This window comes from Rhinoderma darwinii, chromosome 2, assembly GCF_050947455.1.
Source record: "Rhinoderma darwinii isolate aRhiDar2 chromosome 2, aRhiDar2.hap1, whole genome shotgun sequence".
Taxonomy (NCBI): domain Eukaryota; kingdom Metazoa; phylum Chordata; class Amphibia; order Anura; family Rhinodermatidae; genus Rhinoderma; species Rhinoderma darwinii.
Window position 1 is genome coordinate 477,767,207 of NC_134688.1, and position 72,089 is coordinate 477,839,295.

Below are 72,089 nucleotides of genomic sequence, written 5' to 3' on the forward strand. Positions count from 1 at the left end.
ACCAATGCATGTATGAACTTGGACAAATACCTATGAATATATGAACACCTACAAACACCTATAAACGTATGAACACGTACAAACAGCTATGAAAGTGCGAACACCTATGTATGTATGAACTTGGACAAATACCTATGAATGTATAAACACCTACAAACACCTGTGAAAGTGCAAACACGTATGAAAGTATGAACACCTATGAATATATGAACACCTGCAAACACCTATAAATGTATGAACACGTACAAACATCTATGAAAGTATGAACACCAATGCATGTATGAACTTGGACAAATACCTATGAATATATGAACACCTACAAACACCTATAAACGTATGAACACGTACAAACAGCTATGAAAGTGTGAACACCTATGAATGTTTGAACTTGGACAAATACCTATGAATGTATAAACACCTACAAACACCTGTGAAAGTGCAAACACGTATGAAAGTATGAACACCTATGAATATATGAACACCTGCAAACACCTATAAATGTATGAACACGTACAAACATCTATGAAAGTATGAACACCAATGCATGTATGAACTTGGACAAATACCTATGAATATATGAACACCTACAAACACCTATAAACGTATGAACACGTACAAACAGCTATGAAAGTGTGAACACCTATGTATGTATGAACTTGGACAAATACCTATGAATGTATAAACACCTACAAACACCTGTGAAAGTGCAAACACGTATGAAAGTATGAACACCTATGAATATATGAACACCTGCAAACACCTATAAATGTATGAACACGTACAAACATCTATGAAAGTATGAACACCAATGCATGTATGAACTTGGACAAATACCTATGAATATATGAACACCTACAAACACCTATAAACGTATGAACACCTACAAACAGCTATGAAAGTATGAACATCTACAGACACCTATGAATTATTATGAACACGTACAAACACCTATGAAAGTGCGGACACCTATGCATGTATGAACTTGGACAAATGCCTATGAATGTATAAACACCTACAAACAGCTATAAACGTATGAACACCTATAAACGTATGAACACCTACAAACATCTATGAAAGTATGAACACCTATAAATGTGTGAACATATAAACACCTCAATGAGTGTATGAAAATATATATTTGCCTATGAAAACATAATAATGCATGAATGGATATAAATGTACGAACACCTATGAATGTATGAAAACTTATGAACATACTGTATACAAACACCTCTGAATGTATGAACATATGGTGATGTATGAGCACCTGAATGAACCTTTGTACATGTATTAATGTTTGAGCACCTCTGAATATATAGTAATGTATGAACACCTATAAACGTATGAACAAAAACCCACATAACAAACCATTTTAATTAATTTTTCTCATCAATCTCAGCCAATTACCAAGTAAACACATAAAACCCATGATCATGAGCACGTAGCCACACACTGACCCCAGTTCATAAATGACAGCCTGATGGCAGTGAACAGGTTAACCCTGATGTTTTATTCCTTAAAATCCATAAAGTATTTGGCCAAAATGTTTAGTTGAATTGCTAGCTGCTCGGTGCGTACAATCAGCGCCTCTCAGTGATGCATGGGGGTAAGGGCTTTCAACCCAGCAATATTAGGCAGGGGGCTCGCTCCCTCATTGCAAGTCCTAATCTGCCGCCAGCATTTGCCATTATGTCCAAGCATGTTGTAAATCTGCTCCTGCCTGGCCTTGATAACACAAAAAGACACGTTCCACAAAAGCGTTGGGTTGGGGGATTCAGTGGCGGTGACTAATATTGACCCATCAGCCCATATAGAATATAAGGACACTGACGATTATATCTGCCGCCACCTGCAAGGAGCTTCCTCCGGACCGACACAAATGGATTAAATGGTGTTGATCACTGATGAACATCTTCACTCCTATCAGCGGGTGCCATGTCTGTAGGATTTCACTGATGGGAGGGAGGCGAGAAGTGTCCAGTCCATAGTTATATGACTTGTGACTATTATATAGGATGCATTGGGCAGGCACAAGGGGGTACTTACTGCCGTTTTCTATTCAGATACCCCCTATTCTCCTTCCTGGCAAATGTCACCCATTCTTCTACCTGGCAAATGTTTCCCATCAGGGGCACAGCTAGTAGACTAGGTGCTGAATCCTGCGGGCACCAACAAGCCACCCAATGCAATTTAGGGCTAGGGCTGCAAACTGAATTTTTACCCAATATGATAGGAAATCTTATCTACAGCTCTGCCCCCATTCTCCAACGAGGCAAATGTCCTCCGTTATTCTACATGGCAATGTCCCTATTCTTTTATACAGCAAATGTCCCCCGTTATTCTACATGGCAGAGACCCATATTCCTTTATACAGCAAGTGTCCCGTCCCCCCGTTATTCTACATGGCAATATCACTATTCTTTTATAGAGCAACTGTCCCCCTGTTATTCTACATGGCAATGTCTCTATTCTATTATACAGCAAATGTCCCCATTATTCTACATGGCAATGACCCATATTCTTTCATACAGTAAATGTCCCCCCCCCCCTTATACTACATAGCAATATCGCTATTCTTTTATACAGCAAATGTCCCTCCATTATTCTACATGGCAATGTCCCTATTTTAGTATACAGCAAATGTCCCACATTATTCTACATGGCAATGACCCATATTCTTTTATACAGCAAATGTCCCACATTATTCTACATGGCAATGACCCATATTCTTTTATACAGCAAATGTCCCACATTATTCTACATGGCAATGACCCATATTCTTTTATACAGCAAATGTCCCTCCGTTATTCTACATGGCAATGTCCCTATTTTATTATACAGCAAATGTCCCACATTATTCTACATGGCAATGACCCATATTCTTTTATACAGCAAATGTCCCTCCGTTATTCTACATGGCAATGACCCATATTCTTTTATACAGCAAATGTCCCACATTATTCTACATGGCAATGACCCATATTCTTTTATACAGCAAATGTCCCACATTATTCTACATGGCAATGACCCATATTCTTTTATACAGCAAATGTTCCCCCGTTATTCTACATGACAATGTTCCCTAGTCTTCTATACAGCAAATATCCACTATTCTCCATCATGGAAAATGTCCCCCAGTTTCTCTACAGCTGAGGTCTCCCATTCTTCTTTACCTCCAATGCCCACTGTTACCCATTCTTCAACATGGCAAATGCCCCCTATTATTCTACATGGCAATGTCCCATATTTTCCTATTCAGCAAATGTGCCCCATTCGTCCACACCAAAAACGTCCCCCTTCTCCATCATGGCAAATGTCCCCCATTATACTATACAACAAATGTCCCTAAAACTGCAAATTCCCCATCCGCCTTTTTCTATTATGGCATATTTCTCCTAGACGGAAAATGTTTTTTTACCATAATGCTCATAGAGAGATGATTGCCCCAGTGTGAATGACAGCCTATGGGCACCATCAGACAACCCCAGAGCTACTGATCTCGGGGCAGTTGAAGGTTCGGATGTTTTTGGTTTTCACATAGTTTTTGAAGAGCGAGGTCTTACACATCGATGATTGGTCACCGATGACATCATCATTGAGTCGTGTAACGTAGTTCAGCGCGTCCATCAGAATCCGTGTAATGAATCCGATCAGGATTGTGGCAGCTGTGATATATTGTAGCTCTCATATGTATTTTCTTCTTCTTTTTTTTTTTTTGCGCCAAACCCGTTAATACGTCTGATCAGAGTAAAGGCAACACGCGGGCGGCTGATAAATACGACGATCAAACAGCCTCTCCTCAATTACAAGCCTCTCAATTAGATACGTGCTGCAGAGAGCTGCAATATGTGGACCTTTTAATTGTATTGAAAGGTACAAACGATCATCAAAAGCTCATATTAAAAGGAGGAATCATTAGAGCCGCTGTCTCTTTTACACACGAGGAGAAGAAAACGCCAAGGCAGACTCGGTCTAGAGCATCGATCGGCAACCAACAAAGGATTCATCTGCTGATGAGACACTAATCGATGGGAGCAGTCTGAGAGAGCGCACGCTGAGATGTCAGCAAAGAATCAATTGTGGAGCAGTCACTTGGGGAAAACATGGTCTGTCTGGACGGACGAGCCACACAAAGGTCAACGAATGAGAACGGGCTCTGTGCCGACCCGGATTGCCCTGGCCATAGCCCTTCATAAATAGAGCAATATTGTGGCCTCTTCAACTGTGAATACACAACAAAGTCCCATAGTCCTGAGCTCGCTACTGTAGGATTTATCCTATCTGGATGCAAAATGTGTTCTGAAAAGTCGAAAGCGGTTTGTTGACCAAGGCACAAACATTTAAAGGGTTTCTCCACCTTCACCTGCTCCACCCACGTGTCCGACAATCTCCACGAGACCCTAATAAGACAGATCGTTACCCGGCTAATTGGCTGCCGGTCTTCTCTCTCTCTCCTGCTTGTCTTCCACTCTGCATTTGTAAAAAAGAAAAGAAAAAGTAAAAAACAATTCAAATGATCGTGATCGATTGTCCTCTGCTGGAGGGTAGTCCTACTTTCTTGGTGACCAGGATCCAAAATTTCTGTCGCTCTGTCCCTTAATGGTGCTGTTGCCTTATTCAGTGGTAAAGGAGCCCCCTCAGGTCTTACTGCCCAAAAGCAACTTCACCCTCCGCATCCCTTATAGATACACCGAGGGGTTAAACTCTCTTTAATCACATCATACAGTTCACCGAGATGACACACGTGGCGACGACGATTCGTAAGATGTATTTGAGTTTTGCGACCCGTCCTGGAAATATTTAACTTGGCTGCTTTCTGTATTTTTGGAATCAAATTCGGAATTTTTATCCAAAAAGATTGTTTTGTGTGTATTTACGAGAGTAAGAGGGGAGAAGTGTGTGCTCGCCAACCTGGTGCCAGTCTACCATGTCCACCATTGGATCCTAAATACCCCCCCCTCCACCACCACCACGACTGGTAACCCTATGTGTCCCAGCAGCATCTTCTGGAGATCGTCTGTCGGCCGAATACATCGTGTTTCTTGTCCCTTCTGGAAATGCCACATTATATATAGACAAAAGGACGAGGAGCTTCAGGCGTCATGGTCTCTGAAGTGAAGCCACGGGGATCGGAGACCTCTCGGGGCTTCTTAAAACTTTAAATACGCTCCAGTGTCAACATTTGGTTCCCATTAAAGTTTCCTACATAGAATCCAGCATTTTCCCTATTATTATTATTATTATTATTTTCTGGTTCCAGGTTGGGTTTTATGCTTTAATTATACAGCACTTACAAAGTTGTCCAAAGGCCTTGGGCTTCAACGGTTTAGATCTAATGACATTTGGGTATTTCCGCAGCAATGATCTAAGCTTGTCTCGAAAAAATCAAAGTGTCTGCTCTGTGACTGATATATAGTCCCCGTCGTCTGGAGCGCAGCACAGTTTCCATGTCATCAATCGCTTTATTTGATTTTTTCTTTTTTTTTTTTGTTCTTTTTTTTTCAAGTGGCCAAAAAACCCCGGTTTCGGATGATTTTTGTTTTTGTAATTTTTTTTTTTCCTGTTTGCTTTTTCAGGCAGAACATTTTCTTGTCCCCAGATGGTAGAGAACAGTCAATTACGAGTTGTATTTTCCAGCTGCATTGAGGTTTTAAGCCCACTCTTTAAAAAGAAGACTTCGAATCCGAGGAGAAAAAGCCTAACAATAGATTTCTCCTCAAATATTAATATTTCCACCAACATATTGTAAACCAAAAACAGCTGAGATCCTAAAGCTGTGAGGACAGAAAATCCATATTTGTTTCAAATCCAGTTACCGTTTGGAATTGACTATGGATGATAACCATCAACTCAGACAAAAATAAATCTAGAATTTAAAGGGGTTGTCTCATGAAGACCTCTGATTGCCGTGGGAAGCCACCGACAAACCTACATTTCCCTTCCATCAAATGAATGGGCTTTTATGTAATGTATGGACGGGCCAGGCCTGCCAGAGAGTCTCTCCGAGCACATAGAGGAGGGGACCCCCTCTATGACGTCCATATACCATAAAGGAGAGCATTTCCTCCTAAAATTAAAATTTTTGAAAAGAGTCAAACGCTCTAATAGATTTTGTAATCTAACTTTTCTAGAGCCGCGAATAGCAAAACACTGCAACGGCCCATGATATTTATTTTGTGTTCTCTTCCACTTTGCAAATTGTTAGAACATCATTTTAAATCCCAGTCAGGACCTTTATTCACAGTTGCTGGTGTTTTTATTAGAAACAGTCAGTAAGTCAACAGACACACCCTTAGCTGAGCTCTTATAAATCAAGGGACGGTAGTTTGTTTTTACTAAACCAGATGACTGTACAGAGCGTTCAGACTGGTGTAAAAACTACCCTTACCAGAATGCAAATCATCAGAATAAGCCTTGTGCAGACACTGAACAAGCAGGAGATGCTGGGAGATTTCAGCTCTGAAGCCTTCCAAACTATAATTACAGCTCTGGAACATAATGCAAGCTGTAACTCAGAATCAGTACAGGATAAATAATGTATGTACACAGTGACTCCACCAGCAGAATAGTGAGTGCAGCTCTGGAGTATAATACAGGATATAACTCAGGATCAGTACAGGATAAGTAATGTAATGTATGTATACAGTGACTCCACCAGCAGAATAGTGAGTTCAGCTCTGGAGTATAATGCAGGATGTAACTCAGGATCAGTACAGGATAAGTAATGTAATGTATGTACACAGTGAATCCACCAGCAGAATAGGGAGTGCAGCTCTGGACATTAATACAGGATGTAACTCAGGATCAGTACAGGATAAGTAATGTAATGTATGTACACAGTGATTCCACCAGCAGAATAGTGAGTGCAGCTCTGGAGTATAATACAGGATGTAACTCAGGATCAGTACTGGATAAGTAATGTAATGTATGTACACAGTGACTCCACCAGCAGAATAGTGAGTGCAGCTCTGGAGTATAATACAGGATGTAACTCAGGATCAGTACAGAATAAGTAATGTAATGTATGTACACAGTGACTCCACCCGCAGAATAGTGAGTGCAGCTCTGGAGTATAATACAGGATGTAACTCAGGATCAGTACAGGATAAGTAATGTAATATATGTACACAGTGACTCCACCAGCAGAATAGTGAGTGCAGCTCTGGGGTATAATACAGGATGTAACTCAGGATCAGTACAGGATAAGTAATGTAATGTATGTACACAGTGACTCCACCAGCAGAATAGTGAGTACAGCTCTGGAGTATAATACAGGATGTAACTCAGGATCAGTACAGGATAAGTAATGTATGTATATATACACAGTGACTCCACCAGCAGAATAGTGAGTACAGCTCTGGAGTATAATACAGGATGTAACTCAGGATCAGTACAGGATAAGTAATGTCATGTATGTACACAGTGACTCCACCAGCAGAATAGTGAGTGCAGCTCTGGAGTATAATACAGGATGTATCTCAGGATCAGTACAGGATAAGTAATGTAATGTATGTACACAGTGACTCCACCAGCAGAATAGTGAGTGCAGCTCTGGAGTACAATTCAGTATGTAACTCATGATCAGAAGAGGATAAGTAATGTATGTAAACAGTGATTCTGCCAGCAGAATAGTGAGTGCAGCTCTGGAGTATAATACAGGCTGTAACTCAGTAACTCCTATATGAAATCTGCATAATAAATCAGTTCCTTTGAAGAAGCACCATTTTTTGTTGTAATTTTTTTGTATTTTTTACATTTTAAAATGTGTAATTTGTGAATTTTGAATAATTTCAAATAAAAAAAGCCCTCATCTAGTGCTGCTGCTCTCCCACCACACAGCTCCCTCAATGTATATAGTGCCACACTGCCCTCCTCTCTTGTATATTCTGCCACATTGCTCCCCCTCATATACAGTGAAGGAAATAAGTATTTGATCCCCTGCTGGTTTTGTAAGTTTGCCCACTGTCAAAGACATGAACAGTCTAGAATTTTTAGGCTAGGTTAATTTTACCAGTGAGAGATAGATTATATAAAAAAAAAGCAGAAAATCACATAGTCAAAATGATCTATATTTATTTGCATTGTGCACAGAGAAATAAGTATGTGACCCCCTACCAACCATTAAGAGTTCAGCCTCCTGCAGACCAGTTACACGCTCCAAATCAACTTGGTGCCTGCATTATAGACAGCTCTTACATGGTCACCTGTATAACAGACTCCTGTCCACAGACTCAATGAATCAGTCTGACTCTAACCTCTACAACATGGGCAAGACCAAAGAGCTTTCTAAGGATGTCAGGGACAAGATCATAGACCTGCGCAAGGCTGGAATGGGCTACAAAACCATAAGTAAGACGCTGGGTGAGAAGGAGACAACTGTTGGTGCAATAGTAAGAAAATGGAAGACATACAAAATGACTGTCAATCGACATCGATCTGGGGCTCCATGCAAAATCTCACCTCGTGGGGTATCCTTGATCCTGAGGAAGGTGAGAGCTCAGCCGAAAACTACACGGGGGGGAACCTGTTAATGATCTCAAGGCAGCTGGGACCACAGTCACCAAGAAAACCATTTGTAACACATTACGCCGTAATGGATTAAAATCCTGCAGTGCCCGCAAGGTCCCCCTGCTCAAGAAGGCACATGTACAGGCCTGTCTGAAGTTTGCAAATGAACATCTGGATGATTCTGAGAGTGATTGGGAGAAGGTGCTGTGGTCAGATGAGACTAAAATTGAGCTCATTGGCATTAACTCAACTCGCCGTGTTTGGAGGAAGAGAAATGCTGCCTATGACCCAAAGAACACCGTCCCCACTGTCAAGCATGGAGGTGGAAACATTATGTTTTGGGGGTGTTTCTCTGCTAAGGGCACAGGACTACTTCACCGCATCAATGGGAGAATGGATGGAGCCATGTACCATCAAATCCTGAGTAACAACCTCCTTCCCTCCACCAGGACATTAAAAATGGCTCGTGGCTGGGTCTTCCACCACGACAATGACCCGAAACATACAGCCAAGGCAACAAAGGAGTGGCTCAAAAAGACGCACATTAAGGTCATAGAGTGGCCTAGCCAGTCTCCAGACCTTAATCCCATCGAAAACTTATGGAGGCAGCTGAAGATCCGAGTTGCCAAGCGACAGCCTCGAAATCTTAATGATTTACAGATGATCTGCAAAGAGGAGTGGGCCAAAATTCCATCTAACATGTGTGCAAACCTCATCATCAACTACAAAAAACGTCTGACTGCTGTGCTTGCCAACAAGGGTTTTACCACCAAGTATTAAGTCTTGTTTGCCAAAGGGATCAAATACTTATTTCTCTGTGCAAAATGCAAATAAATATATATAATTTTGACAATGTGATTTTCAGTTTTTTTAAATATATAATCTATCTCTCACTGGTAAAATTAAGCTAGCCTAAAAATTCTAAACTGTTCATGTCTTTGACAGTGGGCAAACTTACAAAATCAGCAAGGGATCAAACACTTATTTCCTTCACTGTATATAGTTCTATATAGCAATCCCCCCGTGTATATATTGCCACATAGCCCCCCCCCCCCAAAAAATAATAATAACATTGTACTTCCCTTGCCCCGTTCCTGCGATGGATTGCGGGTGGGATGCATGCGCAGATCGGCGTGATGCAGTGATGTCATCACGCTGGCCTGCGCAGGGAGTTTTCCCAGCGCCTTATAGGCTGCAGGCCTAACATGGCTTGCAGCCTATAGTATTCATTTTTTTGTATCTGCGTCCTGAGGGCGCAAATACAAGTGAATGTGGCTGTCGCTAACACCGGGCCCCCCTACGGTGCTAGTGACGCCACTGCATCCCCCCACCGCCCGTGACAGTGCGCGGGCTTTAAAAATTAGTGAGCGGGGGGGGAACATGGAAGGTGCGTGACCGTGCAGCCGCGCACCTTATAGGAAACAGTTGGCACCCACGATACTTTGCATGTTTCCCTTTTCCTTCCCTGAAAACCAAAAATCACCCTATCCATCCTTAATCAGTCATTGTGCCCGTCGGCCTTGTGCCTCGTCATATCATTGTCTCATCTTCCGGAACATCTAAATAAGTCATTTTTTCCCGAACAAACAACAAGCGCTCCTATGAATTGGGGACAGTTGGTGCTCAGATGTAATTAGAACCAATTATCTACATAGAAATCTGTTCTAATGTTGAAATGATCAAAATTTCCTCTGAGAATCGGCCGGATCGCTGTCGTACTCTTGGCGCTACACCCAACATGAGGTCACATAACAATCTAAGGCAGAAAAATGCCGCCAACCCCTCTACAGCGCCGAAAATGTAATTGCACAATTTTTTTCACACATATATACCAACAGCCTCGTTATTTTTGAAAGGCGCGGCTAGGCGATCGGAAAATTGCAGCAAATGTAACAACTGGTGTTCCAGTTATTTTCGAAAAAGTGCGAAAATTTTTGAAATGACGGATGATTTTAAAAATACATTAAAAATGTCTCCCATCATTACACCCACCGTGGGAACCATTTATGTTTTATTGCTGTGTGCATGAACTCTGTATGGTGGCACAGAGTCCATGTTACCGACCGGTGAGCTTCATGGGTGCTGCCTTATGGTGCCTCTGTGGGCCGCCATATTCTCTCCTAAAAGCAAGTCTCAATCAGAAGTAGAGAATGGGCCAATATCAAGCTATAGATATAAGATAATATAGCCCCGTGCACATGGCGTAATAACCGATGCCCATGGCACTACGTGCGAGTATCCGAGACATGTGACATGATTAGCATTGTGTGTGTATGTGTCTTCACCGGTCTGGGAGCGAGACAGGTTCCCTACCTGAAAATGACTTCCTATTATTAGATGTCCAGTTACCAGGGGTTATGTAAGACAATTGCAGCTTTGTTTGTGAACAGAGACACGATTCATGATACTTGTAGTAACTGTGAGCACCTCCGAATGAGACCAAACTCAGACAAAGGCCGGGGAAATCAATGCTGTCTGCGCTGACGTCCCCTGATACTCACTGGCTTCTGCCTGCTCGCCGCTTGTGAAGATCTGCCGTCTCCACCCAGCCTCTTGGCACTCAGCAGTCATTTATATTGGGGGCATTATTTGCTAGCCAACATATTTAAGGGCAAAATTTGGGCCAATCTGGTCCTTCATTCCATATCTTGGCACCTGCTGATGGAAACTCAAAAAAGTTGATGTTTTTGTCAGTTGCGTAACCTCTAAGGTTATCATTGGACACACCAGTCGTATCATCATCATAGACGTCTCTTTAGATAAGGTTGGTCTTGCCAATTCCAACGTTCGTGGTGCTGCCAGACCATGCCCCGCCATGACCCATCAGGTTGGATAAGCAGCTCCAGAGGTGTTTTGCATCCGCTGATCTCCCTCGCCATCTGGCCATGCTGCATATGTTTACCAGGTGGGTAGGGGCAGATATCTATCAACTATGCAATGCCTATGGTCAGTTTCATTGATGATTTTTTAATTAACCCCCCAAAAAGTGGTGGCTACCAATAGAAATTGATCAACTCCAGTAAGCCTGCTTCAGACGTGGGTGTCTTCTTCTGGACCTCATGGGACCAGTCCTGGCAGGGACCACCAAGTCTCGGACTACCAAATGATCTTTTGATGGGCTAGCCCAACCTTGGATTTATAAGAGATATATTGTGTGAGAGGGGAATGTGGTAAATTAAATAGGCCATTAAAAAATTTTTGGGCCCATGCATAGCACCTGAGCCTGTACGATATGGCGTATCACATGTTTATATTGCATTTTTTTATTAAGACGTTGGAAAATATAACATGAGCCTCATGATGAGTGGAGAAACCAAGAGTAACAAGCTCTTATGAGAAAAAAATGTACAAAAATAATAGGGATTACTCATATTATCTGACTGCCCATCCGGGTCAACGCCCACAAGACTCAGCTCCAATTAGACAAATATTCCACATACACAGACAGATATTTTGACACAATCTGAATGATCATCTGTTAAAGGAGTAAAGAGCGCTAATGGGGGCATTAAAAATGTGGAAACCGTTCTTCATATCCCTTTGTTGAGATCTATGCTTGAAGATACAGGTCCAAAGCCTGAGGCTGCACTACTGAGAGATTCTGATGACAACATGTCCCCTTCTGATTCATGTGGGGTGCAGTGTTATCATCAAAACCTTTTGTAGATCCAAATCACTATCCACATCAATGTCTACATCCTGCCCGGCTTAATTAATGGCCGTTATATGTGTATGTGTGGGGATTTATTTGATGATTTGGATCCACCCAAAGTCTCAATAACAACACTGCATCCGACAGAAACCGGAAGCAGACCTGTTATCACAATGTCTCAGTAGTGCAGCCTCAAGCTTTGGGCCTGTAACTTCAAGCTGTAATATCTCAGCCCAGAAGTGAGATATTGATGAACGGTTTTCACATTTTTTAATAGCCACTAAAGGACTTTTCTTTATGGTTTTTTCCTGATAGATCTTTTTGAGGTGTGATAGTAACGGTTCCAAACATAACGCATATCCGATACATCTTCCGGCTTCCATCTCGTATATGTTTTGTTGTATATGACCTGCTTTACATAGACTAATAATGATAGGAGCTTGTTATAGACTTCACCATAATGTTCTTTTTTCCTTGTTTTTAGCCTCTATGCTGCCTCTCTCCCTTTCATTCCCAAATGATTATCTGCACTAAACCAGAGACGTGGAGTGAGCTACCCGAGGAGTGACTCTCTTCTCTTCCTACTGTAAGTATTTATCTGGTGACCAACTGTATATAAAATCTGCCATGGCCATACCTCCCAACCGTCTCATTTTCCACGGAGTAGTCCCACGAAATGAACCTAAAAGGGGCGTGGCTTGTGCAATTATTCCCTAAAATTGTAGATTTGTCCGTGTCCCTGGTTGGAATGGGGTGGAGATTAATAATGTCACGCATATGTGGAATTAAAATGTTGGGAGGTCTGGCCAAGACCTGTAATAGTTCTGCACCCCACTGGGGTCAGTTTCATAGTCCCAATGTGTGGGACGAAACGTGCCATGTCTGAAAATAGTTTCTTGACTTTTGACCCTGTAGAGCGACACACAGAGTGGTTACCATATATAAAGTGTCATTCACACACGCCTGGATGCACAGGATATTCATATGGATCATAATATTGTAATGTTAAATCCAAATTGTACCTGCACCCCCCCACCCCCTTCATCCTAAGAAAAGTGTCAAGTCCTTGAGAAATGAGGACAGTCTCCGCTGCAGTGCGTCTCTCTGATAAACATCACTTACATTACAGAACAATCAGCAATGTATGGGCTAATTAGATTTTTATTTTAGGACACCCTTATCTGCTCTCAGAATTATATCTAAATGAGCTCCAAGTTTCCTTGTGATTTATCTGTGTCCTGGATACATTACACAGCACCATATTCCTATTGTATTATAGTAAAAGCTCCTGCCATGTTCAGCTGTTAAAGGGGATTCTTGAAATATAACTGGAAAAACATGTATATATAATGTAAGTGTGCCATTCACTAATTTAGCTACCATAATACTGCAAGAATATAACTACTATAATACTGCTCCTATATACAAGAATATAACTACTATAATACTGCTCCTATATACAAGAATATAACTACTATAATACTGCCCCTATATACAAGAATATAACTACTATAATACTGCCCCTATATACAAGAATATAACTACTATAATACTGCTCCTATATACAAGAATAAACTACTATAATACTGTTCCTATATACAAGAATATAACTACTATAATACTGCTCCTATATACAAGAATATAACTACTATAATACTGCTCCTATATACAAGAATATAACTACTATAATACTGCCCCTATATACAAGAATATAACTACTACAATACTGCTCCTATATACAAGAATATAACTACTATAATACTGCCACCATATACAAGAATATAACTACTATAATACTGCCCCCTATATACAAGAATATATCTACTATAATACTGCCCCCTATATACAAGAATATAACTACTATAATACTGCTACTTATATACAAGAATATAACTACTATAATACTGCCCCTATATACAAGAATATAACTACTATAATACTGCCCCTATATACAAGAATATAACTACTATAATACTGCCCCTATATACAAGAATATAACTACTATAATACTGCCCCCTATATACAAGAATATAACTACTATAATACTGCCCCCTATATACAAGAATATAACTACTATAATACTGCTCCCTATATACAGGAATATAACTACTATAATACTGTCTCCTATATACAAGAATATAACTACTATAATACTGCCCCCTATATACAAGAATATAACTACTATAATACTGCTCCTATATACAAGAATATAACTACTATAATACTGATCCTATATACAAGAATATAACTACTATAATACTGCTCCCTATATACAAGAATATAACTACTATATTACTGTCCCTATATACAAGAATATAAATACTATAATACTGCCCCTATATACAAGAATATAAATACTATAATACTGCCCCTATATACAATAATATAACTACTATAATACTGCTCCTATATACAAGAATATAACTACTATAATACTGCTCCTATATACAAGAATAAACGACTATAATACTGCTCCTATATACAAGAATATAAATACTATAATACTGCCTCCTATATACAAGAATATAACTACTATAATACTGCCCTCTATATACAAGAATATAACTACTATAATACTGCCCCTATATACAAGAATGTAACTACTATAATACTGCTCCTATATACAAGAATATAACTACTATAATGCTGCCCCCTATATACAAGAATATAACTACTATAATACTGCTACTATATACAAGAATCTAACTACTATAATACTGCCCCCTATATACAAAAATATAGCTACTCTAATACTGCCCCCTATATACAAGAATATAGCTACTCTAATACTGCCCCTATATACAATAATATAACTACTATATTACTGCTCCTATATACAAGAATATAGCTACTCTAATACTGCCCTCTATATACAAGAATATAACTACTATAATACTGCCCCTATATACAAAAATATGACTACTATATTACTGCTCCTATATACAAGAATATAGCTACTCTAATACTGCCCCCTATATACAAGAATATAACTACTATAATACTGCCCCTATATACAAGAATATAACTACTATAATACTGCCCCTATATACAAGAATATAACTACTATAATACTGCCCCCTATATACAAGAATATAACTACTATAATACTGCTCTTATATACAAGAATATAACTACTATAATACTGCTGCCTATATACAAGAATATAACTAATATAATACTGCCCCTGTGTACAAGAATATAACTACTATATTATTGCCCCTATATACAAGAATATAACTATTATAATAATGCCCCCCTATATACAAGAATATAACTACTATTATACTGCTCCTATATACAAGAATATAACTACTATCATACTGCCCCTATATACAAGAATATAACTATTATCATACTGCCTCCTATATACAAGAATATATCTACTATAATACTGCTCCTATATACAAGAATATAAAAACTATAATATTACCCCTATATACAAGAATATAACTACTATAATACTGCTCCTATATATAAGAATATAACTACTATAATACTGCCCCCTATATACAAGAATATAACTACTTTAATACTGCCCCTATGTACAAGAATATAACTACTATAATACTGCCCCCTATGTACAAGACTATAACTACTATAATACTGCCCCTATATACAAGAATATAACTACTATAATACTGTCCCCTGTGTAAAAGAATATAACTACTATAATACTGCCCCTATATACAAGAATATAACTACTATAATACTGCCCCCGTGTACAAGAATATAACTACTATAATACTGCCCCCTATATACAAGAATATAACTACTATAATACTGCCCCCTATATACAAGAATATAATTACTATAATGCTGCCCCCTATATACAAAAATATAACTACTATAATACTGCCCCTATATACAAGAATATAACTACTATAATACTGCCCCCTATATACAAGAATATAACGACTATAATACTGCCCCCTATATACAAGAATATAACTACTATAATACTGCCCCTATATACAAGAATATAATTACTATAATGCTGCCCCCTATATACAAAAATATAACTACTATAATACTGCCCTATATACAAGAATATAACTATTATATTACTGCTCCCTATATACAAGAATATAACTACTATAATACTGTCCCTATATACAAGAATATAACTACTATAATATTGACCCTATATACAAGAATATAACTACTATAATACTTCTCCTATATACAAGAATATATCTACTATAATACTGCCCCCTATATACAAGAATATAACTACTATAATACTGCTCCTATATACAAGAATATATCTACTATAATACTACCCCCTATATACAAGAATATAACTACTATAATACTGCCCCCTATATACAAGAATATAACTACTATAATACTGCTCCTATATACAAGAATATAACTACTATAATACTGCCCCCTATATACAAGAATATAACTACTATAATACTGCCCCCTATATACAAGAATATAACTACTATAATACTGCTCCTATATACAAGAATATAACTACTATAATACTGCCCCCTATATTCAAGAATATAACTACTATAATACTGCCTCCTATATACAGGAATATAACTACTATAATACTGCCCCCTATATTCAAGAATATAACTACTATAATACTGCTCCCTATATACAAGAATATAACTACTATAAGGGCAAAGCCCCACGTGGCGGAATTGCTCTGGAATTCCGCTGCGGACACTACGCAGCGTTAATCCGCAGCGGACCCGTTTCTCCATTGCCTTCCACTTCTTTTTAGTAGTGTTCGTTTAGACGAGGCGGAAAATTCCGCTGCGGAGCATAGGCTGCGGTGCGGAATTTGGTGTCCGCAGCATACAATGGATGTTGCGGACCAGTGGCGGACTGGTTGCGGACTCATTGCGGAAGTTCTCCATTGACTTCAATGGAGATTCTAAGTTCCGCAATGAAGTCCGCAGCTGTCATGCACATGTTATGTGTGCTGCGGATGCGTCTTGCTTTTTTGACATGACATTTCTTCATTCTGGCTGGACCTATGTATTTCTAGGTCTACAGCCAGACTGAGGAAGTCAATGGGGCTCCCGTAATTACGGGAGCGTTGCTAGGAGACGTCAGTAAATAGTCACTGTCCAGGGTGCTGAAAGAGTTAAGCGATCGGCAGTAACTGTTTCTGCACCCTGGACAGTGACTACCGATCCCAATATACAGCAACCTGTCAAAAAATAGAAGTTCATACTTACCGAGAACTCCCTGCTTCTGTCTCCAGTCCGGCTTCCCAGGATGACGTTTCAGTCTAAGTGACGGCTGCAGCCAATCACAGGCTGCAGCGGTCACATGGACTGCCGCGTCATCCAGGGAGGTCGGGCTGGATGCCGAAAGAGGGACGCGTCACCAAGACAACGGCCGGTAAGTATGAAATTAGTTTACTTTCACTAGGGAAAGTGCTGTCCCTTCTCTCTATCCTGCACCGATAGAGAGAAGGGAAGCACTTTTACCGCAGTCCGCAGCAGCTAGTCCGCATCAATTTACTGCACATTTTGGGCAGATCCGCCGCAGAATCTGCAATGCAGATTCTGTGCGGCATTGATGCGGACAGCTGCGGAGGAAAACCGCCACGTGGGGCCATGCCCTAATACTGCCCCTATATACAAGAATGTAACTACTACAATACTGCTCCTATATACAAGAATATAACTACTATAATACTGCCTCCTATATACAAGAATATAACTACTATAATACTGCCCCTATATACAAGAATATAACTACTATAATACTGCTCCTATATACAAGAATATAACTACTATAATACTGCCCCCTATATACAAGAATATAACTACTATAAGGGCATGGCCACACGTGGCGGATTTCCTCCGCAACTGTCCGCATCAATGCCGCACAGAATCTGCGTTGCAGATTCTGCTGCGGATCTGCACAAAATGTGCAGTAAATTGATGCGGACTAGCTGCTGCGGACTGCGGTAAAAGTACTTCCCTTCTCCCTATCAGTGCAGGATAGAGAGAAGGGACAGCACTTTCCCTTGTGAAAGTCAAAGAAATTCATACTTACCGGCCGTTGTCTTGGTGACGCGTCCCTCCTTCGGCATCCAGCCCGACCTCCCTGGATGACGCGGCAGTCCATGTGACCGCTGCAGCCTGTTATTGGCCTGTGATTGGCTGCAGCCGTCACTTAGACTGAAACGTCATCCTGGGAGGCCGGACTGGAGACAGAAGCAGGGAGTTCTCGGTAAGTATGAACTTCAATTTTTTTTACAGGTTGCTGTATATTGAGATCGTAGTCACTGTCCAGGGTGCAGAAACAGTTACTGCCGATCGTACTTCATTGCGGAATTTAGAATCTCCATTGAAGTCAATGGAGAAATTCCGCCATGAGTCCGCCACTGCTCCGCAACAGACAGAGCATGCTGCGGACACCAAATTCCGCTCCGCAGCCTATGCTCCGCAGCGGAATTTTACGCCTCGTCTAAACGAACACTTCTAAATAGAAGTGGAAGGCAATGGAGAAACGGCTCCGCTGCGGATTAACGCTGCGGAGTGTCCGCAGCGGAATTTAAGTGAAATTCCGCCACGTGTGAACCCAGCCTAATACTGCCTCCTATATACAAGAATATAACTACTATAATACTGCCCCTATATACAAGAATATAACTACTATAATACTGCCCCCTATATACAAGAATATAACTACTATAATACTGCCTCCTATATACAAGAATATAACTACTATAATACTGCCCCTATATACAAGAATATAACTATTATAATACTGCCCCTGTGTACAAGAATATAACTACTATAATACTGCCCATATATACAAGAATATAACTACTATAATACTGCCCCTATATATAAGAATATAACTACTATAATACTGCTCTCTATATACAAGAATATAACTACTATAATACTGCCCTCCTATATACAAGAATATAACTACTATAATACTGCCTCTATATACAGGAATATAACTACTATAATACGGTCCCTATATACAATATAACTACTATAATACTGCCCCCTATATACAAGAATATAACTACTATAATACTGCCCCTATATACAGGAATATAACTACTATAATACGGTCCCTATATACAATATAACTACTATAATACTGCCTCCTATATACAAGAATATAACTACTATAATACTGCCTCTATATACAGGAATATAACTACTATAATACGGTCCCTATATACAATATAACTACTATAATACTGCCCCCTATATACAAGAATATAACTACTATAATACTGCCCCCTATATACAAGAATATAACTACTATAATACTGCCCCCTATATATAAGGATATAACTACTATAATACTGCCCCTATATACAGGAATATAACTACTATAATACTGCCCCCTGTATACAAGAATATAACTACTATATCACTGCTCCCTATACACAATATAACTACTATAATACTGCCCCCAATATACAAGAATATAACTACTATAATACTGCCCCCTATATACAAGAATATAACTACTATAATACTGCCCCTATATACAAGAATATACACTACCGTTCAAAAGTTTGGGGTCACCCAGTGAATTTTGTGCTTTCCATGAAAACTCACACTTATATTTATCAAATGAGTTGCAAAATGACTAGAAAATATAGTCAAGACATTGACAAGGTTAGAAATAATGATTTTTATTTGAAATAATAATTTTCTCCTTCAGACTTTGCTTTGGTCTTGGAATGCTCCATTTGCAGCAATTCCAGCATTGCAGACCTTTGGCATTCTAGCGGTTAATTTGCTGAGGTAATCGGGAGAAATTTCACCCCATGCTTCCAGAAGCCCCTCCCACAAGTTGGATTGGCTTGATGGGCACTTCTTGCGTACCATACGGTCAAGCTGCTCCCACAACAGCTCTATGGGGTTGAGATCTGGTGACTGCGCTGGCCACTCCATTACAGATAGAATACCAGCTGCCGGCTTCTTCCCTAAATAGTTCTTGCATAATTTGGAGGTGTGCTTTGGGTCATTGTCCTGTTGTAGGATGAAATTGGCTCCAATCAAGCGCTGTCCACAGGGTATGGCATGGCGTTGAAAAATGGAGTGATAGCCTTCCTTATTCAAAATCCCTTTTACCTTGTACAAATCTCCCACTTTACCAGCACCAAAGCAACCCCAGACCATCACATGACCTCCACCATGCTTGACAGATGGCGTCAGGCACTCTTCCGGCATCTTTTCAGTTGTTTTGCATCTCACAAATGTTCTTCTGTGTGATCCAAACACCTCAAACTTCGATTCGTCTGTCCATAACACTTTTTTCCAATCTTCCTCTGTCGAATGTCTGTGTGCTTTTGCCCATATTAATATTTTCCTTTTATTAGCCAGTCTCAGATATGGCTTTTTTTTGCCACTCTGCCCTGAAGGCCAGCATCCCGGAGTCGCCTCTTCACTGTAGATGTTGACACTGGCATTTTGCGGGTACTATTTCATGAAGCTGCCAGTTGAGGACCTGTGAGGCGTCTATTTCTCAAACTAGAGACTCTAATGTACTTGTCTTGTTGTTCAGTTGTGCAGCGGGGCCTCCCACTTCTCTTTCTACTCTGGTTAGAGCCTGTGTGTGCTGTCCTTTGAAGGGAGTAGTACACACCGTTGTAGGAAATCTTCAGTTTCTTGTCAATTTCTCGCATGGAATAGCCTTCATTTCTAAGAACAAGAATAGACTGTCGAGTTTCACATGAAAGCTCTTTTTTTCTAGCCATTTTCAGAGTTTAATCGAACCCACAAATGTAATGCGTCAGTTTTATAGCTCCTCTAAACAGCAAAACTGTTTACAGCGGTGCTAACATAATTGCACAAGGGTTTTCAAGAGTTTTCAAATTATCCATTAGCCTTCTAACACAGTTAGCAAACACAATGTAGCATTAGAACACTGGAGTGATGGTTGCTGGAAATGGGCCTCTATACACCTATGTAGATATTGCATTAAAAAACACACATTTGCAACTAGAATAGTCATTTAGCACATTAACAATGTATAGAGTGTGTTTCTGATTAACTTAATGTTATCTTCATTGAAAACAACTGTGCTTTTCTTGCAAAAATAAGGAAATTTCTAAGTGACCCTAAACTTTTGAACGGTAGTGTAACTATTATAATACTGCCCCCTATGTACAGAAATATAACTGCTATAATACTTCCCCCTATATACAAGAATATATCTACTATAATACTGCTCCTATATACAAGAATATAACTACTATAATACTGCCCCTATATACAAGAATATAACTACTATAATACTGCTCCCGTAAACAAGAATATAACTACTATAATACTGCTCCTATATACAAGAATATAACTACTATAATACTGCCCCTATATACAAGAATATAACTACTATAATACTGCTCCTATATACAAGAATATAACTACTATAATACTGCCCCCTATGTACAAGAATATATCTACTATAATACTGCCCCCTATATACCAGAATATAACTACTATAATACTGCTCCCTATATACAAGAATATAACTGCTATAATACTGCCCCTATATACAAGAATATAACTACTATAATACTGCCCCTATATACAAGAATATAACTACTATAATACTGCCCCTATATACAAGAATATAACTACTATAATACTGCCTCCTATATACAAGAATATAACTACTATAATACTGCCTCCTATATACAAGAATATAACTACTATAATACTGCCCCCTATATACAAGAATATAACTACTATAATACTGCCACTATATACAAGAATATAACTACTATAATACTGCCTCCTATATACAAGAATATAACTACTATAATACTGCTCCTATATGCAAGAATATAACTACTATAATACTGCCCCCTATATACAAGAATATAACTACTATAATACTGCTCCCTATATACAAGAATATAACTACTATAATACTGCCCCCTATATACAAGAATATAACTACTATAATACTGCCCCCTATATACAAGAATATAACTGCTATAATACTGCCCCTAATATACAAGAATATAACTACTATAATACCGCTCCTATATACAACAATATAACAACTATAATACTGCTCCTATATACAAGGATATAACTACTATAATACTGCCTCCTATATACAAGAATATAACTACTATAATACTGCTCCTATATACAAGAATATAACTACTATAATACTGCCCCTATATACAAGAATATAACTACTATAATACTGCCCCTATGTACAAGAATATAACTACTATAATACTGCCCCCTATGTACACGAATATAACTACTATAATACTGCTCCTATATACAAGAATATAACTACTATAATACTGCTCCTATATACAAGAATATAACTACTATAATACTGCCCCTATATACAAGAATATAACTACTATAATACTGCCCCTATATGCAAGAATATAACTACTATAATACTGCTCCTATATACAAGAATATAACTACTATAATACTGCTCCCTATATACAAGAATATAACTGCTATAATACTGCCCCCTATATACAAAAATATAACTACTATAATACTGCCTCTATATACAAGAATATAACTACTATAATACTGCTCCTATATACAAGAATATAACTACTATAATACTGCTCCCTATATACAAGAATATAACTGCTATAATACTGCCCCCTATGTACATTGATAACACAGTCAGGGGTGTGGCGTCAGTTTTCGGTGTTCCTGAGTATTAGCTTTTCATTGTATGTTATATATCAGTTTCCAGCTAATGGATAAATGTCATGAAACGGAAAAAGAATCAGTAATCGGACTGATGGGAGCTGTGTGAAAATGATCACTAAGTGGTGACTTCAGTATAAGACATCGCTCTCAGCTCTTCATCAGCTCTAATAGCTGCATGGCTCCGCTGCTTTCGCATTCGTAGTTCTTCAAGTGGAATTACTCCTAAAAATAATGTACGTGTTACATCCGGTCATAGAGGAGAGAATTCATCTGCATGGCCCGTCACCTGTTGAGCGGATGGCTCCATAAGTTATGGGACGTGCATTTTCTCCATGTTATTTCCACTTTTAGGGGATGGAGATGTTTGGTGGAAATGAAGCAAATGACCTTCAGAAATTAGATTCTGCCTGGAACTTTGTTGAAATATTTATCCAATGAACATTATAGGAAAGTAGTTAGTAATCCTATGAAGCAATTACCACCCTGGACAGCAAGAGGTACAGTAGAAGGACTGGAAGGTGCTTGGGACTGTATGTAAGGAACATCTAACACCAATTTGGTGGGCACAGAAGGATTGATAAGAAATTTGACCTTATAATGGGCAAAATATTGGCTTCATGGCCAGTGTGGGTTACTATGTTGGGTGCAGGACTTGGGCAAGTGAAGTCTACTGTGGTGGTTTTGTAAGATGGACCATGAACTGTGTGGCACAGTCAAGGGAATGAGAATCTAGGTCATGAATATGGGTCTGGTTATGTTCACAACTTTTTTGCCATGGAGGAACTGGGGAATCCATATTTTTTGTTCTAAAAAGGTCAATATCGAGGCAGTCAAAACATTTCATAACTCTCGACCAGTTGTTCTAGCCAAGGTTTGTTTACTCCTTTGCATGTCATCCACACGTAGCATCTAGAAGAAGACTAAATGTCATTATAAAACCCCTGATTAGTTCATGAGTACACCAGGGCTGTGAAACATAGCAATAGGTGTGGCTAAAATAGCCAAGCCCACCTATAAGAAGGGCGTCTAGATACTTTTTGTCACGTAGTTTATAACCTTTCCTAAATGATATAACCTTCCTTTAAATGAAGTAGACAGCACATTTTGAAGCCAAAAAGGACCTCCTAGCACTGGCAGTTGAGGACCTTTAAAGGGGAGCATTAATCTGTTATACATTTTTTAATTCTTATATATATAATGTAGAACAGATATCCCTGGCTATTAAAATGAATGTTCTGACTTTCTTGCTGCTATATCCTTCATATTTTTCTACAATTTAAGGAAATCACTTGCAGTACCTCTGTTCACCACTGTATTGGTGGCATATTTATTCCATAGAGAACACTGCAACAGCGCCCCCACCACCACAAATGTTAAAATTCTGAAACTTTAAAACAAAGAATGAATAATAAAGATTATTTACATGATGATCTTTTCCACCACATTGAGATATTAAAATACTTGCAAAACAAAGACAATGAACAAGGCTTCCTGGAGAAGATGAATATATTACTGGGTACAGTTGGCCGGCAGCTTTCAGGATTTCCATCGCTCCGTGAATCTATAGAAAACAATGTTTTGCACCACATATTCAGCACAGTATTAAGTAAATTAATTATTTTCACCGAAAGGTCAGTGAAGATTGTCAGGTCCTCGGAGTGCGAAGCGACTTATCAGCTGTGCGGTCTCATTGATCCAAGAAGATTGAAAAACCTTGACTGCCAAGAGTCAAATCCTCAAGGATAGTGGTCTGCAGAAAGGCTCCGGGACCCTATGGGAGTTGTTGTCCATCCCATGGTAGGGATTCATAACCAAACTCATCTGCTGCCGTCTCATTTTACATACATATAGATTAGGTCGGATTTCTGTGCTACAAACACGATGAGTGTCATAGTGTAAGGATATCCGAAGATAAGTGGACTGAATCTTCAAGGTCTCTCTCGGAATAATTATCTGGTCAAAAATGAGAACTCATCTGTCACATCGCGTTATGTCGCTTTCTTCTCAATGTTTAATCCAGAAATCCATATTAGAGGGATTATAAGGATTTATTTCCATATTCTTTGGACAGTAAGCCTTATTCATCATCATTAAGACGTAATCTAAGGGCCTGTTCACACAAGTGCATTTTCAGTCGTATTCCCTTTCTTATTTTTTGCTGATAAAAAGTTGGATTCCAGCACAGGGAAGAAGAAAAAACATTTATTTGGGAACGTTTTCCATTCCTCCCTCCGTTGGGATCCAAAACAGACCTGAAATGCTCTTATAAAAAAAAAAAGCTCTTAAAGGGATAGTCCCACGATTAAATATTTAATTTCACTGTAAGATCAGGCAAAACATGAAATTTTTTGAATTGGAACCCTTTATAAAAATTGCTCCTGTCTCTAATATCAATATTATTGACATGTTATGGCGCCCCCTGGTGTTTTCTTAATTCCCTCTCTGAACGTCCACCTCATGTGTCCCGTGTGGGTAAAAAGAAGCCGCTTCTAGATTGTAATTGGCTACTTGCACAAGAGCAGGAATCACCCCGATGCCCGTGTACAAGAGGATCCAGGCGGTGGGTCTGAGCTACTGAGCATGTGTGACCCCCAGCACTGGATGCATTAGGTGCACGTTCTGAGAAGGAATCAAAGGAACACCAGGGGGCGCAATAACAAGTGTGTGTCAGTAATATCTACACACAGGAGCAGTTTTTGAATGGTTCCAATTGAAAAATGTTTGATCTCTGTGATCTTACTGAGAGATGTAGTACTTAAACGTGGGACAACCCCTATTCTAACACAAACAATCGAGCGCGTTTCCTGGTGGGATTGTTGCTCTTACTTCGGTGTCGTTTCCTGCTGCCTTCACCTCTGATACTATGATCAACCCTTTCAAACCGTCAAATGTCCTTCCACTTTTGTTTCTCATCCCTTCTCACAGAATTCAGTTTTACTGAAAAACAGAGATAGAAACTGCAGCTGCATTCCCCTCCTCTCCCCTCCTCTCCCTATTAACTAAAAAAATTTGGTGACTGAAGGGGTTTCTAAACATTTACAGAGATCCTGCAGGCGGGAAGAGGGGAACTACAGGCTGCTAGAAACACGAGGAAGATACCACTTTACCCTAATAAAATATATTATAAAGTTTCATATATACTCACCTGAACTACCGATTTAGGCAAATAACGTTAGGTACATTTTAATTTAACACGCAGTGCTCTATAGGAAGGGTTAAACTAAGGTGCTTTGTGCTTTCGGGAAGCTCACACCATCATGGATCTGTGGGGTCGCGGAGCTGCAATAAAATAAAATATAACCAATATAATATAATCCAGTATAATGGACGGCACAGCGGTTAGCGCCGCCCTCCTGGCTCCCCGGAGTCCTGGGTTTAACATTCGCATGGAGTTTGTGTCCTCTCCCCATGTTCACTTACATTTCCGACAGGTTCACCTCATAAACAGGCTGAATTTCGGGTAATTGGCTTCCTATGAAATTACCTTTAGTGTGTTTGTGTCGGCTAGGGATATTAGATTGCGAGCCTTGCTGACGACTTAAACCAGTGCGGGTGCGGAATAGAGTGACCCATTATAAATAATGCACAATAAATAAAAAGTCAGAAATAATTGTATGGGATGATATAAGATAATTACCTATACATCTCCTGCCTCGTACGGCTCCTGTCTCTTGTCAATTAGCTAATTAACAGCATTGTGTGTTACTCTTCCACCCCGTCGACGAATAATTGCACACCTTATCATAAGACTCATTATTAGAACAATGGGCAGTGCTTTTTATAGTAAGCTCCTGGATCGGCGGAGGCTCAGCGTCAGCCGCACTCATGGTTTTCGGGGTGTAAAATTCAGCCTTGGTGAGACCTTTGTCTGCTCCTGGTGCACAATAGATAATTCTCTGTCTAATGGCAGAAGAAGCCGAGGTTATCTGTAACATATTCTAAAAATTCCTTTTCCCAAACATCGAGTCCGTTCCCCTCAAAGGGTCCTTTGTCTCTTCACAGGAAGAAACGCAGGACAGCTGAAAACCAGAAGGCGTCTGTGGAGAATGAGATTACTCAGACGAGGGAAGGCAGCGCCAAGCCGGGCCAGCCCTGCCAGAACTTTGTAGCTGTTCTGTTGCGGTGCCCAGCCATATCCACTCAACACATACAGACATCAAGCAACCAATCAGCACGTGTGCACACACAAACAGAGTCGTCTGATTGTGAGTACTTACAGCGCGCCGCGGCAGCGAGCCAAGACCCCTTATATAATGAGCCATCGTCTTGTGTTGTCGCTAGGTCATTCCGGGCAATGGAGGATGCCACCGGCCATATAGATCTATGCACTCCCATGAAACGACACAATGGTTGAGGTTGGCACAAGCATTACTGGTGCCACTTCCAAGCAGTTGCCAGCCAAGCCTCTTATAAACCCAGTTTATATGTTACAGACGGGTGGGGTATGGGCAATCATCATCTCCACCATCAACGGCTGCTCAATGAATCTAATGAAGTTTTTGGCAATTGGAGACAATTGCGGCCAAAAAAATGTAATAAGCCGTTGGCTCGTCTATTGCTAATTCTCTCTGGCCATTTGTTCATGTTTGTATTGGGGAATGGTGGATGACTACCAATATGGCCGCCCTTAAAGGTCCTACAAAGGTTGGCACCCTAGGCAAATGTGCCATTTAGGAGTCTATCACACCTGGGTGGCAATACAATTGTATTGGCTGACATATTGGCTGCTTTCCCTGAAACAGATAACTTAAGGAACAACTTGACAGAAGACGACCTATTCATTGGGGATTTCTTTATTTTTTTGGGACATAAGGGCTCTTAAAGGGGCAAGAAGCTCACTGACCCTCAATAGATAATGGATAGTGTTAAGATATGTCAGATAAATCATGAGCATAGAGCAGAATGACAAGAAAGTTAGAGCATCTTCTACCAGGCGGACAAGCTACTTCATTTGACTCTTTTTCAGCCCATTTTCATGGTCATTTAATTGTATTGACGGTTGTCCAGTGTTACCCTCATCCTCGTGGCTTGTATCCATTGTCAACCTCTAGTCTAGATTATTGTCTAGACACCAACCAAGAAAGTGAGACTGATGTCATCTTCAGGTTAAGATGCCAGACCCACCCTTATGGCTGGTGTCCTGTGTCAACCTCAAGGTGGAAGTCCAGCCTTATCCTAATTCATGACTAGTGTCCAGTATGGTCCTTTAAGTATATGTCTAGAGACTCCTCTTCATGACTGATGTCCAATGTCAATCTCAAGGCGGATATCCAGCCTTCCCCTTGATGTGCTGAGTTGCCCTTCAGTAGGATAACCAGTATCATCTTCCCAATTCCATTGTCACCCTCAAGATAGGTCTCCATCATCACCATAATTGCTGGTGCTCAAAGACACTTTTAAGTTGGATGTCCAGCCTAATCCTTATCTAGTGTAGCCCTCAAGTTGGATGTCCAGCCTCACCCTCATCTAGTGTAGCCCTCAAGTTTGGATGTCCAGCCTCACCCTCATCTAGTGTAGTCTTAAAGCTGAATGTCCAGCCTCACCCTCATCTAGTGTAGCCCTCAAGCTGAATGTCCAGCCTCACCCTCATCTAGTGTAGCCCTCAAGTTTGGATGTCCAGCCTCAAACTCATCTATTGTAGCCCTCAAGTTGGATGTCCAGCCTCACCCTCATCTAGTGTAGCCCTCAAGTTTGGATGTCCCGCCTCACCCTCAACTAGTGTAGCCCTCAAGTTGAATGTCCAGCTTCACCCTCATCTAGTGTAGCCCTCAAGTTTGGATGTCCAGCCTCACCCTCATCTAGTGTAGCCCTAAAGTTGGATGTCCAGCCTCACCCTCATCTAGTGTAGCCCTCAAGTTTGGATGTCCAGCCTCACCCTCATCTAGTGTAGCCCTCAAGTTTGGATGTCCAGCCTCACCCTCATCTAGTGTAGCCATAAAGCTGAATGTCCAGCCTCACCCTCATCTAGTGTAGCCCTCAAGTTGGATGTCCAGCCTCACCCTCATCTAGTGTAGACCTCAAGTTGGATGTCCAGCCTCACCCTCATCTAGTGCAGCCTTCAAGTTTGGATGTCCAGCCTCACCCTCATCTAGTGTAGCCCTCAAGTTTGGATGTCCAGCCTCACCCTCATCTAGTGTAGCCCTCAAGTTTGGATGTCCTTCCTCAACTCCATGATTATTTTTTTCAAACATTACCTTAATGGTAATTACAATGGCTGGAATCCATAGTCCTATTCAAGTAGATTTTCTCGACTTCATGGCTGCCATTCAGGTTTGCCCTTAGGTTAGACGGCTAACCTCACCTTAATGACTGGTGTCCAGTACGTAACTGTAATGAACGTACAGGCACAGATACAAAATTATTACAAAAAAGAGCGTATATTTTAATCATGTGTGATCACTAGGTGTAGGGTAGAGCGAATGACGCCAAGTGGCAGACGATGAGTTATGTAGACGCTCATGATGTATGTGTCTACAGGGTACCAGTGCTCGTCAATAAGAGGTGGATACAGAGGAGATGCAGCACATAACTATCTGATATGGGGGCTTCATAGGCGGCTTTTATGAGAGGAGGCCAGTGCCAGGTCTGGGTAGATCCCACCATATCTGCACACAGTGTCTTCTCAATGACCGGCTCGTGGGAGCTGAGACTTGAGCTGTACACAGACTTCACACACCTCCTCTGGTGTAGAATGACTGCTAATATGGTGATAATTTAATGCATCATAATTATGCAGATGAGAATGAGTGTGCTGCGAATTTAGCATATTTATTAATTGAACCCTTTTTTAAAATGAGGAACATTGCTCTAGATCTATTCACGTTAATGTGTTTAGGAAGTTATTTGTGTCTTTTTCCATTCACTCCAGGTTATGCATCTTCTGAATTGCAAAAATTCTAAATCTAAATTTTTTAAAACTACTCTACTACCCCCTAGTGGCAAACTGTAGATATGTGTTACTGGTGTAATTTATCATCAAACCCTGAGTTGGGTAATTTTTACAAAGCCCCCACCTCTCCATTTTTCAGCTTTATACTAGAGGATGCCCAGATTATTCCAGCATGGCCCATATCACTATATACAGGAAGATGTATAACTTATACCAGCTGTACATATATAATTATATACAAAAGATACCCAGGTTATACCAGCATGCTCCATATCACTATATACAAGAAGATGTATAACTTATACCAGCTGTACATATATATTATATACAGGAGATACCCAGGTTATACCAGCATGCGCCATATCACTATATACAAGAAGATGTATAACTTATACCAGCTGTACATATATAATTATATACAGAATATACCCAGGTTATACCAGCATGCTCCATATCACTATATACAGGAAGATGTATAACTTATATCAGCTGTACATATATAATTATACACAGAAGATACCCAGGTTATACCAGCATGCTCTATATCACTATATACAAGAAGATGTATAACTTATACCAGCTGTACATATATAATTATATACATAACATACCCAGGTTATACCAGCATGCTCCATATCACTATATACAGGAAGATGTATAACTTATACCAGCTGTACATATATAATTATATACAGGACATACCCAGGTTATACCAGCATGCTCCATATAACTATATACAGGAAGATGTATAACTTATACCAGCTGTACATATATAATTATATACAGAAGATACCCAGGTTATACCAGCATGCTCCATATCACTATATACAGGAAGATGTATAACTTATACCAGCTGTACATATATATTATATACAGGAGATACCCAGGTTATACCAGCATGCGCCATATCACTATATATAAGAAGATGTATAACTTATACCAGCTGTACATATATAATTATATACAGAAGATACCCAGGTTATACCAGCATGCTCCATATCACTATATACAAGAAGGTGTATAACTTATACCAGCTGTACATATATAATTATATACAGGAGATACCCAGGTTATACCAGCATGCTCCATATCACTATATACCAGAAGATGTATAACTTATACCAGCTGTACATATATAATTATATACAGAAGATACCCAGGTTATACCAGCATGCTCCATATCACTATATACAAGAAGATGTATAACTTATACCAGGTGTACATATATAATTATATACAGAAGATGCCCAGGTTATACCAGCATGCTCCATATCACTATATACAAGAAGATGTATAACTTCTACCAGCTGTACATATATAATTATATATAGGAGATACCCAGGTTATACCAGCATGCTCCATATCTCTATATACAAGAAGATATATAACTTATACCAGCTGTACATATATAATTATATACAGAAGATACCCAGGTTATACCAGCATGCTCCATATCACTATATACAAGAAGATGTATAACTTATACCAGCTGTACATATATAATTATATACAGAAGATACCCAGGTTATACCAGCATGCTCCATATCACTATATACAAGATGTATAACTTATACCAGCTGTACATATATAATTATATACAGAGGATACCCAGGTTATACCAGCATGCTCCATATCACTATATACAAGAAGATGTATAACTTATACCAGCTGTACATATATAATTATATACAGAAGATACCCAGGTTATACCAGCATGCTCCATATCACTATATACAAGCAGATGTATAACTTATACCAGCTGTACATATATAATTATATACAGAAGATACCCAGGTTATACCAGCATACTCCATATCACTATATACAAGAAGAGATATAACTTATACCAGCTGTACATATATAATTATATACAGAAGATGCCCAGGTTATACCAGCATGCTCCATATCACTATATACAAGAAGATGTATAACTTATACCAGCTGTACATATATAATTATATACAGAAGATACCCAGGTTATACCAGCATACTCCATATCACTATATACAAGAAGATATATAACTTATACCAGCTGTACATATATAATTATATACAGAAGATGCCCAGGTTATACCAGCATGCTCCATATCACTATATACAAGAAGATGTATAACTTATACCAGCTGTACATATATAATTATATACAGAAGATACCCAGGTTATACCAGCATGCTCCATATCACTGTATACAAGAAGATGTATAACTTATACCAGCTGTACATATATAATTATATACAGAAGATACCCAGGTTATACCAGCATGCTCCATATCACTATATACAAGAAGATGTATAACTTATACCAGCTGTACATATATAATTATATACAGAAGATACCCAGGTTATACCAGCATGCTCCATATCACTATATACAAGATGTATAACTTATACCAGCTGTACATATATAATTATATACAGAGGATACCCAGGTTATACCAGCATGCTCCATATCACTATATACAAGAAGATGTATAACTTATACCAGCTGTACATATATCATTATATACAGAAGATACCCAGGTTATACCAGCATGCTCCATATCACTATATACAAGCAGATGTATAACTTATACCAGCTGTACATATATAATTATATACAGAAGATACCCAGGTTATACCAGCATACTCCATATCACTATATACAAGAAGATATATAACTTATACCAGCTGTACATATATAATTATATACAGAAGATACCCAGGTTATACCAGCATGCTCCATATCACTATATACAAGAAGATGTATAACTTATACCAGCTGTACATATATAATTATATACAGAAGATACCCAGGTTATACCAGCATGCTCCATATCACTGTATACAAGAAGATGTATAACTTATACCAGCTGTACATATATAATTATATACAGAAGATACCCAGGTTATACCAGCATGCTCCATATCACTATATACAAGAAGATGTATAACTTATACCAGCTGTACATATATAATTATATACAGAAGATACCCAGGTTATACCAGCATGCTCCATATCACTATATACAAGATGTATAACTTATACCAGCTGTACATATATAATTATATACAGAGGATACCCAGGTTATACCAGCATGCTCCATATCACTATATACAAGAAGATGTATAACTTATACCAGCTGTACATATATAATTATATACAGAAGATACCCAGGTTATACCAGCATGCTCCATATTACTATATACAAGAAGATGTATAACTTATACCAGCTGTACATATATAATTATATACAGAAGATACCCAGGTTATACCAGCATGCTCCATATCACTATATACAAGAAGATGTATAACTTATACCCGCTGTACATATATAATTATATACAGAAGATGCCCAGGTTATACCAGCATGCTCCATATAACTATATACAAGAAGATGTATAACTTATACCAGCTGTACATATATAATTATATACAGAAGATACCCAGGTTATACCAGCATGCTCCATATCACTATATACAAGAAGATGTATAACTTATACCAGATGTACCTATATAATTATATACAGAAGACACCCAGGTTATACCAGCATGCTCCATATCACTATATACAAGAAGATGTATAACTTATACCAGCTGTACATATATAATTATATACAGAACATACCCAGGTTATACCAGCATTCTCCATATCACTATATACAAGAAGATGTATAACTAATACCAGCTGTACATATATAATTATATACAGAAGATACCCAGGTTATACCAGCATGCTCCATATCACTATATACAAGAAGATGTATAACTTATACCAGCTGTACATATATAATTATATACAGAAGATACCCAGGTTATACCAGCATGCTCCATATCACTATATACAAGAAGATGTATAACTTATACCAGCTGTACATATATAATTATATACAGAAGATACCCAGGTTATACCAGCATGCTCCATATCACTATATACAAGAAGATGTATAACTTATACCAGCTATACATATATAATTATATACAGGAGATACCCAGGTTATACCAGCATGCTCCATATCACTATATACAAGAAGATGTATAACTTATACCAGCTGTACATATATAATTATATACAGGAGATACTCAGGTTATACCAGCATGCTACATATCACTATATACAAGAAGATGTATAACTTATACCAGCTGTACATATATAATTATATACAGGAGATACCCAGGTTATACCAGCGTGCTCCATATCACTATATACAAGAAGATGTATAACTCATACCAGCTGTACATATATAATTATATACAGAAGATACCCAGGTTATACCAGCATGCTCCATATCACTATATACAAGAAGATGTATGACTTATACCAGCTGTACATATATAATTATATACAGGAGATACCCAGGTTATACCAGCGTGCTCCATATCACTATATACAAGAAGATGTATGACTTATACCAGCTGTACATATATAATTATATACAGGAGATACCCAGGTTATACCAGCGTGCTCCATATCACTATATACAAGAAGATGTATGACTTATACCAGCTGTACATATATAATTATATACAGGAGATACCCAGGTTATACCAGCATGCTCCATATCACTATATACAAGAAGATGTATAACTTATACCAGCTGTACATATATAATTATATACAGAAGATACCCAGGTTATACCAGCATGCTCCATATCACTATATACAAGAAGATGTATAACTTATACCAGCTGCACATATATAATTATATACAGAAGATACCCAGGTTATACCAGCATGCTCCATATCACTATATACAAGAAGATGTATAACTTATACCAGCTGTACATATATAATTATACACAGAAGATACCCAGGTTATACCAGCATGCTCCATATCACTATATACAAGACGATGTATAACTTATACCAGCTGTACATATATAATTATATACAGGAGATACCCAGGTTATACCAGCATGCTCCATATCACTATATACAAGAAGATGTATAACTTATACCAGCTGTACATATATAATTATATACAGAAGATACCCAGGTTATACCAGCATGCTCCATATCACTATATACAAGAAGATGTATAACTTATACCAGCTGTACATATATAATTATATACAGGAGATACCCAGGTTATACCAGCATGCTCCATATCACTATATACAAGAAGATGTATAACTTATACCAGCTGTACATATATAATTATATACAGAAGATACCCAGGTTATACCAGCATACTCCATATCACTATATACAAGAAGATGTATAACTCATACCAGCTGTACATATATAATTATATACAGAAGATACCCAGGTTATACCAGCATGCTCCATATCACTATATACAGGATGATGTATAACTCATACCAGCTGTACATATATAATTATATACAGGAGATACCCAGGTTATACCAGCATGCTCCATATCACTATATACAAGAAGATCTCCAGTTTATTACAGAATGGTTTCTCATTAATGTCATTAATGTTTCTTTGTATCAGTTTTTAGGATAGATACTTTCATTACAGTGTGTTTTCTCCAAGTATAACTGACTTATTGCTTCTTGTTGTCTTGTTTTTAGGTGACATCCGTTGCAAGGGGATGACAGAGCGCATTCATAGTATCAACCTTCACAACTTCAGCAATTCCGTGCTCGAGACGCTCAACGAGCAGCGCAACCGTGGCCACTTTTGTGACGTGACGGTGCGAATCCACGGAAGCATGCTGCGGGCCCACCGCTGCGTGCTGGCCGCTGGCAGCCCATTCTTCCAAGACAAACTGCTGCTAGGGTACAGTGACATCGAAATCCCCTCAGTGGTGTCTGTCCATGCAGTGCAGAAGCTCATTGACTTCATGTACAGTGGGGTACTACGGGTCTCCCAGTCTGAGGCCCTTCAGATACTGACAGCCGCAAGCATCCTACAGATAAAAACCGTCATTGATGAATGCACGAGAATTGTCTCACAAAATGTAGGCGGGGTGTATCCTCTAATACAGGACTCTGGCCAAGAGACCCCCAGGGGTACTCCAGAATCAGGTACCTCTGGGCAGAGCAGCGACACAGAGTCTGGCTTCCTTCGGAACAGCCACCCTCCGCACAGTGTAGACAGGATCTACTCTGCCTTATACACGTGTTCCATGCAAAATGGCAGTGGGGAACATTCCTTTTATAGCGGAGCCCTGGTAAGCCACCACGAGACTGCCTTAGGGCTGCCTAGACAACATCACATGGAGGAGCCTAGCTGGATCACACGCATACATCAGCGATCTCAGCGGATGGAGAGGTTTCTAACTACCACGCCGGAAACCACCCACTGCCGTAAGCAGCCTCGTCCTGTACGTATTCAGACAATGATGGGAAATATACACATAAAACAAGAGGTGGACGATGACTATGACTACTATGGACAACAGAGGTCACAAGCCCTTGAACGCAACGAGTCGGAAGAGTGCACTGAAGACACCGATCAAGCTGAAGGCACAGAAAGTGAACCCAAAGGGGAAAGTTTTGACTCTGGAGTAAGTTCATCGATCGGCACAGAGCCAGACTCCGTGGAGCAACAGTATATGCCAAGTCTCGTAAGAGACGGCCAGCAAGATCCTTCCCACGCAGAGTCGAATAACTTGTCCACCGAATGCTTAGAAAGCCGGAACCAACAGCACTTAGATACCAGCTCTTCCTCCCCTGAGAGGAGCAATAACGTTGACATGGACAGCACAGTACTCAGTGTTAGCAATAACACTGAAAAGGGGGTCCTACAGACGTCCGTCTCCCAGTCAATCGCGCAAGCCTTGCCAACCACTCAACTCTACTTACGTCAGACGGAAACACTCACCAGCAACCTGAGAATGCCACTAACTCTGACCAGTAATACCCAGGTCATTGGAACAGCTGGCAATACTTATCTTCCGACCCTCTTTACGACGCAGGCAGCGGGGACTGGTCCAAAGCCTTTTCTCTTTAGTCTGCCCCAACCTCTGACTGCTCAGCAAACTCAGTTTGTGACGGTTCCCCAAGCTGGATTGTCTCCATTTTCTTCCCAAATTCAAAACCAACAATCCCAAGGTGGACACAGCACAGGCGGCAGCCAGGGAGAAAAAAAGCCTTATGAGTGCACCCTCTGCAACAAAACTTTCACCGCCAAACAGAATTACGTGAAGCACATGTTTGTACATACAGGTAGGTCAGCTCTTCCTTCTAGTCAGGTTCTATCCACTGTAGTCTATCAATGAGCCTATAAACACTGCAACAGTCCCCCATTGCATCCACGTTGGCCGCTTCATCTTCATCTGTCATTGCCTTGGCAGATTTTACCAAATTTTAAAGCCCATCCCTTCGACCCCTTAGTCGCCCATCCTACCAGCCTTCCATTGCATTGGCTATTCATTAAACCATTTGCTCATTGCACTGAAGAGCCCCACCACTCTCTGGTGACATCCATCCCTCAATACTCCAGTGATGCCCACTTACCTAAATCTCACTCATCACTCTCTGAAATGGTGACATTAAACCCGTGTTATCCCAAAATTTCCAAATAGCGTCAGCCTCATCCACCCATCACATATCCTCCTAATGTATACCCCTCGTTACGATGAAACCGGGCCGGCTCAACTTCAACCACCATTTCATCCATGAAGTTCCCTCGACCACTTCTCACTGTGCCACCAAAACGCAACCTTCCATCCCTCTTTTTGAAAACAAGCCCAACACCCAGTCTCATTCATTTATCAATGTCCATCTCCACAATCTTTTGTTCTGGCCAGCCGACATTACAACTAATTAGGCCACCTCCCCTACATCCTGATTGTACAGAAATGGCTTAAGGGGGTTTTACACTGGGGGATTATCGTGCAGACGAGCGTTCATATAACTGGGCAGCGATCAGCAGATGAACGAGCAAACACTCGATTATCTGCTGATCGTATCGTTTACAAAAAGTTAAATCGTTGTCGGCACCACATCTTGGTGTGTAAAAAGTGAGACGCGCTGCCGACATTATAATAATGTATGGGGACGAGCGATCGGAGTAACGACCACTCCTCCCCATCCATAGCTCCGTGTGACAGGAGCAAACGAGCGCCAATCAACGATGTCCTGTTGATCGGCGCTCACTGCATCGGACGATTGTCGGCCGGTGTAAAAGGCCCTTTAGTTGGGCTCACTGTACTGAAAAGCACCAACCCTCATTATCCTAATAAAGCCCACTCTCCCACCCCTTATAACGTCAATAAAGTCCATCAATTTAACACTTAATTTTATAAATAAGGACAACCTCACCCATAAGGTTAGTTAAATTACACTTTTGTCCATCACCACTTAATGGGGTTATCCACTTTGGACAATTTTTACTTGTTAGAAGGATCCCTTGACAATAAGTTAATCATAAATTGTCCTCCTGATGGGACCCCTGGAGATCAGCTGTAATCTGTGAGGAAAACTGGCAGTAAGTGTTCAATTTACCTGCAGCGCCACCACAGGAGAAATGAAGTATTACACAGTGTCCATTCATATCAATGTGTTGTCTGTGTAATGCAGGGCAGGAGAGGTCCTCCAGAGAGAGAGAGTGAGACGCTCTTTATAGTCATTCTCTACTCTTGTCGAGAGATGAGGATCCTGAACAGACACCCCTCTATTAACTCTTCAATAATAGGGTTTATGAAAATGTGTTTTTTAAAACTGGACAACCCCTTTAAAACCTGATATAAGGTCTGACTGTATGGGATAATGACAACTTTTCATCTGTATTAATGGCAACGTTCCGGCCGTGTCCTAACTCCCAGTGCGGCCATAAATGTCTAATTGGTCAGGAAGTCGCAGGGTTTGTCATTAACAATGTGATGTTGTTGTTGTCGAGGTTTTTATTTTTTAACATAAAATGCATTTCTGCTTTCGGAAGTCACCCACCTTACAGCCGTATTCCTGATATTTCCCCCGTGGGCCGTTACTAAGGAGTGGTATATGTCCAGAATGTTAAATATTTCAACATCTGTGCTCACGTCATCTACTCCGTCATCTGGTTATGAGAACTTTTTACTGACGTGTGTCTTCTCTGTTTTTGTTTTTTTTTGTCTCCTCTTTATGAACACTCTACAAAAGGAGAGAAGCCGCACCAGTGTAGCATCTGCTGGAGATCTTTTTCTTTAAAGGATTACCTAATCAAACACATGGTAACGCACACAGGCGTGAGGGCGTACCAGTGCAGCATCTGCAACAAGCGCTTCACCCAAAAGAGCTCCCTCAACGTGCACATGCGCTTGCACCGTGGAGAGAAGTCTTACGAGTGCTACATTTGCAAAAAGAAGTTTTCTCACAAGACGCTGCTGGAGAGGCACGTGGCCCTTCACAGCACCACCAATGGCACTGCCATCATCCCAATGCCCGTTCCACCTCCAAACTTAGCTCCAGGATCAGTCCAAGCTCCAGGACAAGGGTTGCCTCCTGCTCCCAGCATGCCTCCAGCATCGATCTTGCCTCTTACTCCGGTCTTGGCATCTGCTCCAGTTTTGGCTCCAACTCCAGCCTTAGTTCCAGCTCCAATTTTGGTCTCTGCCTTAGCACCGGCACTGGCTGCACCCCCTACCGCTGCTCCAGCTTCTAGTCCAGTTCTAGTCCCTCGCCCTGGGCCCCCCAACAGCGGAGCCACAGTCTGCTCTGAGGGCACAACGTACGTTTGCTCAGTGTGCCCAGCTAAGTTTGACCAAATCGAGCAATTTAACGACCACATGAGAATGCACGTTTCAGACGGATAAAGACCATCCATTCTTACGAACAAAAAAAAAAAAAAAAAACAACAAAAGCTATGGCACTAGAATTTAAGAGTTTTCTTTTTATTTTTTAGGGGTTTTTGTGTTTTTTTTGACATTTTGTACTACATGAAGAACTTTATTGCCTGCTGGTACATTACATTTCCGGAGAGTGGGTGAATATATATATCTATATATATCAAGATATATAACCTGCATATATATTTTATCCAGTCTCCCTCAGATGGTGGCCTTAAGGCCTGGTAGATATACCTGAATTCTACTGGTTGGAATTCAAACTACTGGCCTCTAAATACAACCCTTCTTTAAAAAAAAAAATACAAAAAAATACAAAAAAACCTAAAAGACACATGAAAAAATACAAAAACAAAGACTGAACCCTTTTTCCACTTGCGTAGAGCACTACAAAAAACAACAAATAATAGAAGAAGATATTCAAAAAGGCCGACTGTCTCTTAATATGCCGCCTACAGTGGTTTTTTTTTGGTTTTTTTTCATTGCTTTTTACTTTCTGATGGACATTTTTCCGCCTTTAACCGCTCAGACTTCACAGAATCTGATGGATAAAAAACTGCGCACTTATTTTATTGTATTTTTTCCCCATTGCGGCATTAAATGTCTTTTTCGTTTTGTTGTGGGGGGAGGAACGGGCATTTAAAAGAGGCCCAGAATTCGAGCAGCCTCCCGTGGGGAGTTCGGTCTGGTTCTGCCTGAATACCCACAATCCCCCTCTCATCACCTTTCCAACCCGTCCATGAATTTCATCTGCAGCTGAAGAAATTAAGAACTGAGAGGGCAACATTAGCGCATAAGGGCAAAATATGTGGCTGTGCTATTTTTTTATTTTTTTTTGGGGGTCATTTTTTTTTTTTTTTGTCTTTTTGAATTTTCAAGCAAAGAATCTACAACGACAAAAGCAACATGTGTTCAATACTCCGCGTCGCTATCCAAGTTCCTGATGCAGTACAGGACAAGGGCACAAATGTGGTGTGACCACGGAACCAATGTCACAGACTTACATCTGAGGTATAGAAAACATACACAGCAAAAATTTCTGTTCCGGTTTCGGTACCTTCCGTCACAGAGCAGAGGGGAAATCCAGCACCATCGGAAAGGTGCTTCTGTTCTATGTATTATGAGAGAGTTCCATATTGAAGGGTGGGGGGAGGGGCTGATACTTCTTTGTAATGTTATTAAATGGCAGACTGTTTCTTTTTGTATCTTGCGTAGATTATTGTATCGCATTATTTGCTTACTGTTTCTAAGCACTTGTGTTTTACGGTAACAGAATTTTTTTTTTTAACCATGATTTGGCCTCATATTTACTTTAAATGGAGGAGGTAAAAGAAACAGTCTGCTTTTTATTCCTTTAATGGTTGCAAAATATTATATGCCACGGAGGACGCACATTTTTGGATATTTGTGGGATTATTTTGTTAAAGGATTTGTCAAACCCATGCAGAACGGTCCCTTTTAACGTCCCGGCGTTTAGATCACGTTATGGTTTTCTATTTTAATCGTTTAATACTCTAAAAACCTAAAATCTAGCTAAATTGTCAAATTTCATAGAGAAAAAAATAAAATTATATATATATATATGACCAAATGACAAAAATAAAAACATCTAGTATTTTCATTAAAAAAAAAATTGGCAAAAAAAATTCAAGTCATAATTAGTCAACAAATGTACATTACGTTACCCCAGTTATAGAAATTTTGATAGAGGTAACACAATTTTATTTATTTATTTGTTTGTTGTTTTATTTTTTTTATTTTTTGGTTTCCCTGTAAAATTATTGCCAAACATATGTAAAATAAAATATGTGATCTTTCGCCAGATTACATTTGTCAATTTATGGCAAAACTTTGTCATGTAAACTGTTGTACATTTTTTTTTGTTGTATTTTTTTTTTTTTTTTTTTGTAATTTTTTTTTTTTCTGTAATTTTTTTTTTTTTCTGTAATTTAAAAAAAAACAAAAAAAACTTCAGGCCTATAAAACTTTAGCACTGTATAAAATAATTGCCAGAATAATAGCTACAAAACAAATCATTTATATGTCAGGGTATCCCTTTAATCAATAGCACAATTTGTTCATTTACAATTTAAAAAAAAATTCAACCCTAAATGATTATTGATATAAAGTTGTGTTGAATTATTTTTTTGTGTGATTTTCCAGGGTCCTCTAACAAATTATCAATATTTTTTGACAATGGCTAAATTGAATAATTTTGGGTATTTTTTATTAGGGGGGGGGGGGGCTAAAATTAGAAAAATTCTAAAACTTAAAAAAATAAGTTTTTTAATAAATTTCCAAATTTGTGCTATGATTTTCCATCTATTTGACATCATTTTCTATAGTATATTCTATTTTTGTGCATTTGGTCAACATCTTGTGCTGAATGCCCCTTGCGTGTAGATTACACTTTTTTCTGCACAGGGGTCAATGAACTAAACTGTTCTCCGTGGATTTGGCAAATTCGGCAATTGTAATTTCCATAGAGGAAATGCAGTAATATTTTCCTTACAGAATGTTGTCTGATTATTTGAAGGAATGGTGGAAGGAGCGTTCTTGTAGACTGACAAACCTGAGTCAAGCCAATCGGGATTTTTATTTTTTATTTTCAGGATTATCACGTTTAGTACAAGGAGCAAATCAGAGCGTATGCTGAATGTGTAACGATACAATCTGGATTGGTGTATGGGGGAGTGGCAGCAGATCAGTGTAGTGTCATGCCCCTCCCCCTAGGCAGACAAGAAAAAAAAGCAAGTGATTGAAAATCAGACGTGACACTTCTATCTGAATCCATATGCTGCTTTCTGGTTTTTTTTTTTTTCACGTAACGTCTGTTTGTAGAAATTTTAACTCCTTATCTCCCACGTGATTTATGGTGGAATAATGCAATCAATGAGCGGAGTCTCCGGAGGGTTCCTTACATCTCCACCGCTCTCTTTGATGTCACTTCTTGACTGTCCGAGTGGGCCTATAACAATCCTTCTTACCTTACAATAAGACTAAGGTCACAGGGCGTTCCTGACACTTGTGTCCATTAGAGGAACTGTATCCAGTGTGATAATAATATTAATATTCTAGCCAAATCATGCAAGTCTGCCCTCCGACACACGATAGACCAAATATCAATGCAACGACCCTAGACTGTTTATTCCTAAAGAATATACTGGGGTTGAAAATTAAGGCCCTTTTACATCGGCTGATGGGAGGCCGGTGCAGCGAGCGCCGATCAACGAGACATCGATGATCGGCACTCGCTTGCTCCTGTCACGCGGAGCTATGGATGGGGACAATAATGCCCAATAATCGTCCAGTGTAAAACCCCCTTAAGAGCTGTGATCTCAATGACTGCTGACTTCTTATCTCAGAGCACTGACTTAAAGGGGTTTTACACGGGGTGATTATCGGACAGACCATTAGTTCATATAACGCTCGTTCCTGATAATCGTCCAGTGTAAACAGATCAGCGATCAGCAGATGAACGATCAAACACTTGTTCATCTGCTGATCGCATTGTTTTAAAAAAGAGAAATATTCTGGTTGTCGGCAGCTCATCTTGGTGTGTAAACAGGGAGACGCGCTGCCGACATGATAATAATGTATGAGGACGAGGGATCGGAGTAACAACCGCTCGTCCCCATCCATAGCTCCGTGTGACAGGAGCAAACGAGCGCCGATCAACAATGTCTCGTGGATCGGCGTTCGCTGCACAGGGTGATTGTCGGCCGGTGTAAAAGGCCCTTAAGGCTACATTCAGACGAGCGTGTGCAACTTTGGAGGTGAAAAACTAACGTTTTTCACATCTGAGGTGCACCATTGCAGGACGCGTTATCACGGATTCCTCATAGACTAGAGTCTATGGAAGGATGCATGAAAACACATGAAAATAGGTTATGTTGTATTTTTCCACGGACCCTTCACATGCTCTGTTGAAATAACGGTCGTGTGAACGGCCCCATTGAAATACATGTGTCCCCGTCACACAGACGAGTTACATGCTCGTCTGACTGAGCCCTTAGTGTCCCAGCGTTGACTTATTATTTCACAGCGCTGACTTATTATCCCAGAGTGCTGACTTATTATCTCAGAGCGCTGACTTATTATCTCAGAGCGCTGACTTATTATCTCAGAGCGCTGACTTATTATCTCAGAGCGCTGACTTATTATCTCAGAGCGCTGACTTATTATCTCAGAGCGCTGACTTATTATCTCAGAACGCTGACTTATTATCTCAGAGCGCTGACTTATTATCTCAGAGCGCTGACTTATTATCTCAGAGCGCTGACTTATTATCTCAGAGCGCTGACTTATTATCTCAGAGCGCTGACTTATTATCTCAGAGCGCTGACTTATTATCTCAGAGCGCTGACTTATTATCTCAGAGCGCTGACTTATTATCTCAGAGCGCTGACTTATTATCCCAGAGCGCTGACTTATTATCCCAGAGCGCTGACTTATTATCCCAGAGTGCTGACTTATTATCCCAGAGCGCTGACTTATTATCTCAGAGCGCTGACTTATTATCTCAGAGTGCTGACTTATTATCTCAGAGCACTGACTTATTATCTCAGAGCGCTGACTTATTATCCCAGAGCGCTGACTTATTATCTCAGAGCGCTGACTTATTATCTCAGAGCGTTGACTTATTATCTCAGAGCGCTGACTTATTATCTCAGAGCGCTGACTTATTATCTCAGAGCGCTGACTTATTATCTCAGAGCGCTGACTTATTATCTCAGAGCGCTGACTTATTATCCCAGAGCGCTGACTTATTATCTCAGAGCGCTGACTTATTATCCCAGAGCGCTGACTTATTATCTCAGAGCGCTGACTTATTATCTCAGAGCGCTGACTTATTATCTCAGAGCGCTGACTTATTATCTCAGAGCGCTGACTTATTATCTCAGAGCGCTGACTTATGATCACACGGCTCTGACTGATTTCATAGCTCTGATTTATTATCTCAATGCACTGATTATGTGAGAGTATCTCTTTTTTTTCCAATGGCCCACGGTTCCCTCCCTACACCGTTAAATGTTGACTAAGGCTTCGTTCACATCTGCGCTAGGGTTCCGTTCCGACGTTCCGTCTGAGCTTTCCGTCAGAACGGAGCCCTGACAGACACAAACGGAAACCATTGGTTTCCGTCTCCATAACTGTTGATTTCAATGGTGACGGATCCGGTGCCAATGGTTTCCGTTTGTCTCCGTTGTGCAAGGGTTCCGTTGTTTTGAATGGAGCCCTAGCGCAGAGGTGAACGAAGCGTAAAATGTACACCGAAACCGTTGCGATAAATCTACCACCTACATGGGGTGGAGGTGACTATTTTCTACAAATACCTAGCCCAGTGCTGCAAGAAGGAACACCTCACCCCCAAAAACTGATAAAAGGTAAAGGCTGCATTCTCGTGAGCATTAGTCAAGCCCGCAATATGGCTGTCTGCTCGCTGACGGTCTAGGACATTGTCATTTCCCCCAGAAAGAGGCTATCCCTGACAATAATATTCCCTGAGGGTCACTATGTGGACTATATGCACGTGGTCTAATACCCGGACACTGTTACTGAAAACAATCCGCTGCATTCTTGTTCTTGTCCACTAGATGTCACTAGCCTTCGGAAACCTTTTTTCCGTAGAGACTGCTAAATCATTCCAAAAATCCAATAGTGATTGTGCCGAGGAGAAGACTTCAGACATAAGATTCTGCTGCTGAGATCATAATTGATACCTGATGAAATAGAAATTGAGCAGCAAACACTATCAGTATTTATCAGCTGCTGTTTCTACCGAACAGGTTCCAAGAGTTTATACATTTATCATTGAACCTTGAACACCATTTTTCTTTTTTAATTTAAATAGGTTAAAAAATTCTGTGCAGATTAATTTTTAATATATTTTTATAGCGGTCAGTGCGCCAAATCCCCTGTATAGACGTAGTTACATGATGAATGTCTTGCTACCTGCAGCCACCACTAGGGGGAGCTTACTGCAGACTGTAAATACGTTGAACTTAATAATAACACAGTATGCCGTGAGCTCCCTCTAGTGGTGGCTGCAGGCAGAGAGAGTTTTATCATGTAACTCTATGTCTTTGCAGGGGTTTTGGAGCTCTGTATCAGAAAAAAAGCTCTCCAACCATTAGAAAGAAAGATTATGTATATTATGAAAAATAAATCATTATAGACTATTTGACCTAAACATGAAAAGGGGGTATAAGTTGTAGATTTAGTTTCCGTATAAGAGTAACTAGTAGGGTCCTATCAAATTAAAGCGGAATACCGGAATATTTATTTGGAATCATTCAATCCTGGCATAGACTTTCCCAGTTATTTAGCTATAGGGGGCGATATAAAAGTTGCAGAGGTTGTAATTGTTTCCTGGTGCCTGTAGAGGGAGGCAAAGGCTCCTCTGCCACATAAGAGCACAGCAGTTCTTTGCAAAATCTGTACATCAGAAGCCGGTGCATCTCCTCACCCTTGTCGGTACTTTATTATCTCACCTAAATGAGTCCTATTGTCTTAAGATGAATTGCTGTATTAACCAGATATAAGATCAGATTGTGCAATGAACCGACACTGGTCCTCCGTGACATCATGTGCACACACTGGCGGCCAAGCAAAGATTCATGAGAATGCAGCCTATCCATTTACTAAATAGATCATAGATCCAAGTGGTCCTTAGGTCCTCCTGCCTCCGAAAAGAGACATCAGGCCCCAGTTGATTGATTATTGATCGCTGTGTTCAGAGGACAGACCTGCATTATATCATAACCTATACTATGCTGACTATGCCAAGCGCACGTTCTACGGAGAACAGTATGGAGTATACAGCAACCGCGTGACGACACTAGAGCGCACCCTGTGCAAATACGTAGAGCTACTTGTGATGACTGACACTAGTGACGCACAGAGGTGTCGCCCATACACTGGCTGCAGACTACAGTTATGTCATATATATGTATATAGGATTTAGGAGAAGGTTAAGTTAGACAAGATCTCCCTTCTACGTGTGCGAGTCTTCCACCGAGGAAAACTTCTACACAGATGTTCATTTCCGTATTAATGGTGAAACCTTCGTTCTAGAATGGATGATTTCATCGTATGATGAGTGGGGGAGTGATGTCATCATCCGAACACTATGCTGTAATATCCTCCCTGTCATCTCTCTGTAGAGTCCTTGTCTGGTTGTTCATCCCTATGGTGATAGAGCAATACATGCCATAGATTCCCCTACTCTGCAGTGCCTCCTTAAAGGGAACCTGTCACCAGTAGTTGCCCCTAGTGCTGGACATTGCCTCTGCTAATTGGCCTCTTTAAGTGCCAGTCAGGGTTAGAAGAAGTGAGCAACTCCCACCCTCCCCCGTAAATCCTTAGACACTTCTAAGGAATCGGGGCTGCTGGGAACATGGCCCACGTTACCCCTCTCTGCTCCACTGAACCTCTTGGGTGACTTTTTGGGAGCCCATTTTTGGCCACTTTGCACCTACTATTAGTACCGCTGTCAGGTGCCCAAAGGTTAAGAGGTCCCTCTTAGAAATGGTTTGCACTAACTTTGAAGTTCACCTGATATACAGCTTGTGGTCACCCCTTCTGCACAGGGGTTGTTATGTTCCATGCTTAGCCCTGGGGTCACTGCCTATCCCAAAATGATTTCCTATGTTCATCACGAGCGATTATTTCACACAGGACATAAGTTGGATAAAGAGAGCAGAATGTGATCACGACGTCACACACAACAACGCCATCTGAGTGACTTTTCCCTTTTAGCAATATCATTGAAGCAGATAAAAATTGCTTCCCGTCTACTTGACCCCGTTTGCATCTAGCGTCTTGCAACCGCCACAGTCCTAGTAATCACTGTCTCCTGGGTAATCTGTCATACTGGGCGGGGGAACGTTTTCTCGGAATATTGGTGTTGTTGAGACATTGAGGGTGGAGGGGGTTTCACCTGTTATTTTTGTTATGTTTTTAGCCAATCTTCTTCTTCCGTCAGTTCTCTCTGGTTTTGTGAGTTTGCTCGTTGTTGTTTTGCGTTGATTATTATTGCACTAAGTTTGACTGCACTGCACTGCACTACTGACAAGTCATTGCACAGGCCGAGAGGTAGAGAGCCGAAAGAGGTTGTTGATGATGTGATGGATAAAAATTAAAAAGTAGCTACGAAGCTGGAATGGGTTGAGCCCACTTAAAGTAAAGAAAACTGATCTTCCTAGATGTAACCACAACTTTTTGCCTTTCTTCCCGGAAATTACAAACACAAACATTTTCAGTTTAGGTCGATGGGAAATGCTATTCAGCACATGGAACGGTTGGAAGGGAACCTAGAGTCCGGCCATGGATATTGGGGGAATGTCTGGTCAACTGGTGGACGATGATCTTACAGGAACAGATATCTGGCCAACCATGAATGGAAAGTGTTTCATGGCATTGCTGAGGGCCTCCGAAATGTCCTTGAGCTTATCTTAAGAGGAATAACTGTTTGCTGGACGTTGACCTTTCATGTCGGCCAACCTCGAAAAACTTGGTTGTAGCTGCTGAAAGACCAGTTGTCCACGAGCCAAGCAGACCTTCCTCTAATATCCGTGGCTGACATTAGAACAGTTCAATGTGTTTGATGTTCTTAGATGACTTCTGGCATGAACCAGTCATGCTTTACCAACATTACAACTACACTAACCCGTTGAGATGCCAACTAACTATTAAGACGTTGTGTTTTTACGATACAAAAGTTGCATTCGTGCTTCCTGAAATAGAGGTGAAAGAGGTCCCCACTGGGACGGAAACTGGTGTCTATGTTAGATGTATCTTAGAGTGACTGAGATGGTGGTGGGGGAAACAAGAAAAAAAAACCTAATCTGTGAGCCAGTATTAAAGCTTCTTGGAGGAATCCCCCCCCCCCCCCTCTTGATTGCTGTGCACTGTGGTCCTCACAGACCTGTTATGATGTATTACCGAATGGTAGCGGTGGTTTTTGTCGATCTGTGGCGCATTTTCGAGAAGGACGTTGTTGGCTTCTAATTCCAGAGAACACCATGAGATCTTGAATTCGAGAGTTCTCCACGAGTGTCCCGTATCTTCTGGAAACAGGACACTGATTCATTTTGTCATTCGAAACAACAGCCATATTCTCGTAGTAGACACACATGTCCGAAGTAGCAGATCAGACCTAAAGTGCGACAAAACAAGGCTTGTACTGCAAGTATTAAGAACATGTTTAGTAGAGGTCTCAGCCTTACGCTTTCCTTGAGACGTTATGCTCGTATATTACAATGGCTGCTTGCTGCAATATCCTACTGAAATCAGGCAGAAAGTCGCTCGCCTGGAGCGGTGGGATCCCACGCCCGCAATGCTGTGATTAGATTTGCACTAGACTCAAGTACTTTTCACCTGGAGCTACAGAAGATTGCACCCACACACATGACGTGGACGGTGCGGCTGGAAGGAACAGACTGATGTCCTATTCTTGGGTTGTCATCTTGCGTTAGTAACCTGGTATTAGGTCATATTTTTTCCACACGCCCACTACTCATTATCATTTTTGCACCCAAGTCGTGTTTCTTTTTGTATTTTACGACAGGCCAGTATCTGGATAGAACTTTGGATTCTCACAATACATATATATATATATAGAACACACACAACCATTAGGCTCCAGTCCACTGCTTGCTGTCGTTTACATTTTCTTCGTCTCGGCCGAGGAGAGCGGGGAGAGGTCTTCTCTTGATGTGAGTTATCGGCTTGTTGGCGTCTGCTTTTTTTGTTTGAGAGGTTTCATTTGTGTGCTAATATCGAAGTATTGCACTTTTTCCCCTTGTTAAAAAAATACAAGGGGAATAATCTATAGTTGTTTGTTTCTTGCAATGAGTTGTAAAAAAAAAAAGTTACAAATTGAAATAAAAAATTTCAAATAGTGGAGTTTTTGGAAGTTGATCAAATTGTGACTCTAAATATTTTGGCAACTAAAAGTCTAGTGCTGGTGTTGATGGGGAACGGTCACTCGTTTTTTTGTATGTTTACCCCCAGGCAGTGTCTAGATAGCAGATGTATTTATTTGTTGTTTCGGGAAGACGGATTCCGCTCACTTCATGATCTTTGTAGACGTTTACCAAGAAGGAAACCACCTTACTGCCTTGTATCAGTCACGACACATTGTAAATCCACGGGCTGGGCCGCACCACTGCGGCTGAGCAAAAGAAAAAACAAAAAAGACCAAAATACTTCCTGGTCTCAGTTCTTGTCTCTATTTCTATAGATTGTACATTTTTTTTAAATAATATATTTTGAATAGATCTAAAGCAACGTGAGCTACGACACCCCCTCCCCCCTTCTGTCAATCACTGTCCATACAGCAGCACTAATTTCACTAAAGTTCTAGTTATCGATAGAACAGATTTTATTTAGTTTTGGGGTTTTTTTCAATTTTTTTTAAATTACTTTAATTAAATTACTAACACCGTTCCTTGTATTTAATCTTTACAAGCAGTATCAACCGTTCATGTGAAAAGCGATGACTTAAAAAACAAGAAAAAAAAAAGCGCAACTTTTTTAGTAGATTTTTAGATTTTCTTTTTGTCTGCTTTTTTGTTTTATTTTTCCTATTATTGATATGTAATTCTACTGTAGACCAAATATTAGAGTGGAGGGTGAATTTCAGGCACGAGGCAGGTAGTATGTTAAGATGCAAACATGCTACAAGTATCCAAAAAAAAAAGACTTCTCCATTTGTGTTTTTTCGATGGGCTGCTGGTTAGGGCTTCGCCCACTTGACGGCCGTGAAATAAGACAGAGGACGCTTACCGGTTCTCGGGAGATTTTTCAGTACAACACTAGTTCATTTTTGTAATCATTGTATTATGTTTCCCTCCGTAACGGGGCAGAAGCGCATTGCAGGTTTTGGCGAGTACCAAGGGGTTGACCATAGAGTAAGGCCTTTGTGTTTAGACAATGCTTTGAGTTCGTTCGTTCATTTTATTGTACATGTACAGCATATATCTTTAGCTTTTTATATCATTTTAATAGGAAGAAATTATTTTTGTCAGATGAGAATGCACTAGAGTATATTTGGTACCGTGCTGCGGTTATGTTTTGAGGCAATGTGCCTGGTGTCATGTGATGGCGTATGGGGTTGTACAGGGTACCGCCATGGTCACGTGTATCCCCCCCTTTATGGTTTTGCAAAAAAATTCTACAATAAATTACATCACTTCCAGGCGATGAAAAAAAATGTTTATTCTATTACACAGACTGAATGATGAAACAATTGTCTTGGAGAATTCTTAAAGGGGTCCTCCAGTCAAAAAGTTTTGTCTCGAGAACAATTGCAGTTCTATAGATAAGCCCTGTAATTTCTGCACCCTAGAACCTAAATGCACCACTACCTAACCTTAGGAAGGAAGCTGGTGGCTGCCCTGTCATCTAGAAGATTCTGCAGAACACCCTTCCCAAAAAAAAAAATTAATTTGCAGGTGGAGGACATCTTCTAGGGTGCAAATTTCCTTGGAAAATTTCCGCAAATCTATAAATGCTCTGATTAAATTCAGGTAAAATTTGATCCTTATGAAAAAAAATAATAATAATTATTAGTCAAAAAATTGACCTCCCCATCTTGTAATTATTCATCTCTTGGTGCTAACTCGTTAAATCCAAATTTCAAATTCGCCTTTTCTATATTTTTAGTACTTCAGTATTAATGTTTCTCAATCAATGGTGCTCAATCTTTCTAATCATTTTGATGAATATTGGGGGAAATCATTTTGAAGAATATTCCAACCCCTGGTCACTGAAATGGGCTCAAACCAAACTGTGGGCCAAAAGTTTCCAGCAAAGAGAAAAGGTGCATTGTGGAAATAGGGTCAAAATTATTATTGAACAGTTTTGTGTAATTGATCTTTTTCATTGCCTGTAACGTGCGGTCACAATTTCGAGTGGGGTGTTTGACATCTTCCTTGCAAATCGGAAGCCCCAATCTCTGGGCAGGAAGCCTGCAATGTAAAAATATGGTCACTTAACCACACACTTAAAAAAAAAAAATCTATTCATACGGTGCGCCCTCAGCTGAAATTGTCTTGAAATGAGAACTGAAAGATTTTTTTATTTTTTTTTAATGGAAGGAATCCTATTTTTGTTTTTTGTGTAATATTTTCTATTTTGAATGCATTTTATTGGTATAAGACTGTTTTGTTTTGTTATAATTCTCTTTGGTGAAGGCATTAATAAACATTTTTTTTTAAAAAAAATTAAATTAAAAATTAAAGGAGAGAGACAATTTGAAACAATCTATGTTTGCCCTTATGGATATGCTGCATATCTGAGATATTAAAGCTGATTTGTCAATGAGTGTTAAAGATGGGATAAGAATTTTTTTTGTACGTGTTAAGATAATATTTGTATCCACTGCTGTTCATTTTGTGTTGAAAGGAACGTAGAAAAGGGATTGTTGTGTTTTTGAGTTGAATTTTTCTTTAATAAGAAGATTATTATTTATAAGATGTCAAACACTGGACTTTGAGTTTAAGCATTAAGAAAAAAAAATGGCCATTTCTATATCGATAAACGGTGTCCCTGCCAAATCTCCTTTTTCTTCCATTATAATTTTCGATTTTATAAACATCATTGAAAAAAAATTATCTTTTGTCATTGAAGAAAACTTTTTGAAATCAACATAAAAATTAAGGAAGTTCAAAAAGGAGAGGAGGGAAGGGACATCATGACATTCAAATACAAAAATTTCCATATATAGAGGGGTTGAGCTGCGGAATCCCATACACCATAGATCCTTCTCCATCTCGACCTATCAACACAACCAAATTCACTGTCATTTGGATATGAAACCATAAGGTTCATTCTTCATTATGAGATCACAGAGCACAAAAACAGCACTCAATGTGCAAATTGGATTTGGGGTGTACTTTCTTCTTTCCTTACAAATTCCCTCACCATGCATACGGTTTCTAGTATATGTGCCTTTATTTCTGCTTTTATAAAGTAACCCAATTGGGCTGCCCTTGCCCCCTCGTTCTATTATAGCTACCGTCTGTCTTCTCCAAGGAGTTAGCACAACCCTTCTGCATTCAAGCCTCGGAACGCAATTTAGTTTGTGTTCATTGGTAAGGATGAGGCCTGAATTTCCCTCCATCCCTTGCCTAGAAGATAAGGGACCTCGTCACTACCTTGAAAGTCCATTAGTCCCCATCATGATATAATTATTTTTGTATTATAGACATAGAGTGTGGCCTTAAACTCATTCCCTCACCTCATAGCTCATCACTTATTGATGTTCAATTCACCTTAATTTTCATGCATCATTATCGGACCCAGGGTGTAAAAGGTTTTAACAGACAGCGGGGTAGTTTTTTGTTCCTTATAGTTGATAAGTGCTTCCTACTACAGGTGCGGGCCACAAACAGCCCCCAAAATGTTACCCCAGTTCTTAAGAATCACAAGACTTCATCACTGCCAGATTGATGTTTTATCTTTCTTCACTGTGAAAACTGCCTCCTTCAAGACTTGAATATATTCTCTCCACTCACTTCAGTTTTACTCGCCCATTTCTTCTACCCTTGGTTTCCTTCCAAATGACTTTGTGATCAATTCAAAACCAAATTCGTGATGGACAAGCTTTTTCAATTACAAGTGATAAAAGAGTCTGGTCTGTGGGTTCTAGGTATAGTCCCCATCTGTACTTTCTTGTCATTTAAAAATCCCAAATTATTCAAATATATGCATAGACACCCTTCTAATATTTGTCAAAATATATGCGAGAAGTCTTTTACCAAGAGCCAAGTCAAGTGCAGATCTTGGCATGAGAGGGACCGCCATGGGTACATCATCATGCCCTAAGCATTTAACTTTGTCGCTCTAATAGCTCAATCATTGAGATTCTACAAAATAAGCTTATAAAAATATTATGAGACATGGTTGTCACAACTTTTTGAACCCTTATTAGAAAATGACCAACTGAGTACTGATGACCAATTTTCCAGACCAGAACGGGACCCCCGCTTACTCAACCCCTCTCCAAAGCTATTTAAATAAATACAAACATTACATTCCCTCACGAATAGTCCAGACTGAGGTAACAACCTCCAATACCGGATCACACATTTGCATTTGCACCATAACCGAGCTATAAGCAGCACTATCTACTCACTAGTCATACACTCGCAGCCCACAGCTGCCATCTCCACATGTTAATATTTCAGTTCAGAGAACGACGCTAGGAAGACAATAAGGAATTGTGTGTTTTTAAGGAGAAAACAAATATTCTAAAATAAATAAAATGGTCGGAGCATTACAAGACAAGACAGCCGCATCTATTCACTAACTGTTTTTTTGGTACTGTTCAATTCACTTCCTCTGTACAAGTGTTGTTTAGGCAGCATATATGTATACCTGTGTATACATATATACTGTGTGTATGTCTTTATATATACATTTCTGTATTCTGTGTGAGTTGACATGTATATATTTGTATTTAAAAGAAAAAACAAACAATTGATTGAAAATAAGCAGAAGATTTGAAGGTATTTTATCCATTGGTAACAGCACGCTATCCATGGCGTCAGTGGTTAATACAAGGAATACCAGTAACTCTTGACCTGCCTTTGAAAAAAAAAGAAAAAATGTTGTCATTTTTTTTGTTTGATAACCAGGGTGTGGTGGGCGATTGTGTGAAAGTGGTCGTAAAAAATCTAAAAGAAAAACTTCTCAAAGCACCTTATTGTGGCACGGAACGTGTCCTCTCTGATGTTACGCACCTTATACACGTGGGAGTACAGGAAAGTCGCACTCATGTTATGTACACTTCTCCTGTCTGGTTTCAATTTATTTTATTTTTTTAAATCACAATCATTCCAGAATTAAAATTTTCTATTTTTATAATTCAGTAGTTGAAACCAATGTCCGCATCCTGCCCATGAATGACCCTGTAAGGGGTGAAAGGTCTCGTGTCACTGGGCAGATGCGATCTAAAGGCTACGATTATTTCATGGGCCTTTACAAAAATAATAGCAACTCAAATGAAGTAATTGCCGGTTATGTTATATTGACCGGTTAAGTAAGAACTTAAAAATAAGGAAGAATGTATAGCCACATCCTATTATAATGTCTAATACGAGAGAACTGTGGGGACAACGTAAAAAAGAAATAACGGGTCTGAGATAAAAAGTTATCATCTCCAAATTGCAAAAAAGGCAGAGCTTTAAAATGTTGGGAATTCGCAAATGAAAAACTCCCAGGACCCTGCTAAAAAAGACCCTGAGATAAAAACTCTGCCGATGTATTATCTCTTAAAAGGAAGTACTTCAAATGTTGGGGTTTTTATCAAAAAGTCCGAACCCTGAGATAAAAAAAAAATCTCAGTTCTGACAAAAAAGTCAGTGGTCTGAGAATATATCTCAGAACTGTTGTTTGTTGTTACGGATTTCATTTATGTTGCCTCCAGAGCTCTCGCTCAGTTTATACAATGCTTAGAGGAGATTTTACCGAACTTAATTAGCACTTACTACCCACAAAGTGATATTTTTACAACTTTCCCTCCCTCCCTAAAGTAACGTCCATCCATTATTATAACATCAGCCCATCAGCAAGTCGTGATGGACTGGCACTATGTTTGCTTGTCTGTGAGACCTGTTATAACCCCCAAACACCCCCCACTACATTATTACGTCTTTGTGTCAAGGCAGGCCAAGAGTCCTGGGTCAAGAATGAAACTTTTTCATTTTCTTTTTGAGATTTTTTTTATTTTATTTCAGTAACATTTGTCAATAGTGGAGAAAAAAAGCAAAGAGAAATATAGACTTTTAAGATAAAAAAAAAAAAAAGAAAAAAAAAAAAAGAAATGCATACGCCTTTTTATCAAGTGCTTTAAAATATAGAATTACTACACACATCCTGACAGCTTTTTATTTCAACAGTGGCAGAACCCTTAAGGCCATCTACTATTAGCCTCTTATCTTTCTCACCTATATTTACCTGTGATTTGTATTTGTTATTTAAACAGGACAAAAAAAAATATATAAAAAAAACAAAAAAAGAACATAATTGTAGCGCTTCAATATTCTATTATATTACTATTGTGACATTTTTTGAATACTGTGAAAGTTTATCTCTTGCATATACTTTATACAGAAGTATTACGCCTTAAATACGAAAAAAAAAAACTTTTACAAGTTTTCTGTTCTGTGTGGAAGAAGTTATCGATGTTGCTAAAGAATGATGTATTTTTTTTTTTTGTTTTTTTTTTTTATTTTTTTTTTTAAATGTTACCAGCACTTTTTGTAAGTTTCACTTTCTGAGGTATTGTAAATTCACACTGTTTGTGAAGTTTGAATATGAAGGAAGAATAAAACAAAAATGAAAATTATTTCAATGTAGTTACGTCTGCTTGTTTTAAAAAAAAAAAAAAAAAATATCTGCGGGTTGCCCGATGGCCTCTTTAAATGCTTGGTTTGGGAGTCCCTCTAAATACTATAATTTTTTTCACTGCTAGAGATTTTAGGACACTTTTCACTTTTGACCTCTGGCACATTGTGAATATGCAACCCAGCACTTTACACTCATGGACGCCTTCATGCAACTTTCCATCAAAAGCGTAACGTTTTTTAAAACATGCATAAATAATCATGTTTGTGGCTTAAAGGGGTTTTCTTAACTGCCCTTAAAAAAATCCAAGCCACTTTGTAATCCATTTCAATGAAACATACTGCGCCATTCCTGAGCTATCAATTTACCTCTGTGCCACGTCCACACACCAGAAAGTGGCCCATCAGTTCATCCTGCTGCCGACGTCCCTAACATGGTCGAGTCTACGCAGTTCATCTCTGTTTTTCTCTGGTCTGATCAGCGCTTTCCGTTGCTTGGCACGTGCTCAGACAGCAGTTCTGCCATCACTCCTCGAGATGCGCTCTTTTCTTACTGCGCATGCTCGGCCACGTCCATAGACTTCTATCGGCACCATTGACTTCAATAGAGGCCATAGAAAGCAATATGATGCCAAGCATGCACAGTAACAGTTCTGTTTAAAAAAAAAAAAGGTAGCCATAGTGATACTGAAGGTAAGCAAAAGTAGGGATTTTTACAAAATTGTGCGCCAATTTGTATTGGATAGATTGTATAGTAGATGTGATCCCAGCTCTAACCTAGCGATTTATGGCAGTCAGAAAACCCCTTTAAAGTCTGGCCCAAGCAGAGCCTGAGACTCGCAACACTATCTAACCAGGGATGTCATCCTGCAAACAGTGCCAGGGCTTTGTAATGCAAATAGGCTTTGTGGTAAGGTATTGCGACTTTTTCTGTTCCATCTATTCACCCAGGGACTTTGCTTCAATATGACGGATCAGTGGTGCTATGAAATATTAATTGCGTGTTCCAAGGGCGCTTAAAGGCCCATGCCCCAAGGCATATGTACCCCCAATCTCCATATATATATATATATATATATATATATATATATATATAAATAAATTAAAACAACTTTTATAACACGATAGGCTTAGATACACCAGCTCAGCAGTAAGCTGTCCCTTAATATGACTTTATGATGAAAAAAAGTTCTATGGGTCCTGGAAGCTGTGTTCATAGAATATTTGTCCCCAAATAATTTACCTTGTCATAAAGACTGATCTATGTATGATAGTAAACCTCTAAATAATACAACCATACAATTACCTAATAATATCACTATATAATAATAATAATAATACCGCCGCATCATAACCACACATTGTAACTGAATAATATCACCATACGGTTACTGAATAATACCGCCATACTGTTACTGAATAATACCAACACATCATAACCACATAGTGACTGAATAATACCCCCATACTGTTACTGAATAATACTGCCACACCATAACCACATAGTGACTGAATAATACCCCCATACTGTTAGTGAATAATACCACCACACCATAACCACATAGTGACTGAATAATACCCCCATACTGTTAGTGAATAATACCTCCACACCATAACTACATAGTGACTGAATAATACCCCCATACTGTTACTGAATAATACCGCCACACCATAACCACATAGTGACTGAATAATACCCCATACTGTTACTGAATAATAACACCACACCATAACCACATAGTGACTGAATAATACCACCATACTGTTACTGAATAATACCACCATACTGTTACTGAATAATACCTCCACACCATAACCACATAGTGACTGAATAATACCCCCATACTGTTACTGAATAATACCCCCACACCATAACCACATAGTGACTGAATAATACCCCCATACTGATACTGAATAATACCACCACACCATAACCACATAGTGACAGAATAATACCCTCATACTATTACTGAATAATACAGCCACACCATAACCACATAGCGACTGACTAATACCCCCATACTGTTACTGAATAATACCTCCACACCATAACCACATAGTGACTTAATAATACCACCATACTGTTACTGAATAATACCACCACACCATAACCACATAGTGACTGAATAATACCCCCATACTGTTACTGAATAATACCGCCACACAATAACCACATAGTGACTGAATAATACCCCCATACTATTACTGAATAATACCGCCACACCATGACCACATAGTGACTGAATAATACCCCCATACTGTTACTGAATAATACCTCCACACCATAACCACATAGTGACTGAATAATACCCCCGTACTGTTACTGAATAATACCTCCACACCATAACCACATAGTGACTTAATAATACCACCATACTGTTACTGAATAATACCACCACACCATAACCACATAGTGACTGAATAATACCTCATACTGTTACTGACTAATACCACCACACCATAACCACATAGTGACTGAATAATACCACCATACTGTTACTGAATAATACCTGCACACCATAACCACATAGTGACTGAATAATACCCCCATACTGTTACTGAATAATACCACCACATCATAACCACATATTACCACTACATAGTGACTGAATAATACCTCCACACCATAACCACATATTACCACTATATAGTGACTGAATAATACCCCCATACTGTTACTGAATAATACTGCCACACCATAACCACATATTACCACTAGAAACAATGGGAGGGTTCCTCCAGCTCACCTTGTCACGGATATGTTGTGTCGTTTGCGGAACGAGTCCTCGTGTCGGTACACGTGTAAACATAGACAAAAAAGTGGAAATTGAATCCAGCGCTGAGTCCTTTAAGGTCTGTTAAAATAGGAAGCTTCTTCCAAGTTTTATTTGCAACAAAGTTAAAACAACAAATATAATGAGTACGGGTATTACCACTACATAGTAATATCTCCACACCATGATCACATGTTACCACCACATAGTGACTGAAACATACCCTCATACTGTTACTGAATAATACCTCCACACCATAACCACATAGTGACTGAATAATACCCCCATACTGTTACTGAATAATACCTCCACACCATAACCACATAGACTGAATAATACCGCCATACTGTTACTGAATAATACCGCCACACCATAACCACATAGTGACTGAATAATACCGCCATACTGTTACTGAATAATAACCCCATAGTGTTACTGAATAATACCGCCACACCATAACCACATAGCGACTGAATAATACCCCCATACTGTTACTGAATAATACCACCATACCATAACCACATAGTGACTGAATAATACCACCATACTGTTACTGAATAATACTGCCACACCATAACCACATAGTGACTGAATAATACCCCCATACTGTTACTGAATAATACCACCACACCATAACCACAAAGTGACTGAATAATACCTCCATACTGTTACTGAATAATACCACCATACCATAACCACATAGTGACTGAATAATACCCCCATACTGTTACTGAATAATACCTCCACACCATAACCACATAGACTGAATAATACCGCCATACTGTTACTGAATAATACCGCCACACCATAACCACATAGTGACTGAATAATACCCCCATACTGTTACTGAATAATACCTCCACACCATAACCACATAGTAACTGAATAATACCACGATACTGTTACTGAATAATACTGCCACACCATAACCACATAGTGACTGAATAATACCCCCATACTGTTACTGAATAATACCACCACACCATAACCACATAGTGACTGAATAATACCGCCATACTGTTACTGAATAATACCTCCACACCATAACCACATAGTGAATGAATAATACCGCCATACTGTTACTGAATAATACCTCCACACCATAACCACATAGTGAATGAATAATACCACCATACTGTTACTGAATAATACCACCACACCATAACCACATAGTGACTGAATAATACCCCCATACTGTTACTGAATAATACCGCCACACAATAACCACATAGTGACTGAATAATACCCCCATACTGTTACTGAATAATACCGCCACACCATGACCACATAGTGACTGAATAATACCCCCATACTGTTACTGAATAATACCTCCACACCATAACCACATAGTGACTGAATAATACCCCCGTACTGTTACTGAATAATACCGCCACACCATAACCACATAGTGACTGAATAATACCACCATACTGTTACTGAATAATACCGCCACACCATAACCACATAGTGACTGAATAATACCCCCATACTGTTACTGAATAATACCTGCACACCATAACCACATAGTGACTGAATAATACCCCCATACTGTTACTGAATAATACCACCACATCATAACCACATATTACCACTACATAGTGACTGAATAATACCTCCACACCATAACCACATATTACCACTATATAGTGACTGAATAATACCCCCATACTGTTACTGAATAATACTGCCACACCATAACCACATATTACCACTAGAAACAATGGGAGGGTTCCTCCAGCTCACCTTGTCACGGATATGTTGTGTCGTTTGCGGAACGAGTCCTCGTGTCGGTACACGTGTAAACATAGACAAAAAAGTGGAAATTGAATCCAGCGCTGAGTCCTTTAAGGTCTGTTAAAATAGGAAGCTTCTTCCAAGTTTTATTTGCAACAAAGTTAAAACAACAAATATAATGAGTACGGGTATTACCACTACATAGTAATATCTCCACACCATGATCACATGTTACCACCACATAGTGACTGAAACATACCCTCATACTGTTACTGAATAATACCTCCACACCATAACCACATAGTGACTGAATAATACCCCCATACTGTTACTGAATAATACCTCCACACCATAACCACATAGTGACTGAATAATACCCCATACTGGTACTGAATAATACCGCTACACCATAACCACATAGTGACTGAATAATACCCCCATACTGTTACTGAATAATACCTCCACACCATAACCACATAGACTGAATAATACCGCCATACTGTTACTGAATAATACCGCCACACCATAACCACATAGTGACTGAATAATACCGCCATACTGTTACTGAATAATAACCCCATAGTGTTACTGAATAATACCGCCACACCATAACCACATAGCGACTGAATAATACCCCCATACTGTTACTGAATAATACCACCATACCATAACCACATAGTGACTGAATAATACCACCATACTGTTACTGAATAATACTGCCACACCATAACCACATAGTGACTGAATAATACCCCATACTGGTACTGAATAATACCGCTACACCATAACCACATAGTGACTGAATAATACCCCCATACTGTTACTGAATAATACCTCCACACCATAACCACATAGACTGAATAATACCGCCATACTGTTACTGAATAATACCGCCACACCATAACCACATAGTGACTGAATAATACCGCCATACTGTTACTGAATAATAACCCCATAGTGTTACTGAATAATACCGCCACACCATAACCACATAGCGACTGAATAATACCCCCATACTGTTACTGAATAATACCACCATACCATAACCACATAGTGACTGAATAATACCACCATACTGTTACTGAATAATACTGCCACACCATAACCACATAGTGACTGAATAATACCCCCATACTGTTACTGAATAATACCACCACACCATAACCACAAAGTGACTGAATAATACCTCCATACTGTTACTGAATAATACCACCATACCATAACCACATAGTGACTGAATAATACCCCCATACTGTTACTGAATAATACCTCCACACCATAACCACATAGACTGAATAATACCGCCATACTGTTACTGAATAATACCGCCACACCATAACCACATAGTGACTGAATAATACCCCCATACTGTTACTGAATAATACCTCCACACCATAACCACATAGTAACTGAATAATACCACGATACTGTTACTGAATAATACTGCCACACCATAACCACATAGTGACTGAATAATACCCCCATACTGTTACTGAATAATACCACCACACCATAACCACATAGTGACTGAATAATACCGCCATACTGTTACTGAATAATACCTCCACACCATAACCACATAGTGAATGAATAATACCGCCATACTGTTACTGAATAATACCGCCACACCATAACCACATAGTGACTGAATAATACCGCCATACTGTTACTGAATAATAACCCCATAGTGTTACTGAATAATACCGCCACACCATAACCACATAGTGACTGAATAATACCCCCATACTGTTACTGAATAATACCTCCACACCATAACCGCATAGTAACTGAATAATACCACCATACTGTTACTGAATAATACCACCACACCATAACCACATAGTGACTGAATAATACCCCCATACTGTTACTGAATAATAACCCCATATTGTTACTGAATAATACCGCCACACCATAACCACATAGTGACTGAATAATACCCCCACACTGTTCCTGAATAATACCACCACATCATAACCACATATTACCACTACATAGTGACTGAATAATACCTCCACACCATAACCACATATTACCACTATATGGTGACTGAATAATACCCCCATACTGTTACTGAATAATACCACCACATCATAACCACATATTACCACTACATAGTAATATCTCCACACCATGATCACATGTTACCACCACATAGTGACTGAAACATACCCTCATACTGTTACTGAATAATACCTCCAAACCATAACCACATAGTGACTGAATAATACCCCCATACTGTTACTGAATAATACCACCACACCATAACCACATAGTGACTGAATAATACCACCATGCTGTTACTGAATAATACCGCCACACCATAACCACATAGTGACTGAATAATACCCCCATACTGTTACTGAATAATACCACCACACCATAACCACATAGTGACTGAATAATACCCCATACTGATACTGAATAATACCTCCACACCATAACCACATAGTGACTGAATAATAACACCATACTGTTACTGAATAAATAACCCCATAGTGTTACTGAATAATACCGCCACACCATAGCCACCTACTGACTGAATAATACCCCCACACTGTTGCTGAATAATGCCACCACATCATAACCACATATTACCACTACATAGTGACTGAATAATACCTCCACACCATAACCACATATTACCACTATATAGTGACTGAATAATACCCCATACTGTTACTGAATAATACCTCCACACCATAACCACATAGTGACTGAATAATACCCCCATACTGTTACTGAATAATACCACCACACCATAACCACATAGTGACTGAATAATACCCCATACTGATACTGAATAATACCTCCACACCATAACCACATAGTGACTGAATAATAACACCATACTGTTACTGAATAATACCCCCATACTGTTACTGAATAATAACCCCATAGTGTTACTGAATAATACCGTCACACCATAACCACATAGTGACTGAATAATACCCCCATACTGTTACTGAATAATACCGCCACACCATAGCCACCTACTGACTGAATAATACCCCCACACTGTTCCTGAATAATACCACCACATCATAACCACATATTACCACTACATAGTTACTGAATAATACCTCCACACCATAACCACATATTACCACTATATAGTGACTGAATAATACCCCCATACTGTTACTGAATAATACCACCACATCATAACCACATATTACCACTACATAGTACTATCTCCACACCATGATCACATGTTACCACCACATAGTGACTGAAACATACCCTCATACTGTTACTGAATAATACCTCCACACCATAACCACATAGTGACTGAATAATACCACCATACTGTTACTGAATAATACCGCCACACCATAACCACATAGTGACTGAATAATACCAGCACACCATAACCACATAGTGACTGAATAATACCCCCATACTGTTACTGAATAATAACCCCATATTGTTACTGAATAATACCGCCACACCATAACCACATAGTGACTGAATAATACCCCCATACTGTTACTGAATAATACCGCCACACCATAGCCACCTACTGACTGAATAATACCCCCACACTGTTCCTGAATAATACCACCACATCATAACCACATATTAGCACTACATAGTGACTGAATAATACCTCCACACCATAACCACATATTACCACTATATAGTGACTGAATAATACCCCCATATTGTTACTGAATAATACCACCACATCATAACCACATATTACCACTACATAGTACTATCTCCACACCATGATCACATGTTACCACCACATAGTGACTGAAACATACCCTCATACTGTTACTGAATAATACCTCCACACCATAACCACATAGTGACTGAATAATACCACCATACTGTTACTGAATAATACCGCCACACCATAACCACATAGTGACTGAATAATACCAGCACACCATAACCACATAGTGACTGAATAATACCCCCATACTGTTACTGAATAATAACCCCATATTGTTACTGAATAATACCGCCACACCATAACCACATAGTGACTGAATAATACCCCCATACTGTTACTGAATAATACCGCCACACCATAGCCACCTACTGACTGAATAATACCCCCACACTGTTCCTGAATAATACCACCACATCATAACCACATATTAGCACTACATAGTGACTGAATAATACCTCCACACCATAACCACATATTACCACTATATAGTGACTGAATAATACCCCCATATTGTTACTGAATAATACCACCACATCATAACCACATATTACCACTACATAGTACTATCTCCACACCATGATCACATGTTACCACCACATAGTGACTGAAACATACCCTCATACTGTTACTGAATAATACCTCCACACCATAACCACATAGTGACTGAATAATACCACCATACTGTTACTGAATAATACCGCCACACCATAACCACATATTGACTGAATAATACCCCCATACTGTTACTGAATAATACCACCACACCATAACCACATAGTGACTGAATAATACCCCCATACTGTTACTGAATAATAACCCCATAGTGTTAATGAATAATACCGCCACACCATAACCACATAGTGACTGAATAATACCCCCATACTGTTACTGAATAATACCGGCACACCATAGCCACCTACTGACTGAATAATACCACCATACTGTTACTGAATAATACCACCACATCATAACCACATATTACCACTACATACTGACTGAATAATACCACTATACTGTTACTGAATAATACCACCACACCATAACCACATAGTGACTGAATAATACCCCCATACTGTTACTGAATATGATCGCCACACCATAACCACATAGTGACAGAATAATACCCCCATACTGTTACTGAATAATACTGCCACACCATAGCCACCTACTGACTGAATAATACCCCCACACTGTTTCTGAATAATACCACAACATCATAACCACATATTACCACTAAATAGTGACTGAATAATACCACCACACTGTTACTGAATAATACCACCACACCATGATCACATATTACCTCCACATAGTAACTGAATAATACCACCACACCATTACCACATATTACCACTATATAGTGACTGAATAATACCACCATACTGTTACTGAATAATACCACCACACCTTGATCACATATTACCACCACATAGTGACTGAATAATACCCCCATACCATTACTGAATAATACCGCCACACCATAACCACATAGGGACTGAATAATACCCCCATAATGTTACCGAATAATACCGCCACACCATAACCACATAGTGACTGAATAATACCACCATACTGTTACTGAATAATACCACCATACTATAACCATATAGTGACTGAATAATACCCCCATACTGTTACTGAATAATACCGCCACACCATAACCACCTACTGACTGAATAATACCCCCATACTGTTACTGAATAATACCTCCACACCATGATCACATAGTGACTGAATAGTACCCCCATACTGTTACTAAATAATGCCTCCACACCATGATCACATATTACCAGCACATAGTAACTGAATAATACCACCATACTGTTACTGAATAATACCGCCACACCATAACCACATAGTGACTGAATAATACCATCATACTGTTACTAAATAATATGGTCACATCATGACCACATAGTGACTGAATAATGCCCCCATACTGTTACTGAATAATACCACCACATCATAACCACATAGTGACTTAATAATACCACGATTCTGTTACTGAATAATACCTCCACACCATAACCACATAGTGACTGAATAATACCACCATATTGTTACTGAATAATACCTCCACACCATGATCACATAGTGATTGAATAGTACCCCCAGACTGTTACTAAATAATATCTCCACACCATGATCACATATTACCACCACATAGTGACTGAATAATACCACCATACTGTTACTGAATAATACCGCTACATCATAACCACATAGTGACTGAATAATACCCCCATACTGTTACTAAATAATACCGTCGCATCATGACCACATAGTGACTGAATAATACCCCCATACTGTTACTGAATAATGCCGCCACCCTATAACCACATGTTGACTGAATAATACCACCATACTGTTACTGAATATTACCACTACCCCATAACCACATAGTGACTGAATAATACCCCCAATACTGTTACTGAATAATACCACCACACCATAACCACATAGTGACTGAATAATACCACGATTCTGTTACTGAATAATACCTCCACACCATAACCACATAGTGACTGAATAATACCACCATACTGTTACTGAATAATACCACCATGCTGTTACTGAATAATACCTCCACACCATGATCACATAGTGACTGAATAGTACCCCCATACTGTTACTAAATAATACCTCCACACCATGATCACATATCACCACCACATAATGACTGAATAATACCACCATACTATTACTGAATAATACCTCCACACCATAACCACATAGTGACTGAATAATACCATCATAGTGTTACTGAATTATACCGCCACACCATGACCACATAGTGACTGAATAATACCCCCGTACTGATACTGAATAATACCGCCACACCATAACCACATAGTGACTGAATAATACACCCATACTGTTACTGAATAATACCGCCACACCATAACCACATAGTGACTGAATAATACCCCCATACTGTTACTGAATAATACCACCACATCATAACCACATAGTGACTGAATAATACCCCCATACTGTTACTGAATAATACCACCACTTCATAACCACATAGTGACTGAATAATACCACCACACTGTTACTGAATAATACCGCCACACCATAACCACATAGTGACTGAATAATATCCCCATACTGATACTGACTAATACCACCACACCATAACCACATAGTGACTGAATAATACCACAATTCTGTTACTGAATAATACCCCCACACCATAACCACATAGTGACTGAATAATACCTCCATACTGTTACTGAATAATACCTCCACACCATAACCACATAGTGACTGAATAATACCCCCATACTATTACTGAATAATACCACCACACCATAACCACATAGTCACTGAATAATACCACCATACTGTTACTGAATAATACCTCCATACCATTACCACATAATACTGCCACACCATAGCCACCTACTGACTGAATAATACCCCCACACTGTTTCTGAATAATACCACAACATCATAACCACATATTACCACTACATAGTGACTGAATAATACCACCACACTGTTACTGAATAATACCACCACACCATGATCACATATTACCTCCACATAGTAACTGAATAATACCACCACACCATTACCACATATTACCACTATATAGTGACTGAATAATACCACCATACTGTTACTGAATAATACCACCACACCTTGATCACATATTACCACCACATAGTGACTGAATAATACCCCCATACCATTACTGAATAATACCGCCACACCATAACCACATAGGGACTGAATAATACCCCCATAATGTTACCGAATAATACCGCCACATCATAACCACATAGTGACTGAATAATACCACCATACTGTTACTGAATAATACCACCATACTATAACCATATAGTGACTGAATAATACCCCCATACTGTTACTGAATAATACCGCCACACCATAACCACCTACTGACTGAATAATACCCCCATACTGTTACTGAATAATACCTCCACACCATGATCACATAGTGACTGAATAGTACCCCCATACTGTTACTAAATAATGCCTCCACACCATGATCACATATTACCAGCACATAGTAACTGAATAATACCACCATACTGTTACTGAATAATACCGCCACACCATAACCACATAGTGACTGAATAATACCATCATACTGTTACTAAATAATATGGTCACATCATGACCACATAGTGACTGAATAATGCCCCCATACTGTTACTGAATAATACCACCACATCATAACCACATAGTGACTGAATAATACCACGATTCTGTTACTGAATAATACCTCCACACCATAACCACATAGTGACTGAATAATACCACCATATTGTTACTGAATAATACCTCCACACCATGATCACATAGTGATTGAATAGTACCCCCAGACTGTTACTAAATAATATCTCCACACCATGATCACATATTACCACCACATAGTGACTGAATAATACCACCATACTGTTACTGAATAATACCGCTACATCATAACCACATAGTGACTAAATAATACCCCCATACTGTTACTAAATAATACCGTCGCATCATGACCACATAGTGACTGAATAATACCCCCATACTGTTACTGAATAATGCCGCCACCCTATAACCACATGTTGACTGAATAATACCACCATACTGTTACTGAATATTACCACTACCCCATAACCAAATAGTGACTGAATAATACCCCCAATACTGTTACTGAATAATACCACCACACCATAACCACATAGTGACTGAATAATACCACGATTCTGTTACTGAATAATACCTCCACACCATAACCACATAGTGACTGAATAGTACCCCCATACTGTTACTAAATAATACCACCATGCTGTTACTGAATAATACCTCCACACCATGATCACATAGTGACTGAATAGTACCCCCATACTGTTACTAAATAATACCTCCACACCATGATCACATATCACCACCACATAATGACTGAATAATACCACCATACTATTACTGAATAATACCTCCACACCATAACCACATAGTGACTGAATAATACCACCATACTGTTACTGAATAATAACACCATGTTGTTACTGAATAATACCTCCACACCATGATCACATAGTGACTGAATAATACCCCCATACTGTTAATAAATAATACCTACACACCATGATCACATATTACCACCACATAATGACTGAATAATACCACCATACTATTACTGAATAATACCGCCACACCATAACCACATAGTGACTGAATAATACCCCCATAATGTTACTGAATAATACCACCACACCATAACTACATAGTGACTGAATAATACCCTCATACTGTTACTGAATAATACCTCCACACCATAACCACATAGTGACTGAATAATACCCCCATAGTGTTACTGAATAATACCGCCACACCATAACCACATAGTGACTGAATAATACCCCCATACTGTTACTGAATAATACCTCCACACCATAACCACATAGTGACTGAATAATACCCCCATACTGTTACTGAATAATAACCCCATAGTGTTAATGAATAATACCGCCACACCATAACCACATAGTGACTGAATAATACCCCCATACTGTTACTGAATAATACCGGCACACCATAGCCACCTACTGACTGAATAATACCACCATACTGTTACTGAATAATACCACCACATCATAACCACATATTACCACTACATAGTGACTGAATAATACCACTATACTGTTACTGAATAATACCACCACACCATAACCACATAGTGACTGAATAATACCCCCATACTGTTACTGAATATGATCGCCACACCATAACCACATAGTGACAGAATAATACCCCCATACTGTTACTGAATAGTACTGTCACACCATAACCACATAGTGACTGAATAATACCCCCATACTGTTACTGAATAATACTGCCACACCATAGCCACCTACTGACTGAATAATACCCCCACACTGTTTCTGAATAATACCACAACATCATAACCACATATTACCACTAAATAGTGACTGAATAATACCACCACACTGTTACTGAATAATACCACCACACCATGATCACATATTACCTCCACATAGTAACTGAATAATACCACCACACCATTACCACATATTACCACTATATAGTGACTGAATAATACCACCATACTGTTACTGAATAATACCACCACACCTTGATCACATATTACCACCACATAGTGACTGAATAATACCCCCATACCATTACTGAATAATACCGCCACACCATAACCACATAGGGACTGAATAATACCCCCATAATGTTACCGAATAATACCGCCACACCATAACCACATAGTGACTGAATAATACCACCATACTGTTACTGAATAATACCACCATACTATAACCATATAGTGACTGAATAATACCCCCATACTGTTACTGAATAATACCGCCACACCATAACCACCTACTGACTGAATAATACCTTCATACTGTTACTGAATAATACCTCCACACCATGATCACATAGTGATTGAATAGTACCCCCATACTGTTACTAAATAATGCCTCCACACCATGATCACATATTACCAGCACATAGTAACTGAATAATACCACCATACTGTTACTGAATAATACCGCCACACCATAACCACATAGTGACTGAATAATACCATCATACTGTTACTAAATAATATGGTCACATCATGACCACATAGTGACTGAATAATGCCCCCATACTGTTACTGAATAATACCACCACATCATAACCACATAGTGACTTAATAATACCACGATTCTGTTACTGAATAATACCTCCACACCATAACCACATAGTGACTGAATAATACCACCATATTGTTACTGAATAATACCTCCACACCATGATCACATAGTGATTGAATAGTACCCCCAGACTGTTACTAAATAATATCTCCACACCATGATCACATATTACCACCACATAGTGACTGAATAATACCACCATACTGTTACTGAATAATACCGCTACATCATAACCACATAGTGACTGAATAATACCCCCATACTGTTACTTAATAATACCGTCGCATCATGACCACATAGTGACTGAATAATACCCCCATACTGTTACTGAATAATGCCGCCACCCTATAACCACATGTTGACTGAATAATACCACCATACTGTTACTGAATATTACCACTACCCCATAACCACATAGTGACTGAATAATACCCCCAATACTGTTATTGAATAATACCACCACACCATAACCACATAGTGACTGAATAATACCACGATTCTGTTACTGAATAATACCTCCACACCATAACCACATAGTGACTGAATAATACCACCATACTGTTACTGAATAATACCACCATGCTGTTACTGAATAATACCTCCACACCATGATCACATAGTAACTGAATAGTACCCCCATACTGTTACTAAATAATACCTCCACACCATGATCACATATCACCACCACATAATGACTGAATAATACCACCATACTATTACTGAATAATACCTCCACACCATAACCACATAGTGACTGAATAATACCATCATAGTGTTACTGAATAATACCGCCACACCATGACCACATAGTGACTGAATAATACCCCCGTACTGATACTGAATAATACCGCCACACCATAACCACATAGTGACTGAATAATACACCCATACTGTTACTGAATAATACCTCCATACTATAACCACATAGTGACTGAATAATACCCCCATACTGTTACTGAATAATACCTCCACACCATAACCACATAGTGACTGAATAATACCCCCATACTGTTACTGAATAATACCACCACATCATAACCACATAGTGACTGAATAATACCCCCATACTGTTACTGAATAATACCGCCACACCATAACCACATAGTGACTGAATAATACCCTCATACTGTTACTGAATAATACCGCCACACCATAACCACATAGTGACTGAATAATACACCCATACTGTTACTGAATAATACCGCCACACCATAACCACATAGTGACTGAATAATACCCTCATACTGTTACTGAATAATACCGCCACACCATAACCACATAGTGACTGAATAATACACCCATACTGTTACTGAATAATACCGCCACACCATAACCACATAGTGACTGAATAATACACCCATACTGTTACTGAATAATACCGCCACACCATAACCACATAGTGACTGAATAATACCCCCATACTGTTACTGAATAATAC

At 39.3% G+C, this 72,089-nt stretch overlaps 1 protein-coding gene across 1 annotated transcript; it reads left to right on the forward strand.

The window, feature by feature from the left end:
- Positions 1 to 26,818: 26,818 nt before the first annotated feature.
- On the forward strand, positions 26,819 to 40,555 carry ZBTB20 (zinc finger and BTB domain containing 20). Its single transcript, XM_075854684.1, has 3 exons — positions 26,819 to 27,017; positions 35,216 to 36,814; positions 38,732 to 40,555. The coding sequence occupies exons 2-3, from the start codon at positions 35,236 to 35,238 to the stop codon at positions 39,382 to 39,384; spliced, it is 2,232 nt and encodes a 743-aa protein (XP_075710799.1). The 5' UTR covers positions 26,819 to 27,017; positions 35,216 to 35,235; the 3' UTR covers positions 39,385 to 40,555.
- The last annotated feature ends 31,534 nt before the right edge of the window (positions 40,556 to 72,089 follow it).

What these genes read in the sequence shown, in the direction of transcription:
- ZBTB20 (XM_075854684.1), top strand. Translation starts at nt 35,236, where the DNA reads ATGACAGAGCGCATTCATAGTATCAACCTTCACAACTTCAGCAATTCC. An exon ending in GCACATGTTTGTACATACAG is followed by an intron (nt 36,815 to 38,731) that starts GTAGGTCAGCTC and finishes ACTCTACAAAAG; the next exon opens with GAGAGAAGCCGCACCAGTGT.